This window comes from Symphalangus syndactylus, chromosome 9 (assembly GCF_028878055.3).
Source record: "Symphalangus syndactylus isolate Jambi chromosome 9, NHGRI_mSymSyn1-v2.1_pri, whole genome shotgun sequence".
Taxonomy (NCBI): Eukaryota; Metazoa; Chordata; class Mammalia; order Primates; family Hylobatidae; genus Symphalangus; species Symphalangus syndactylus.
This window is the reverse complement of record NC_072431.2, coordinates 144710772-144782860: the sequence shown is the minus strand read 5'-3', so window position 1 is coordinate 144782860 and position 72089 is coordinate 144710772.

Here is a 72089-nt window from a genome sequence, read left to right as displayed (position 1 = left end):
GCTCAGAATGTCCAATTGCAGTTTCTACAGAAAGAGTGTTTCAGAAAGGCTCAATCAAAAGTAAGGTTCAACTCTGTTAGTTGAATGCACAGAACAGAAAGAGGTTTCATACAATGCTTCTGTGTAGTTTATATTTGAACGTATTCTTTTTTCCACTATTACCCACTTAGCACTACGAATGTCCAGTTGCATTTTCTACAGACAGAGTGTTCCAAAACTGCTCAATCAAAAGTATGGTTTAACTCTGTTAGCTGAATGCTCAGATCAGAAAGAAGTTTCACAGAATGCTTCTGTGTAGTTTATATTTGAATATATTCCTTTTTCCACTACTACGCTCTTAGCGCTCCAAATGTCCAGTTGCATTTTTAACAGAAAGAGTGTTCAGATCTGCTCAATCAAAAGTATGGTTTAACTCTGTTAGCTGAATGCACAGATCAGAAAGAAGTTTCACAGAATGATTCTGTGTAGTTTATATTTGAAGACATTCCTTTTTCCACTATTACCCTCTTAGCTCTCCGAATCTCCACTTGCATTTTCCACAAAAAGAGTGTTTCATAACTGCTCAATCAAAAATATGTTTTATCTCTGTTAACTGAATTTACAGATCAGAAATAAGTTTCACAGAATGCATCTGTGTAGTTTTTATTTGAAGATATTCTTTTTCCCAATGTAGGCCTCTTAGCGCTTAGCATGTCCAATTGCAGTTTCTACAGAAAGAGTGTTTCAGAACGGCTCAATCAAAAGTAAGGTTCAACTCTGTTAGTTGAATGCACAGAACAGAAAGAATTTTCACAGAATGCTACTGTGTAGTTTATATTTGAATATATTCCTTTTTCCACTATTACCCTCTTAGCGCTCCGAATGTCCACTTGCAGTTTCTACAGAAAGAGTGTTCAGAAGTGCGCGATCAAAAGTATGGTTTAACTCTGTTAGCTTAATGAACATATCAGAAATAAGTTTCACACAATGCTTCTGTGTAGTTTTTATTTGAAGATATTATTTTTCCCAATAGAGGCCTCTTAGCGCTCAGAATGTCCAATTGCAGTTTCTACAGAAAGAGTGTTTCAGAAAGGCTCAATCAAAAGTAAGGTTCAACTCTGTTAGTTGAATGCACAGAACAGAAAGAAGTTTCATACAATGCTCCTGTGTAGTTTATATTTGAACATATTCTTTTTTCCACTATTACCCACTTAGCGCTACGAATGTCCAGTTGCATTTTCTACAGACAGAGTGTTTCAAAACTGCTCAATCAAAAGTATGGTTTAACTCTGTTAGCTGAATGCTCAGATCAGAAGAAGTTTCACAGAATGCTTCTGTGTAGTTTATATTTGAATATATTCCTTTTTCCACTACTACTCTCTTAGCGCTCCAAATGTCCAGTTGCATTTTCTACAGAAAGAGTGTTCAGATCTGCTCAATCAAAAGTATGGTTTAACTCTGTTAGCTGAATGCACAGATCAGAAAGAAGTTTCACAGAATGATTCTGTGTAGTTTATATTTGGAGACATTCCTTTTTCCACTATTACCCTCTTAGCGCTCCGAATCTCCACTTGCATTTTCTACAGAAAGAGTGTTTCAGAACGGCTCAATCAAAACTAAGGTTCAACTCTTTTAGTTGAACAAACAGAACAGAAAGAAGTTTCACACAATTCTTCTGTGTAGTTTTTATTTGTAGACATTTTTTTTCCCAATATAGGCCTCTTAGCGCTCAGAATGTCCAATTGCAGTTTCTACAGAAAGAGTGTTTCAGAACGGCTCAATCAAAAGTAAGGTTCAACTCTGTTAGTTGAATGCACAGAACAGAAAGAAGTTTCATACAATGCTTCTGTGTAGTTTATATTTGAACGTATTCTTTTTTCCACTATTACCCACTTAGCGCTACGAATGTCCAGTTGCATTTTCTACAGACAGAGTGTTTCAAAACTGCTCAATCAAAAGTTTGGTTTAACTCTGTTAGCTGAATGCACAGATCAGAAAGAAGTTTCACAGAATGATTCTGTGTAGTTTATATTTGGAGACATTCCTTTTTCCACTATTACCCTCTTAGCGCTCCGAATCTCCACTTGCATTTTCTACAGAAAGAGTGATTCAGAACGGCTCAATCAAAACTAAGGTTCAACTCTTTTAGTTGAACAAACAGAACAGAAAGAAGTTTCACACAATTCTTCTGTGTAGTTTTTATTTTAGACATTCTTTTTTCCAATATAGGCCTCTTAGCGCTCAGAATGTCCAATTGCAGTTTCTACAGAAAGAGTGTTTCAGAACGGCTCAATCAAAAGTAAGGTTCAACTCTGTTAGTTGAATGCACAGAACAGAAAGAAGTTTCATACAATGCTTCTGTGTAGTTTATATTTGAACATATTTTTTTTTCCACTATTACCCACTTAGCGCTACGAATGTCCAGTTGTATTTTCTACAGACAGAGTGTTTCAAAACTGCTCAATCAAAAGTATGGTTTAACTCTGTTAGCTGAATGCTCAGATCAGAAAGAAGTTTCACAGAATGCTTCTGTGTAGTTTATATTTGAATATATTACTTTTTCCACTACTACGCTCTTAGCGCTCCAAATGTCCAGTTGCATTTTCTACAGAAAGAGTGTTCAGATCTGCTCAATCAAAAGTATGGTTTAACTCTGTTAGCTGAATGCACAGATCAGAAAGAAGTTTCACAGAATGATTCTGTGTAGTTTATATTTGAAGACATTCCTTTTTCCACTATTACCCTCTTAGCGTTCCGAATCTCCACTTGCATTTTCTACAAAAAGAGTGTTTCATAACTGCTCAATCAAAAATATGTTTTATCTCTGTTAACTGAATTTACAGATCAGAAATAAGTTTCACAGAATGCATCTGTGTAGTTTTTATTTGAAGATATTCTTTTTCCCAATGTAGGCCTCTTAGCGCTTAGCATGTCCAATTGCAGTTTCTACAGAAAGAGTGTTTCAGAACGGCTCAATCAAAAGTAAGGTTCAACTCTATTAGTTGAATGCACAGAACAGAAAGAATTTTCACAGAATGCTACTGTGTAGTTTATATTTGAATATATTCCTTTTTCCATTATTACCCTCTTAGCGCTCCGAATGTCCACTTGCATTTTCTACAGAAAGAGTGTTCAGAACTGCGCAATCAAAAGTATGGTTTAACTCTGTTAGCTTAATGAACATATCAGAAATAAGTTTCACACAATGCTTCTGTGTAGTTTTTATTTGAAGATATTATTTTTCCCAATAGAGGCCTCTTAGCGCTCAGAATGACCAATTGCAGTTTCTACAGAAAGAGTGTTTCAGAAAGGCTCAATCAAAAGTAAGGTTCAACTCTGTTAGTTGAATGCACAGAACAGAAAGAAGTTTCATACAATGCTTCTGTGTAGTTTATATTTGCACATATTCTTTTTTCCACTATTACCCACTTAGCGCTACGAATGTCCAGTTGCATTTTCTACAGACAGAGTGTTTCAAAACTGCTCAATCAAAAGTATGGTTTAACTCTGTTAGCTGAATGCTCGGATCAGAAAGAAGTTTCACAGAATGCTTCTGTGTAGTTTATATTTGAATATATTCCCTTTTCCACTACTACTCTTTTAGCGCTCCAAATGTCCAGTTGCATTTTCTACAGAAAGAGTGTTCAGATCTGCTCAATCAAAAGTATGGTTTAACTCTGTTAGCTGAATGCACAGATCAGAAAGAAGTTTCACAGAAGGATTCTGTGTAGTTTATATTTGGAGACATTCCTTTTTCCACTATTACCCTCTTAGCGCTCCGAATCTCCACTTGCATTTTCTACAGAAAGACTGTTACAGAACGGCTCAATCAAAACTAAGGTTCAACTCTTTTAGTTGAACAAACAGAACAGAAAGAAGTTTCACACAATTCTTCTGTGTAGTTTTTATTTGTAGACATTCTTTTTCCCAATATAGGCCTCTTAGCGCTCAGAATGTCCAATTGCAGTTTCTACAGAAAGTGTGTTTCAGAACGGCTCAATCAAAAGTAAGGTTCAACTCTGTTAGTTGAATGCACAGAACAGAAAGAAGTTTCATACAATGCTTCTGTGTAGTTTATATTTGAACTTATTCTTTTTTCCACTATTACCCACTTAGCGCTCCGAATCTCCACTTGCATTTTCTACAAAAAGAGTGTTTCATAACTGCTCAATCAAAAATACGTTTTATCTCTGTTAACTGAATTTACAGATCAGAAATAAGTTTCACAGAATGCATCTGTGTAGTTTTTATTTGAAGATATTCTTTTTCCCCATGTAGGCCTCTTAGTGCTTAGCATGTCCAATTGCAGTTTCTACAGAAAGAGTGTTTCAGAGCGGCTCAATCAAAAGTAAGGTTCAACTCTGTTAGTTGAATGCACAGAACAGAAAGAATTTTCACAGAATGCTACTGTGTAGTTTATAATTGAATATATTCCTTTTTCCACTATTACCCTCTTAGCGCTCCGAATGTCCACTTGCATTTTCTACAGAAAGAGTGTTCAGAACTGCGCAATCAAAAGTATGGTTTAACTCTGTTAGCTTAATGAACATATCAGAAATGAGTTTCACACAATGCTTCTGTGTAGTTTTTATTTGAAGATATTATTTTTCCCAATATAGGCCTCTTAGCGCTCAGAATGTCCAATTGCAGTTTCTACAGAAAGAGTGTTTCAGAAAGGCTCAATCAAAAGTAAGGTTCAACTCTGTTAGTTGAATGCACAGAACAGAAAGGAGTTTCATACAATGCTTCTGTGTAGTTTATATTTGAACATATTCTTTTTTCCTCTATTACCCACTTAGCGCTACGAATGTCCAGTTGCATTTTCTACAGACAGAGTGTTTCAAAACTGCTCAATCAAAAGTTTGGTTTAACTCTGTTAGCTGAATGCACAGATCAGAAAGAAGTTTCACAGAATGAATCTGTGTAGTTTATATTTGGAGACATTCCTTTTTCCACTATTACCCTCTTAGCGCTCCGAATCTCCACTTGCATTTTCTACAGAAAGAGTGATTCAGAACGGCTCAATCAAAACTAAGGTTCAACTCTTTTAGTTGAACAAACAGAACAGAAAGAAGTTTCACACAATTCTTCTGTGTAGTTTTTATTTTAGACATTCTTTTTTCCAATATAGGCCTCTTAGCGCTCAGAATGTCCAATTGCAGTTTCTACAGAAAGAGTGTTTCAGAACGGCTCAATCAAAAGTAAGGTTCAACTCTGTTAGTTGAATGCACAGAACAGAAAGAAGTTTCATACAATGCTTCTGTGTAGTTTATATTTGAACATATTTTTTTTCCACTATTACCCACTTAGCGCTACGAATGTCCAGTTGCATTTTCTACAGACAGAGTGTTTCAAAACTGCTCAATCAAAAGTATGGTTTAACTCTGTTAGCTGAATGCTCAGTTCAGAAAGAAGTTTCACAGAATGCTTCTGTGTAGTTTATATTTGAATATATTCCTTTTTCCACTACTACTCTCTTAGCGCTCCAAATCTCCAGTTGCATTTTCTACAGAAAGAGTGTTCAGATCTACTCAATCAAAAGTATGGTTTAACTCTGTTAGCTGAATGCACAGATCAGAAAGAAGTTTCACAGAATGATTCTGTGTAGTTTATATTTGGAGACATTCCTTTTTCCACTATTACCCTCTTAGCGCTCGGAATCTCCACTTCCATTTTCTACAGAAAGAGTGTTTCAGAACGGCTCAATCAAAACTAAGGTTCAACTCTTTTAGTTGAACAAACAGAACAGAAAGAAGTTTCACACAATTCTTCTGTGTAGTTTTTATTTGTAGACATTCTTTTTCCCAATATAGGCCTCTTAGCGCTCAGAATGTCCAATTGCAGTTTCTACAGAAAGAGTGTTTCAGAACGGCTCAATCAAAAGTAAGGTTCAACTCTGTTAGTTGAATCCACAGAACAGAAAGAAGTTTCATACAATTCTTCTGTGTAGTTTTTATTTGTAGACATTCTTTTTCCCAATATAGGCCTCTTAGCGCTCAGAATGTCCAATTGCAGTTTCCACAGAAAGAGTGTTTCAGAACGGCTCAATCAAAAGTAAGGTTCAACTCTGTTAGTTGAATGCACAGAACAGAAAGATGTTTCATACAATCCTTCTGTGTAGTTTATATTTGAACATATTCTTTTTTCCACTATTACCCACTTAGCGCTACGAATGTCCAGTTGCATTTTCTACAGACAGAGTGTTTCAAAACTGCTCAATCAAAAGTATGGTTTAACTCTGTTAGCTGAATGCTCAGATCAGAAAGAAGTTTCACAGAATGCTTCTGTGTAGTTTATATTTGAATATATTCCTTTTTCCACTACTACGCTCTTAGCGCTCCAAATGTCCAGTTGCATTTTCTACAGAAAGAGTGTTCAGATCTGCTCAATCAAAAGTATGGTTTAACCCGGTTAGCTGAATGCACAGATCAGAAAGAATTTTCACAGAATGATTCTGTGTAGTTTATATTTGGAGACATTCCTTTTTCCACTATTACCCTCTTAGCGCTCCGAATCTCCACGTGCATTTTCTACAGAAAGAGTGTTTCAGAAAGACTCAATCAAAACTAAGGTTCAACTCTTTTAGTTGAACAAACAGAACAGAAAGAAGTTTCACACAATTCTTCTGTGTAGTTTTTATTTGTAGACATTCTTTTTCCCAATATAGGCCTCTTAGCGCTCAGACTGTCCAATTGCAGTTTCTACAGAAAGAGTGTTTCAGAACGGCTCAATCAAAAGTAGGGTTCAACTCTGTTAGTTGAATGCACAGAACAGAAAGAAGTTTCATACAATGCTTCTGTGTAGTTTATATTTGAACATATTCTTTTTTCCACTATTACCCACTTAGCGCTACGAATGTCCAGTTGCATTTTCTACAGACAGAGTGTTTCAAAACTGCTCAATCAAAAGTATGGTTTAACTCTGTTAGCTGAATGCTCAGATCAGAAAGAAGTTTCACAGAATGCTTCTGTGTAGTTTATATTTGAATATATTACTTTTTCCACTACTACGCTCTTAGCGCTCCAAATGTCCAGTTGCATTTTCTACAGAAAGAGTGTTCAGATCTGCTCAATCAAAAGTATGGTTTAACTCTGTTAGCTGAATGCACAGATCAGAAAGAAGTTTCACAGAATGATTCTGTGTAGTTTATATTTGAAGACATTCCTTTTTCCACTATTACCCTCTTAGCGTTCCGAATCTCCACTTGCATTTTCTACAAAAAGAGTGTTTCATAACTGCTCAATCAAAAATATGTTTTATCTCTGTTAACTGAATTTACAGATCAGAAATAAGTTTCACAGAATGCATCTGTGTAGTTTTTATTTGAAGATATTCTTTTTCCCAATGTAGGCCTCTTATCGCTTAGCATGTCCAATTGCAGTTTCTACAGAAAGAGTGTTTCAGAACGGCTCAATCAAAAGTAAGGTTCAACTCTGTTAGTTGAATGCACAGAACAGAAAGAATTTTCACAGAATGCTACTGTGTAGTTTATATTTGAATATATTCCTTTTTCCACTATTACCCTCTTAGCGCTCCGAATGTCCACTTGCATTTTCTACAGAAAGAGTGTTCAGAACTGCGCAATCAAAAGTATGGTTTAACTCTGTTAGCTTAATGAACATATCAGAAATAAGTTTCACACAATGCTTCAGTGTAGTTTTTATTTGAAGATATTATATTTCCCAATATAGGCCTCTTCGCGCTCAGAATGTCCAATTGCAGTTTCTACCGAAAGAGTGTTTCAGAAAGGCTCAATCAAAAGTAAGGTTCAACTCTGTTAGTTGAATGCACAGAACAGAAAGAAGTTTCATACAATGCTTCTGTGTAGTTTATATTTGAACATATTATTTTTTCCACTATTACCCACTTAGCGCTACGAATGTCCAATAGCATTTTCTACAGACAGTGTGTTTCAAAACTGCTCAATCAAAAGTATGGTTTAACTCTGTTAGCTGAATGCTCAGATCAGAAAGAAGTTTCACAGAATGCTTCTGTGTAGTTTATATTTGAATATATTCCTTTTTCCACTACTACTCTCTTAGCGCTCCAAATGTCCAGTTGCATTTTCTACAGAAAGAGTGTTCAGATCTGCTCAATCAAAAGTATGGTTTAAATCTGTTAGCTGAATGCACAGATCAGAAAGAAGTTTCACAGAATGATTCTGTGTAGTTTAATTTGGAGACAATCCTTTTTTCCACTATTACCCTCTTAGCGCTCCGAATCTCCACTTGCATTTTCTACAGAAAGAGTGTTTCAGTACGGCTCAATCAAAACTAAGGTTCAACTCTTTTAGTTGAACAAACAGAACAGAAAGAAGTTTCACACAATTCTTCTGTGTAGTTTTTATTTGTAGACATTCTTTTTCCCAATATAGGCCTCTTAGCGCTCAGAATGTCCAATTGCAGTTTCTACAGAAAGAGTGTTTCAGAACGGCTCAATCAAAAGTAAGGTTCAACTCTGTTAGTTGAATGCACAGAACAGAAAGAAGTTTCATACAATGCTTCTGTGTAGTTTATATTTGAACATATTATTTTTTCCACTATTACCCACTTAGCGCTACGAATGTCCAGTTGTATTTTCTACAGACAGAGTGTTTCAAAACTGCTCAATCAAAAGTATGGTTTAACTCTGTTAGCTGAATGCTCAGATCAGAAAGAAGTTTCACAGAATGCTTCTGTGTAGTTTATATTTGAATATATTCCTTTTTCCACTACTACGCTCTGAGCGATCCAAATGTCCAGTTGCATTTTCAACAGAAAGAGTGTTCAGATCTGCTCAATCAAAATTATGGTTTAACTCTGTTATCTGAATGCACAGATCAGAAAGAAGTTTCACCGAATGATTCTGTGTAGTTTATATTTGAAGACATTCCTTTTTCCACTATTATCCTCTTAGCGCTCCGAATCTCCACTTGCATTTTCTACAAAAAGAGTGTTTCATAACTGCTCAATCAAAAATATGTTTTATCTCTGTTAACTGAATTTACAGATCAGAAATAAGTTTCACAGAATGCATCTGTGTAGTTTTTATTTGAAGATATTCTTTTTCCCAATGTAGGCCTCTTAGCGCTTAGCATGTCCAATTGCAGTTTCTACAGAAAGAGTGTTTCAGAACGGCTCAATCAAAAGTAAGGTTCAACTCTATTAGTTGAATGCACAGAACAGAAAGAATTTTCACAGAATGCTACTGTGTAGTTTATATTTGAATATATTCCTTTTTCCATTATTACCCTCTTAGCGCTCCGAATGTCCACTTGCATTTTCTACAGAAAGAGTGTTCAGAACTGCGCAATGAAAAGTATGGTTTAACTCTGTTAGCTTAATGAACATATCAGAAATAAGTTTCCCACAATGCTTCTGTGTAGTTTTTATTTGAAGATATTATTTTTCCCAATAGAGGCCTCTTAGCGCTCAGAATGACCAATTGCAGTTTCTACAGAAAGAGTGTTTCAGAAAGGCTCAATCAAAAGTAAGGTTCAAATCTGTTAGTTGAATGCACAGAACAGAAAGAAGTTTCATACAATGCTTCTGTGTAGTTTATATTTGCACATATTCTTTTTTCCACTATTACCCACTTAGCGCTACGAATGTCCAGTTGCATTTTCTACAGACAGAGTGTTTCAAAACTGCTCAATCAAAAGTATGGTTTAACTCTGTTAGCTGAATGCTCGGATCAGAAAGAAGTTTCACAGAATGCTTCTGTGTAGTTTATATTTGAATATATTCCCTTTTCCACTACTACTCTTTTAGCGCTCCAAATGTCCAGTTGCATTTTCTACAGAAAGAGTGTTCAGATCTGCTCAATCAAAAGTATGGTTTAACTCTGTTAGCTGAATGCACAGATCAGAAAGAAGTTTCACAGAAGGATTCTGTGTAGTTTATATTTGGAGACATTCCTTTTTCCACTATTACCCTCTTAGCGCTCCGAATCTCCACTTGCATTTTCTACAGAAAGACTGTTACAGAACGGCTCAATCAAAACTAAGGTTCAACTCTTTTAGTTGAACAAACAGAACAGAAAGAAGTTTCACACAATTCTTCTGTGTAGTTTTTATTTGTAGACATTCTTTTTCCCAATATAGGCCTCTTAGCGCTCAGAATGTCCAATTGCAGTTTCTACAGAAAGTGTGTTTCAGAACGGCTCAATCAAAAGTAAGGTTCAACTTAGTTAGTTGAATGCACAGAACAGAAAGAAGTTTCATACAATGCTTCTGTGTAGTTTATATTTGAACTTATTCTTTTTTCCACTATTACCCACTTAGCGCTCCGAATCTCCACTTGCATTTTCTACAAAAAGAGTGTTTCATAACTGCTCAATCAAAAATACGTTTTATCTCTGTTAACTGAATTTACAGATCAGAAATAAGTTTCACAGAATGCATCTGTGTAGTTTTTATTTGAAGATATTCTTTTTCCCCATGTAGGCCTCTTAGTGCTTAGCATGTCCAATTGCAGTTTCTACAGAAAGAGTGTTTCAGAACGGCTCAATCAAAAGTAAGGTTCAACTCTGTTAGTTGAATGCACAGAACAGAAAGCATTTTCACAGAATGCTACTGTGTAGTTTATAATTGAATATATTCCTTTTTCCACTATTACCCTCTTAGCGCTCCGAATGTCCACTTGCATTTTCTACAGAAAGAGTGTTCAGAACTGTGCAATCAAAAGTATGGTTTAACTCTGTTAGCTTAATGAACATATCAGAAATAAGTTTCACACAATGCTTCTGTGTAGTTTTTATTTGAAGATATTATTTTTCCCAATATAGGCCTCTTAGCGCTCAGAATGTCCAATTGCAGTTTCTACAGAAAGAGTGTTTCAGAAAGGCTCAATCAAAAGTAAAGTTCAACTCTGTTAGTTGAATGCACAGAACAGAAAGAAGTTTCATACAATGCTTCTGTGTAGTTTATATTTGAACATATTCTTTTTTCCACTATTACCCACTTAGCGCTACGAATGTCCAGTTGCATTTTCTACAGACAGAGTGTTTCAAAACTGCTCAATCAAAAGTTTGGTTTAACTCTGTTAGCTGAATGCACAGATCAGAAAGAAGTTTCACAGAATGATTCTGTGTAGTTTATATTTGGAGACATTCCTTTTTCCACTATTACCCTCTTAGCGCTCCGAATCTCCACTTGCATTTTCTACAGAAAGAGTGATTCAGAACGGCTCAATCAAAACTAAGGTTCAACTCTTTTAGTTGGACAAACAGAACAGAAAGAAGTTTCACACAATTCTTCTGTGTAGTTTTTATTTTAGACATTCTTTTTTCCAATATAGGCCTCTTAGCGCTCTGAATGTCCAATTGCAGTTTCTACAGAAAGAGTGTTTCAGAACGGCTCAATCAAAAGTAAGGTTCAACTCTGTTAGTTGAATGCACAGAACAGAAAGAAGTTTCATACAATGCTTCTGTGTAGTTTATATTTGAACATATTTTTTTTCCACTATTACCCACTTAGCGCTACGAATGTCCAGTTGCATTTTCTACAGACAGAGTGTTTCAAAACTGCTCAATCAAAAGTATGGTTTAACTCTGTTAGCTGAATGCTCAGATGAGAAAGAAGTTTCACAGAATGCTTCTGTGTAGTTTATATTTGAATATATTCCTTTTTCCACTACTACTCTCTTAGCGCTCCAAATGTCCAGTTGCATTTTCTACAGAAAGAGTGTTCAGATCTGCTCAATCAAAAGTATGGTTTAAATCTGTTAGCTGAATGCACAGATCAGAAAGAAGTTTCACAGAATGATTCTGTGTAGTTTATATTTGGAGACATTCCTTTTTCCACTATTACCCTCTTAGCGCTCCGAATCTCCACTTGCATTTTCTACAGAAAGAGTGTTTCAGAACGGCTCAATCAAAACTAAGGTTCAATTCTTTTAGTTGAACAAACAGAACAGAAAGAAGTTTCACACAATTCTTCTCTGTAGTTTTTATTTGTAGACATTCTTTTTCCCAATATAGGCTTCTTAGCGCTCAGAATGTCCAATTGCAGTTTCTACAGAAAGAGTGTTTCAGAACGGCTCAATCAAAAGTAAGGTTCAACTCTGTTAGTTGAATGCACAGAACAGAAAGAAGTTTCATACAATGCTTCTGTGTAGTTTATATTTGAACATATTCTTTTTTCCACTATTACCCACTTAGCGCTACGAATGTCCAGTTGCATTTTCTACAGACAGAGCGTTTCAAAACTGCTCAATCAAAAGTATGGTTTAACTCTGTTAGCTGAATGCTCAGATCAGAAAGAAGTTTCACAGAATGCTTCTGTGTAGTTTATATTTGAATATATTCCTTTTTCCACTACTACTCTCTTAGCGCTCCAAATGTCCAGTTGCATTTTCTACAGAAAGAGTGTTCAGATCTGCTCAATCAAAAGTATGGTTTAACTCTGTTAGCTGAATGCACAGATCAGAAAGAAGTTTCACAGAATGATTCTGTGTAGTTTATATTTGGAGACATTCCTTTTTCCACTATTACCCCCTTAGCGCTCCGAATCTCCACTTGCATTTTCTACAGAAAGAGTGTTTCAGAACGGCTCAATCAAAACTAAGTTTCAACTCTTTTAGTTGAACAAACAGAACAGAAAGAAGTTTCACACAATTCTTCTGTGTAGTTTTTATTTGTAGACATTCTTTTTCCCAATATAGGCCTCTAAGCGCTCAGAATGTCCAATTGCAGTTTCTACAGAAAGTGTGTTTCAGAACGGCTCAATCAAAAGTAAGGTTCAACTCTGTTAGTTGAATGCACAGAACAGAAAGAAGTTTCATAAAATGCTTCTGTGTAGTTTATATTTGAACTTATTCTTTTTTCCACTATTACCCACTTAGCGCTCCGAATCTCCACTTGCATTTTCTACAAAAAGCGTGTTTCATAACTGCTCAATCAAAAATACGTTTTATCTCTGTTAACTGAATTTACAGATCAGAAATAAGTTTCACAGAATGCATCTGTGTAGTTTTTATTTGAAGATATTCTTTTTCCCCATGTAGGCCTCTTAGTGCTTAGCATGTCCAATTGCAGTTTCTAGAGAAAGAGTGTTTCAGAACGGCTCAATCAAAAGTAAGGTTCAACTCTGTTAGTTGAATGCACAGAACAGAAAGAATTTTCACAGAATGCTACTGTGTAGTTTATAATTGAATATATTCCTTTTTCCACTATTACCCTCTTAGCGCTCCGAATGTCCACTTGCATTTTCTACAGAAAGAGTGTTCAGAACTGCGCAATCAAAAGTATGGTTTAACTCTGTTAGCTTAATGAACATATCAGAAATAAGTTTCACACAATGCTTCTGTGTAGTTTTTATTTGAAGATATTATTTTTCCCAATATAGGCCTCTTAGCGCTCAGAATGTCCAATTGCAGTTTCTACAGAAAGAGTGTTTCAGAAAGGCTCAATCAAAAGTAAGGTTCAACTCTGTTAGTTGAATGCACAGAACAGAAAGAGGTTTCATACAATGCTTCTGTGTAGTTTATATTTGAACGTATTCTTTTTTCCACTATTACCCACTTAGCACTACGAATGTCCAGTTGCATTTTCTACAGACAGAGTGTTCCAAAACTGCTCAATCAAAAGTATGGTTTAACTCTGTTAGCTGAATGCTCAGATCAGAAAGAAGTTTCACAGAATGCTTCTGTGTAGTTTATATTTGAATATATTCCTTTTTCCACTACTACGCTCTTAGCGCTCCAAATGTCCAGTTGCATTTTTAACAGAAAGAGTGTTCAGATCTGCTCAATCAAAAGTATGGTTTAACTCTGTTAGCTGAATGCACAGATCAGAAAGAAGTTTCACCGAAAGATTCTGTGTAGTTTATATTTGAAGACATTCCTTTTTCCACTATTACCCTCTTAGCTCTCCGAATCTCCACTTGCATTTTCCACAAAAAGAGTGTTTCATAACTGCTCAATCAAAAATATGTTTTATCTCTGTTAACTGAATTTACAGATCAGAAATAAGTTTCACAGAATGCATCTGTGTAGTTTTTATTTGAAGATATTCTTTTTCCCAATGTAGGCCTCTTAGCGCTTAGCATGTCCAATTGCAGTTTCTACAGAAAGAGTGTTTCAGAACGGCTCAATCAAAAGTAAGGTTCAACTCTGTTAGTTGAATGCACAGAACAGAAAGAATTTTCACAGAATGCTACTGTGTAGTTTATATTTGAATATATTCCTTTTTCCACTATTACCCTCTTAGCGCTCCGAATGTCCACTTGCAGTTTCTACAGAAAGAGTGTTCAGAAGTGCGCGATCAAAAGTATGGTTTAACTCTGTTAGCTTAATGAACATATCAGAAATAAGTTTCACACAATGCTTCTGTGTAGTTTTTATTTGAAGATATTATTTTTCCCAATAGAGGCCTCTTAGCGCTCAGAATGTCCAATTGCAGTTTCTACAGAAAGAGTGTTTCAGAAAGGCTCAATCAAAAGTAAGGTTCAACTCTGTTAGTTGAATGCACAGAACAGAAAGAAGTTTCATACAATGCTCCTGTGTAGTTTATATTTGAACATATTCTTTTTTCCACTATTACCCACTTAGCGCTACGAATGTCCAGTTGCATTTTCTACAGACAGAGTGTTTCAAAACTGCTCAATCAAAAGTATGGTTTAACTCTGTTAGCTGAATGCTCAGATCAGAAGAAGTTTCACAGAATGCTTCTGTGTAGTTTATATTTGAATATATTCCTTTTTCCATTACTACTCTCTTAGCGCTCCAAATGTCCAGTTGCATTTTCTACAGAAAGAGTGTTCAGATCTGCTCAATCAAAAGTATGGTTTAACTCTGTTAGCTGAATGCACAGATCAGAAAGAAGTTTCACAGAATGATTCTGTGTAGTTTATATTTGGAGACATTCCTTTTTCCACTATTACCCTCTTAGCGCTCCGAATCTCCACTTGCATTTTCTACAGAAAGAGTGTTTCAGAACGGCTCAATCAAAACTAAGGTTCAACTCTTTTAGTTGAACAAACAGAACAGAAAGAAGTTTCACACAATTCTTCTGTGTAGTTTTTATTTGTAGACATTTTTTTTCCCAATATAGGCCTCTTAGCGCTCAGAATGTCCAATTGCAGTTTCTACAGAAAGAGTGTTTCAGAACGGCTCAATCAAAAGTAAGGTTCAACTCTGTTAGTTGAATGCACAGAACAGAAAGAAGTTTCATACAATGCTTCTGTGTAGTTTATATTTGAACGTATTCTTTTTTCCACTATTACCCACTTAGCGCTACGAATGTCCAGTTGCATTTTCTACAGACAGAGTGTTTCAAAACTGCTCAATCAAAAGTTTGGTTTAACTCTGTTAGCTGAATGCACAGATCAGAAAGAAGTTTCACAGAATGATTCTGTGTAGTTTATATTTGGAGACATTCCTTTTTCCACTATTACCCTCTTAGCGCTCCGAATCTCCACTTGCATTTTCTACAGAAAGAGTGATTCAGAACGGCTCAATCAAAACTAAGGTTCAACTCTTTTAGTTGAACAAACAGAACAGAAAGAAGTTTCACACAATTCTTCTGTGTAGTTTTTATTTTAGACATTCTTTTTTCCAATATAGGCCTCTTAGCGCTCAGAATGTCCAATTGCAGTTTCTACAGAAAGAGTGTTTCAGAACGGCTCAATCAAAAGTAAGGTTCAACTCTGTTAGTTGAATGCACAGAACAGAAAGAAGTTTCATACAATGCTTCTGTGTAGTTTATATTTGAACATATTTTTTTTCCACTATTACCCACTTAGCGCTACGAATGTCCAGTTGCATTTTCTACAGACAGAGTGTTTCAAAACTGCTCAATCAAAAGTATGGTTTAACTCTGTTAGCTGAATGCTCAGATCAGAAAGAAGTTTCACAGAATGCTTCTGTGTACTTTATATTTGAATATATTCCTTTTTCCACTACTACTCTCTTAGCGCTCCAAATGTCCAGTTGCATTTTCTACAGAAAGAGTGTTCCGATCTGCTCAATCAAAAGTATGGTTTAACTCTGTTAGCTGAATGCACAGATCAGAAAGAAGTTTCACAGAATGATTCTGTGTAGTTTATATTTGGAGACATTCCTTTTTCCACTATTACCCTCTTAGCGCTCCGAATCTCCACTTGCATTTTCTACAGAAAGAGTGTTTCAGAACGGCTCAATCAAAACTAAGGTTCAACTCTTTTAGTTGAACCAAAAGAACAGAAAGAAGTTTCACACAATTCTTCTCTGTAGTTTTTATTTGTAGACATTCTTTTTCCCAATATAGGCTTCTTAGCGCTCAGAATGTCCAATTGCAGTTTCTACAGAAAGAGTGTTTCAGAACGGCTCAATCAAAAGTAAGGTTCAACTCTGTTAGTTGAATGCACAGAACAGAAAGAAGTTTCATACAATGCTTCTGTGTAGTTTATATTTGAACATATTCTTTTTTCAACTATTACCCACTTAGCGCTACGAATGTCCAGTTGCATTTTCTACAGACAGAGTGTTTCAAAACTGCTCAATCAAACGTATGGTTTACCTCTGTTAGCTGTATGCTCAGATCAGAAATAAGTTTCACAGAATGCTTCTGTGTAGTTTATATTTGAATATATTCCTTTTTCCACTACTACGCTCTTAGCGCTCCAAATGTCCAGTTGCATTTTCAACAGAAAGAGTGTTCAGATCTGCTCAATCAAAAGTATGGTTTAACTCTGTTAGCTGAATGCACAGATCAGAAAGAAGTTTCACCGAATGATTCTGTGTAGTTTATATTTGAAGACATTTCTTTTTCCACTATTACCCTCTTAGCGCTCCGAATCTCCACTTGCATTTTCTACAAAAAGAGTGTTTCATAACTGCTCAATCAAAAATATGTTTTATCTCTGTTAACTGAATTTACAGATCAGAAATAAGTTTCACAGAATGCATCTGTGTAGTTTTTATTTGAAGATATTCTTTTTCCCAATGTAGGCCTCTTAGCGCTTAGCATGTCCAATTGCAGTTCCTACAGAAAGAGTGTTTCAGAACGGCTCAATCAAAAGTAAGGTTCAACTCTGTTAGTTGAATGCACAGAACAGAAAGAATTTTCACAGAATGCTACTGTGTAGTTTATATTTGAATATATTCCTTTTTCCACTATTACCCTCTTAGCGCTCCGAATGTCCACTTGCATTTTCTACAGAAAGAGTGTTCAGAACTGCGCAATCAAAAGTATGGTTTAACTCTGTTAGCTTAATGAACATATCAGAAATAAGTTTCACACAATGCTTCTGTGTAGTTTTTATTTGAAGATATTGTTTTTCCCAATAGAGGCCTCTTAGCGCTCAGAATGTCCAATTGCAGTTTCTACAGAAAGAGTGTTTCAGAAAGGCTCAATCAAAAGTAAGGTTCAACTCTGTTAGTTGAATGCACAGAACAGAAAGAAGTTTCATACAATGCTTCTGTGTAGTTTATATTTGAACTTATTCTTTTTTCCACTATTACCCACTTAGCGCTCCGAATCTCCACTTGCATTTTCTACAAAAAGAGTGTTTCATAACTGCTCAATCAAAAATACGTTTTATCTCTGTTAACTGAATTTACAGATCAGAAATAAGTTTCACAGAATGCATCTGTGTAGTTTTTATTTGAAGATATTCTTTTTCCCCATGTAGGCCTCTTAGTGCTTAGCATGTCCAATTGCAGTTTCTACAGAAAGAGTGTTTCAGAACGGCTCAATCAAAAGTAAGGTTCAACTCTGTTAGTTGAATGCACAGAACAGAAAGCATTTTCACAGAATGCTACTGTGTAGTTTATAATTGAATATATTCCTTTTTCCACTATTACCCTCTTAGCGCTCCGAATGTCCACTTGCATTTTCTACAGAAAGAGTGTTCAGAACTGTGCAATCAAAAGTATGGTTTAACTCTGTTAGCTTAATGAACATATCAGAAATAAGTTTCACACAATGCTTCTGTGTAGTTTTTATTTGAAGATATTATTTTTCCCAATATAGGCCTCTTAGCGCTCAGAATGTCCAATTGCAGTTTCTACAGAAAGAGTGTTTCAGAAAGGCTCAATCAAAAGTAAGGTTCAACTCTGTTAGTTGAATGCACAGAACAGAAAGAAGTTTCATACAATGCTTCTGTGTAGTTTATATTTGAACATATTCTTTTTTCCACTATTACCCACTTAGCGCTACGAATGTCCAGTTGCATTTTCTACAGACAGAGTGTTTCAAAACTGCTCAATCAAAAGTTTGGTTTAACTCTGTTAGCTGAATGCACAGATCAGAAAGAAGTTTCACAGAATGATTCTGTGTAGTTTATATTTGGAGACATTCCTTTTTCCACTATTACCCTCTTAGCGCTCCGAATCTCCACTTGCATTTTCTACAGAAAGAGTGATTCAGAACGGCTCAATCAAAACTAAGGTTCAACTCTTTTAGTTGAACAAACAGAACAGAAAGAAGTTTCACACAATTCTTCTGTGTAGTTTTTATTTTAGACATTCTTTTTTCCAATATAGGCCTCTTAGCGCTCTGAATGTCCAATTGCAGTTTCTACAGAAAGAGTGTTTCAGAACGGCTCAATCAAAAGTAAGGTTCAACTCTGTTAGTTGAATGCACAGAACAGAAAGAAGTTTCATACAATGCTTCTGTGTAGTTTATATTTGAACATATTTTTTTTCCACTATTACCCACTTAGCGCTACGAATGTCCAGTTGCATTTTCTACAGACAGAGTGTTTCAAAACTGCTCAATCAAAAGTATGGTTTAACTCTGTTAGCTGAATGCTCAGATGAGAAAGAAGTTTCACAGAATGCTTCTGTGTAGTTTATATTTGAATATATTCCTTTTTCCACTACTACTCTCTTAGCGCTCCAAATGTCCAGTTGCATTTTCTACAGAAAGAGTGTTCAGATCTGCTCAATCAAAAGTATGGTTTAAATCTGTTAGCTGAATGCACAGATCAGAAAGAAGTTTCACAGAATGATTCTGTGTAGTTTATATTTGGAGACATTCCTTTTTCCACTATTACCCTCTTAGCGCTCCGAATCTCCACTTGCATTTTCTACAGAAAGAGTGTTTCAGAACGGCTCAATCAAAACTAAGGTTCAACTCTTTTAGTTGAACAAACAGAACAGAAAGAAGTTTCACACAATTCTTCTGTGTAGTTTTTATTTTAGACATTCTTTTTTCCAATATAGGCCTCTTAGCGCTCAGAATGTCCAATTGCAGTTTCTACAGAAAGAGTGTTTCAGAACGGCTCAATCAAAAGTAAGGTTCAACTCTGTTAGTTGAATGCACAGAACAGAAAGAAGTTTCATACAATGCTTCTGTGTAGTTTATATTTGAACATATTTTTTTTCCACTATTACCCACTTAGCGCTACGAATGTCCAGTTGCATTTTCTACAGACAGAGTGTTTCAAAACTGCTCAATCAAAAGTATGGTTTAACTCTGTTAGCTGAATGCTCAGATCAGAAAGAAGTTTCACAGAATGCTTCTGTGTACTTTATATTTGAATATATTCCTTTTTCCACTACTACTCTCTTAGCGCTCCAAATGTCCAGTTGCATTTTCTACAGAAAGAGTGTTCAGATCTGCTCAATCAAAAGTATGGTTTAACTCTGTTAGCTGAATGCACAGATCAGAAAGAAGTTTCACAGAATGATTCTGTGTAGTTTATATTTGGAGACATTCCTTTTTCCACTATTACCCTCTTAGCGCTCCGAATCTCCACTTGCATTTTCTACAGAAAGAGTGTTTCAGAACGACTCAATCAAAACTAAGGTTCAACTCTTTTAGTTGAACAAAAAGAACAGAAAGAAGTTTCACACAATTCTTCTCTGTAGTTTTTATTTGTAGACATTCTTTTTCCCAATATAGGCTTCTTAGCGCTCAGAATGTCCAATTGCAGTTTCTACAGAAAGAGTGTTTCAGAACGGCTCAATCAAAAGTAAGGTTCAACTCTGTTAGTTGAATGCACAGAACAGAAAGAAGTTTCATACAATGCTTCTGTGTAGTTTATATTTGAACATATTCTTTTTTCAACTATTACCCACTTAGCGCTACGAATGTCCAGTTGCATTTTCTACAGACAGAGTGTTTCAAAACTGCTCAATCAAACGTATGGTTTAACTCTGTTAGCTGTATGCTCAGATCAGAAATAAGTTTCACAGAATGCTTCTGTGTAGTTTATATTTGAATATATTCCTTTTTCCACTACTACGCTCTTAGCGCTCCAAATGTCCAGTTGCATTTTCAACAGAAAGAGTGTTCAGATCTGCTCAATCAAAAGTATGGTTTAACTCTGTTAGCTGAATGCACAGATCAGAAAGAAGTTTCACCGAATGATTCTGTGTAGTTTATATTTGAAGACATTTCTTTTTCCACTATTACCCTCTTAGCGCTCCGAATCTCCACTTGCATTTTCTACAAAAAGAGTGTTTCATAACTGCTCAATCAAAAATATGTTTTATCTCTGTTAACTGAATTTACAGATCAGAAATAAGTTTCACAGAATGCATCTGTGTAGTTTTTATTTGAAGATATTCTTTTTCCCAATGTAGGCCTCTTAGCGCTTAGCATGTCCAATTGCAGTTCCTACAGAAAGAGTGTTTCAGAACGGCTCAATCAAAAGTAAGGTTCAACTCTGTTAGTTGAATGCACAGAACAGAAAGAATTTTCACAGAATGCTACTGTGTAGTTTATATTTGAATATATTCCTTTTTCCACTATTAACCTCTTAGCGCTCCGAATGTCCACTTGCATTTTCTACAGAAAGAGTGTTCAGAACTGCGCAATCAAAAGTATGGTTTAACTCTGTTAGCTTAATGAACATATCAGAAATAAGTTTCACACAATGCTTCTGTGTAGTTTTTATTTGAAGATATTGTTTTTCCCAATAGAGGCCTCTTAGCGCTCAGAATGTCCAATTGCAGTTTCTACAGAAAGAGTGTTTCAGAAAGGCTCAATCAAAAGTAAGGTTCAACTCTGTTAGTTGAATGCACAGAACAGAAAGAAGTTTCATACAATGCTTCTGTGTAGTTTATATTTGAACTTATTCTTTTTTCCACTATTACCCACTTAGCGCTCCGAATCTCCACTTGCATTTTCTACAAAAAGAGTGTTTCATAACTGCTCAATCAAAAATACGTTTTATCTCTGTTAACTGAATTTACAGATCAGAAATAAGTTTCACAGAATGCATCTGTGTAGTTTTTATTTGAAGATATTCTTTTTCCCCATGTAGGCCTCTTAGTGCTTAGCATGTCCAATTGCAGTTTCTACAGAAAGAGTGTTTCAGAACGGCTCAATCAAAAGTAAGGTTCAACTCTGTTAGTTGAATGCACAGAACAGAAAGCATTTTCACAGAATGCTACTGTGTAGTTTATAATTGAATATATTCCTTTTTCCACTATTACCCTCTTAGCGCTCCGAATGTCCACTTGCATTTTCTACAGAAAGAGTGTTCAGAACTGTGCAATCAAAAGTATGGTTTAACTCTGTTAGCTTAATGAACATATCAGAAATAAGTTTCACACAATGCTTCTGTGTAGTTTTTATTTGAAGATATTATTTTTCCCAATATAGGCCTCTTAGCGCTCAGAATGTCCAATTGCAGTTTCTACAGAAAGAGTGTTTCAGAAAGGCTCAATCAAAAGTAAGGTTCAACTCTGTTAGTTGAATGCACAGAACAGAAAGAAGTTTCATACAATGCTTCTGTGTAGTTTATATTTGAACATATTTTTTTTCCACTATTACCCACTTAGCGCTACGAATGTCCAGTTGCATTTTCTACAGACAGAGTGTTTCAAAACTGCTCAATCAAAAGTATGGTTTAACTCTGTTAGCTGAATGCTCAGATGAGAAAGAAGTTTCACAGAATGCTTCTGTGTAGTTTATATTTGAATATATTCCTTTTTCCACTACTACTCTCTTAGCGCTCCAAATGTCCAGTTGCATTTTCTACAGAAAGAGTGTTCAGATCTGCTCAATCAAAAGTATGGTTTAAATCTGTTAGCTGAATGCACAGATCAGAAAGAAGTTTCACAGAATGATTCTGTGTAGTTTATATTTGGAGACATTCCTTTTTCCACTATTACCCTCTTAGCGCTCCGAATCTCCACTTGCATTTTCTACAGAAAGAGTGTTTCAGAACGGCTCAATCAAAACTAAGGTTCAATTCTTTTAGTTGAACAAACAGAACAGAAAGAAGTTTCACACAATTCTTCTCTGTAGTTTTTATTTGTAGACATTCTTTTTCCCAATATAGGCTTCTTAGCGCTCAGAATGTCCAATTGCAGTTTCTACAGAAAGAGTGTTTCAGAACGGCTCAATCAAAAGTAAGGTTCAACTCTGTTAGTTGAATGCACAGAACAGAAAGAAGTTTCATACAATGCTTCTGTGTAGTTTATATTTGAACATATTCTTTTTTCCACTATTACCCACTTAGCGCTACGAATGTCCAGTTGCATTTTCTACAGACAGAGTGTTTCAAAACTGCTCAATCAAAAGTATGGTTTAACTCTGTTAGCTGAATGCTCAGATCAGAAAGAAGTTTCACAGAATGCTTCTGTGTAGTTTATATTTGAATATATTCCTTTTTCCACTACTACTCTCTTAGCGCTCCAAATGTCCAGTTGCATTTTCTACAGAAAGAGTGTTCAGATCTGCTCAATCAAAAGTATGGTTTAACTCTGTTAGCTGAATGCACAGATCAGAAAGAAGTTTCACAGAATGATTCTGTGTAGTTTATATTTGGAGACATTCCTTTTTCCACTATTACCCCCTTAGCGCTCCGAATCTCCACTTGCATTTTCTACAGAAAGAGTGTTTCAGAACGGCTCAATCAAAACTAAGTTTCAACTCTTTTAGTTGAACAAACAGAACAGAAAGAAGTTTCACACAATTCTTCTGTGTAGTTTTTATTTGTAGACATTCTTTTTCCCAATATAGGCCTCTTAGCGCTCAGAATGTCCAATTGCAGTTTCTACAGAAAGAGTTTTTCAGAACGGCTCAATCAAAAGTAAGGTTCAACTCTGTTAGTTGAATGCACAGAACAGAAAGAAGTTTCATACAATGCTTCTGTGTAGTTTATATTTGAACATATTATTTTTTCCACTATTACCCACTTAGCGCTACGAATGGCCAGTTGTATTTTCTACAGACAGAGTGTTTCAAAACTGCTCAATCAAAAGTATGGTTTAACTCTGTTAGCTGAATGCTCAGATCAGAAAGAAGTTTCACAGAATGCTTCTGTGTAGTTTATATTTGAATATATTCCTTTTTCCACTACTACGCTCTGAGCGATCCAAATGTCCAGTTGCATTTTCAACAGAAAGAGTGTTCAGATCTGCTCAATCAAAAGTATGGTTTAACTCTGTTAGCTGAATGCACAGATCAGAACGAAGTTTCACCGAATGATTCTGTGTAGTTTATATTTGAAGACATTCCTTTTTCCACTATTACCCTCTTAGCGCTCCGAATCTCCACTTGCATTTTCTACAAAAAGAGTGTTTCATAACTGCTCAATCAAAAATATGTTTTATCTCTGTTAACTGAATTTACATATCAGAAATAAGTTTCACAGAATGCATCTGTGTAGTTTTTATTTGAAGATATTCTTTTTCCCAATGTAGGCCTCTTAGCGCTTAGCATGTCCAATTGCAGTTTCTACAGAAAGAGTGTTTCAGAACGGCTCAATCAAAAGTAAGGTTCAACTCTATTAGTTGAATGCACAGAACAGAAAGAATTTTCACAGAATGCTACTGTGTAGTTTATATTTGAATATATTCCTTTTTCCATTATTACCCTCTTAGCGCTCCGAATGTCCACTTGCATTTTCTACAGAAAGAGTGTTCAGAACTGCGCAATGAAAAGTATGGTTTAACTCTGTTAGCTTAATGAACATATCAGAAATAAGTTTCCCACAATGCTTCTGTGTAGTTTTTGTTTGAAGATATTATTTTTCCCAATAGAGGCCTCTTAGCGCTCAGAATGACCAATTGCAGTTTCTACAGAAAGAGTGTTTCAGAAAGGCTCAATCAAAAGTAAGGTTCAAATCTGTTAGTTGAATGCACAGAACAGAAAGAAGTTTCATACAATGCTTCTGTGTAGTTTATATTTGCACATATTCTTTTTTCCACTATTACCCACTTAGCGCTACGAATGTCCAGTTGCATTTTCTACAGACAGAGTGTTTCAAAACTGCTCAATCAAAAGTATGGTTTAACTCTGTTAGCTGAATGCTCGGATCAGAAAGAAGTTTCACAGAATGTTTCTGTGTAGTTTATATTTGAATATATTCCCTTTTCCACTACTACTCTTTTAGCGCTCCAAATGTCCAGTTGCATTTTCTACAGAAAGAGTGTTCAGATCTGCTCAATCAAAAGTATGGTTTAACTCTGTTAGCTGAATGCACAGAACAGAAAGAAGTTTCACAGAAGGATTCTGTGTAGTTTATATTTGGAGACATTCCTTTTTCCACTATTACCCTCTTAGCGCTCCGAATCTCCACTTGCATTTTCTACAGAAAGACTGTTACAGAACGGCTCAATCAAAACTAAGGTTCAACTCTTTTAGTTGAACAAACAGAACAGAAAGAAGTTTCACACAATTCTTCTGTGTAGTTTTTATTTGTAGACATTCTTTTTCCCAATATAGGCCTCTTAGCGCTCAGAATGTCCAATTGCAGTTTCTACAGAAAGTGTGTTTCAGAACGGCTCAATCAAAAGTAAGGTTCAACTCTGTTAGTTGAATGCACAGAACAGAAAGAAGTTTCATACAATGCTTCTGTGTAGTTTATATTTGAACTTATTCTTTTTTCCACTATTACCCACTTAGCGCTCCGAATCTCCACTTGCATTTTCTACAAAAAGCGTGTTTCATAACTGCTCAATCAAAAATACGTTTTATCTCTGTTAACTGAATTTACAGATCAGAAATAAGTTTCACAGAATGCATCTGTGTAGTTTTTATTTGAAGATATTCTTTTTCCCCATGTAGGCCTCTTAGTGCTTAGCATGTCCAATTGCAGTTTCTAGAGAAAGAGTGTTTCAGAACGGCTCAATCAAAAGTAAGGTTCAACTCTGTTAGTTGAATGCACAGAACAGAAAGAAGTTTCATACAATGCTTCTGTGTAGTTTATATTTGAACGTATTCTTTTTTCCACTATTACCCACTTAGCGCTACGAATGTCCAGTTGCATTTTCTACAGACAGAGTGTTTCAAAACTGCTCAATCAAAAGTTTGGTTTAACTCTGTTAGCTGAATGCACAGATCAGAAAGAATTTTCACAGAATGATTCTGTGTAGTTTATATTTGGAGACATTCCTTTTTCCACTATTACCCTCTTAGCGCTCCGAATCTCCACTTGCATTTTCTACAGAAAGAGTGATTCAGAACGGCTCAATCAAAACTAAGGTTCAACTCTTTTAGTTGAACAAACAGAACAGAAAGAAGTTTCACACAATTCTTCTGTGTAGTTTTTATTTTAGACATTCTTTTTTCCAATATAGGCCTCTTAGCGCTCAGAATGTCCAATTGCAGTTTCTACAGAAAGAGTGTTTCAGAACGGCTCAATCAAAAGTAAGGTTCAACTCTGTTAGTTGAATGCACAGAACAGAAAGAAGTTTCATACAATGCTTCTGTGTAGTTTATATTTGAACATATTTTTTTTCCACTATTACCCACTTAGCGCTACGAATGTCCAGTTGCATTTTCTACAGACAGAGTGTTTCAAAACTGCTCAATCAAACGTATGGTTTAACTCTGTTAGCTGTATGCTCAGATCAGAAATAAGTTTCACAGAATGCTTCTGTGTAGTTTATATTTGAATATATTCCTTTTTCCACTACTACGCTCTTAGCGCTCCAAATGTCCAGTTGCATTTTCAACAGAAAGAGTGTTCAGATCTGCTCAATCAAAAGTATGGTTTAACTCTGTTAGCTGAATGCACAGATCAGAAAGAAGTTTCACCGAATGATTCTGTGTAGTTTATATTTGAAGACATTTCTTTTTCCACTATTACCCTCTTAGCGCTCCGAATCTCCACTTGCATTTTCTACAAAAAGAGTGTTTCATAACTGCTCAATCAAAAATATGTTTTATCTCTGTTAACTGAATTTACAGATCAGAAATAAGTTTCACAGAATGCATCTGTGTAGTTTTTATTTGAAGATATTCTTTTTCCCAATGTAGGCCTCTTAGCGCTTAGCATGTCCAATTGCAGTTCCTACAGAAAGAGTGTTTCAGAACGGCTCAATCAAAAGTAAGGTTCAACTCTGTTAGTTGAATGCACAGAACAGAAAGAATTTTCACAGAATGCTACTGTGTAGTTTATATTTGAATATATTCCTTTTTCCACTATTACCCTCTTAGCGCTCCGAATGTCCACGTGCATTTTCTACAGAAAGAGTGTTCAGAACTGCGCAATCAAAAGTATGGTTTAACTCTGTTAGCTTAATGAACATATCAGAAATAAGTTTCACACAATGCTTCTGTGTAGTTTTTATTTGAAGATATTATTTTTCCCAATAGAGGCCTCTTAGCGCTCAGAATGTCCAATTGCAGTTTCTACAGAAAGAGTGTTTCAGAAAGGCTCAATCAAAAGTAAGGTTCAACTCTGTTAGTTGAATGCACAGAACAGAAAGAAGTTTCATACAATGCTTCTGTGTAGTTTATATTTGAACATATTGTTTTTTCCACTATTACCCACTTAGCGCTACGAATGTCCAGTTGCATTTTCTACAGACAGAGTGTTTCAAAACTGCTCAATCAAAAGTATGGTTTAACTCTGTTAGCTGAATGCTCAGATCAGAAAGAAGTTTCACAGAATGCTTCTGTGTAGTTTATATTTGAATATATTCCTTTTTCCACTACTACTATCTTAGCGCTCCAAATGTCCAGTTGCATTTTCTACAGAAAGAGTGTACAGATCTGCTCAATCAAAAGTATGGTTAACTCTGTTAGCTGAATGCACAGATCAGAAAGAAGTTTCACAGAATGATTCTGTGTAGTTTATATTTGGAGACATTCCTTTTTCCACTATTACCCTCTTAGCGCTCCGAATCTCCACTTGCATTTTCTACAGAAAGAGTGTTTCAGAACGGCTCAATCAAAACTAAGGTTCAACTCTTTTAGTTGAACAAACAGAACAGAAAGAAGTTTCACACAATTCTTCTGTGTAGTTTTTATTTGTAGACATTCTTTTTCCCAATATAGGCCTCTTAGCGCTCAGAATGTCCAATTGCAGTTTCTACAGAAAGAGTGTTTCAGAACGGCTCAATCAAAAGAAAGGTTCAACTCTGTTAGTTGAATGCACAGAACAGAAAGAAGTTTCATACAATGCTTCTGTGTAGTTTATATTTGAACGTATTCTTTTTTCCACTATTACCCACTTAGCACTACGAATGTCCAGTTGCATTTTCTACAGACAGAGTGTTCCAAAACTGCTCAATCAAAAGTATGGTTTAACTCTGTTAGCTGAATGCTCAGATCAGAAAGAAGTTTCACAGAATGCTTCTGTGTAGTTTATATTTGAATATATTCCTTTTTCCACTACTACGCTCTTAGCGCTCCAAATGTCCAGTTGCATTTTTAACAGAAAGAGTGTTCAGATCTGCTCAATCAAAAGTATGGTTTAACTCTGTTAGCTGAATGCACAGATCAGAAAGAAGTTTCACCGAAAGATTCTGTGTAGTTTATATTTGAAGACATTCCTTTTTCCACTATTACCCTCTTAGCTCTCCGAATCTCCACTTGCATTTTCCACAAAATGAGTGTTTCATAACTGCTCAATCAAAAATATGTTTTATCTCTGTTAACTGAATTTACAGATCAGAAATAAGTTTCACAGAATGCATCTGTGTAGTTTTTATTTGAAGATATTCTTTTTCCCAATGTAGGCCTCTTAGCGCTTAGCATGTCCAATTGCAGTTTCTACAGAAAGAGTGTTTCAGAACGGCTCAATCAAAAGTAAGGTTCAACTCTGTTAGTTGAATGCACAGAACAGAAAGAATTTTCACAGAATGCTACTGTGTAGTTTATATTTGAATATATTCCTTTTTCCACTATTACCCTCTTAGCGCTCCGAATGTCCACTTGCAGTTTCTACAGAAAGAGTGTTCAGAACTGCGCGATCAAAAGTATGGTTTAACTCTGTTAGCTTAATGAACATATCAGAAATAAGTTTCACACAATGCTTCTGTGTAGTTTTTATTTGAAGATATTATTTTTCCCAATAGAGGCCTCTTAGCGCTCAGAATGTCCAATTGCAGTTTCTACAGAAAGAGTGTTTCAGAAAGGCTCAATCAAAAGTAAGGTTCAACTCTGTTAGTTGAATGCACAGAACAGAAAGAAGTTTCATACAATGCTCCTGTGTAGTTTATATTTGAACATATTCTTTTTTCCACTATTACCCACTTAGCGCTACGAATGTCCAGTTGCATTTTCTACAGACAGAGTGTTTCAAAACTGCTCAATCAAAAGTATGGTTTAACTCTGTTAGCTGAATGCTCAGATCAGAAGAAGTTTCACAGAATGCTTCTGTGTAGTTTATATTTGAATATATTCCTTTTTCCACTACTACTCTCTTAGCGCTCCAAATGTCCAGTTGCATTTTCTACAGAAAGAGTGTTCAGATCTGCTCAATCAAAAGTATGGTTTAACTCTGTTAGCTGAATGCACAGATCAGAAAGAAGTTTCACAGAATGATTCTGTGTAGTTTATATTTGGAGACATTCCTTTTTCCACTATTACCCTCTTAGCGCTCCGAATCTCCACTTGCATTTTCTACAGAAAGAGTGTTTCAGAACGGCTCAATCAAAACTAAGGTTCAACTCTTTTAGTTGAACAAACAGAACAGAAAGAAGTTTCACACAATTCTTCTGTGTAGTTTTTATTTGTAGACATTTTTTTTCCCAATATAGGCCTCTTAGCGCTCAGAATGTCCAATTGCAGTTTCTACAGAAAGAGTGTTTCAGAACGGCTCAATCAAAAGTAAGGTTCAACTCTGTTAGTTGAATGCACAGAACAGAAAGAAGTTTCATACAATGCTTCTGTGTAGTTTATATTTGAACGTATTCTTTTTTCCACTATTACCCACTTAGCGCTACGAATGTCCAGTTGCATTTTCTACAGACAGAGTGTTTCAAAACTGCTCAATCAAAAGTTTGGTTTAACTCTGTTAGCTGAATGCACAGATCAGAAAGAAGTTTCACAGAATGATTCTGTGTAGTTTATATTTGGAGACATTCCTTTTTCCACTATTACCCTCTTAGCGCTCCGAATCTCCACTTGCATTTTCTACAGAAAGAGTGATTCAGAACGGCTCAATCAAAACTAAGGTTCAACTCTTTTAGTTGAACAAACAGAACAGAAAGAAATTTCACACAATTCTTCTGTGTAGTTTTTATTTTAGACATTCTTTTTTCCAATATAGGCCTCTTAGCGCTCAGAATGTCCAATTGCAGTTTCTACAGAAAGAGTGTTTCAGAACGGCTCAATCAAAAGTAAGGTTCAACTCTGTTAGTTGAATGCACAGAACAGAAAGAAGTTTCATACAATGCTTCTGTGTAGTTTATATTTGAACATATTTTTTTTCCACTATTACCCACTTAGCGCTACGAATGTCCAGTTGCATTTTCTACACACAGAGTGTTTCAAAACTGCTCAATCAAAAGTATGGTTTAACTCTGTTAGCTGAATGCTCAGATCAGAAAGAAGTTTCACAGAATGCTTCTGTGTACTTTATATTTGAATATATTCCTTTTTCCACTACTACTCTCTTAGCGCTCCAAATGTCCAGTTGCATTTTCTACAGAAAGAGTGTTCAGATCTGCTCAATCAAAAGTATGGTTTAACTCTGTTAGCTGAATGCACAGATCAGAAAGAAGTTTCACAGAATGATTCTGTGTAGTTTATATTTGGAGACATTCCTTTTTCCACTATTACCCTCTTAGCGCTCCGAATCTCCACTTGCATTTTCTACAGAAAGAGTGTTTCAGAACGGCTCAATCAAAACTAAGGTTCAACTCTTTTAGTTGAACAAAAAGAACAGAAAGAAGTTTCACACAATTCTTCTCTGTAGTTTTTATTTGTAGACATTCTTTTTCCCAATATAGGCTTCTTAGCGCTCAGAATGTCCAATTGCAGTTTCTACAGAAAGAGTGTTTCAGAAAGGCTCAATCAAAATAAGGTTCAACTCTGTTAGTTGAATGCACAGAACAGAAAGAAGTTTCACACAATGCTTCTGTGTAGTTTATATTTGAACATATTCTTTTTTCCACTATTACCCACTTAGCGCTACGAATGTCCAGTTGCATTTTCTACAGACAGAGTGTTTCAAAACTGCTCAATCAAAAGTATGGTTTACCTCTGTTAGCTGAATGCTCAGATCAGAAGAAGTTTCACAGAATGCTTCTGTGTAGTTTATATTTGAATATATTCCTTTTTCCACTAATACTCTCTTAGCGCTCCAAATGTCCAGTTGCATTTTCTACAGAAAGAGTGTTCAGATCTGCTCAATCAAAAGTATGGTTTAACTCTGTTAGCTGAATGCACAGATCAGAAAGAAGTTTCACAGAATGATTCTGTGTAGTTTATATTTGGAGACATTCCTTTTTCCACTATTACCCTCTTAGCGCTCCGAATCTCCACTTGCATTTTCTACAGAAAGAGTGTTTCAGAACGGCTCAATCAAAACTAAGGTTCAACTCTTTTAGTTGAACAAACAGAACAGAAAGAAGTTTCACACAATTCTTCTGTGTAGTTTTTATTTTTAGACATTCTTTTTCCCAATATAGGCCTCTTAGCGCTCAGAATGTCCAATTGCAGTTTCTACAGAAAGAGTGTTTCAGAACGGCTCAATCAAAAGTAAGGTTCAACTCTGTTAGTTGAATGCACAGAACAGAAAGAAGTTTCATACAATGCTTCTGTGTAGTTTATATTTGAACGTATTCTTTTTTCCACTATTACCCACTTAGCGCTACGAATGTCCAGTTGCATTTTCTACAGACAGAGTGTTTCAAAACTGCTCAATCAAAAGTATGGTTTATCTCTGTTAGCTGTATGCTCAGATCAGAAAGAAGTTTCACAGAATGCTTCTGTGTAGTTTATATTTGAATATATTCCTTTTTCCACTGCTACGCTCTTAGCGCTCCAAATGTCCAGTTGCATTTTCAACAGAAAGAGTGTTCAGATCTGCTCAATCAAAAGTATGGTTTAACTCTGTTAGCTGAATGCACAGATCAGAAAGAAGTTTCACCGAATGATTCTGTGTAGTTTATATTTGAAGACATTCCTTTTTCCACTATTACCCTCTTAGCGCTCCGAATCTCCACTTGCATTTTCTACAAAAAGAGTGTTTCAGAACGGCTCAATCAAAACTAAGGTTCAACTCTTTTAGTTGAACAAACAGAACAGAAAGAAGTTTCACACAATTCTTCTGTGTAGTTTTTATTTGTAGACATTTTTTTTCCCAATATAGGCCTCTTAGCGCTCAGAATGTCCAATTGCAGTTTCTACAGAAAGAGTGTTTCAGAACGGCTCAATCAAAAGTAAGGTTCAACTCTGTTAGTTGAATGCACAGAACAGAAAGAAGTTTCATACAATGCTTCTGTGTAGTTTATATTTGAACATATTCTTTTTCCACTATTACCCACTTAGCGCTACGAATGTCCAGTTGCATTTTCTACAGACAGAGTGTTTCAAAACTGCTCAATCAAAAGTACGGTTTAACTCTGTTAGCTGAATGCTCATATCAGAAAGAAGTTTCACAGAATGCTTCTGTGTAGTTTATATTTGAATATATTCCTTTTTCCACTAATACGCTCTTAGCGCTCCAAATGTCCAGTTGCATTTTCAACCGAAAGAGTGTTCAGATCTGCTCAATCAAAAGTATGGTTTAACTCTGTTAGCTGAATGCACAGATCAGAAAGAAGTTTCACCGAATGATTCTGTGTTGTTTATATTTGAAGACATTACTTTTTCCACTATTACCCTCTTAGCGCTCCGAATCTCCACTTGCATTTTCTACAAAAACAGTGTTTCATAACTGCTCAATCAAAAATATGTTTTATCTCTGTTAACTGAATTTACAGATCAGAAATAAGTTTCACAGTATGCATCTGTGTAGTTTTTATTTGAAGATATTTTTTTCCCAATGTAGGCCTCTTAGCGCTTAGCATGTCCAATTGCAGTTTCTACAGAAAGAGTGTTTCAGAACGGCTCAATCAAAAGTAAGGTTCAACTCTGTTAGTTGAATGCACAGAACAGAAAGAATTTTCACAGAAGCTACTGTGTAGTTTATATTTGAATATATTCCTTTTTCCACTGTTACCCTCTTAGCGCTCCGTATGTCCACTTGCATTTTCTACAGAAAGAGTGTTCAGAACTGCGCAATCAAAAGTATGGTTTAACTCTGTTAGCATAATGAACATATCAGAAATAAGTTTCACACAATGCTTCTGTGTAGTTTTTATTTGAAGATATTATTTTTCCCAATAGAGGCCTCTTAGCGCTCAGAATGTCCAATTGCAGTTTCTACAGAAAGAGTGTTTCAGAAAGGCTCAATCAAAATAAGGTTCAACTCTGTTAGTTGAATGCACAGAACAGAAAGAAGTTTCACACAATGCTTCTGTGTAGTTTATATTTGAACATATTCTTTTTTCCACTATTACCCACTTAGCGCTACGAATGTCCAGTTGCATTTTCTACAGACAGAGTGTTTCAAAACTGCTCAATCAAAAGTATGGTTTACCTCTGTTAGCTGAATGCTCAGATCAGAAGAAGTTTCACAGAATGCTTCTGTGTAGTTTATATTTGAATATATTCCTTTTTCCACTAATACTCTCTTAGCGCTCCAAATGTCCAGTTGCATTTTCTACAGAAAGAGTGTTCAGATCTGCTCAATCAAAAGTATGGTTTAACTCTGTTAGCTGAATGCACAGATCAGAAAGAAGTTTCACAGAATGATTCTGTGTAGTTTATATTTGGAGACATTCCTTTTTCCACTATTACCCTCTTAGCGCTCCGAATCTCCACTTGCATTTTCTACAGAAAGAGTGTTTCAGAACGGCTCAATCAAAACTAAGGTTCAACTCTTTTAGTTGAACAAACAGAACAGAAAGAAGTTTCACACAATTCTTCTGTGTAGTTTTTATTTTTAGACATTCTTTTTCCCAATATAGGCCTCTTAGCGCTCAGAATGTCCAATTGCAGTTTCTACAGAAAGAGTGTTTCAGAACGGCTCAATCAAAAGTAAGGTTCAACTCTGTTAGTTGAATGCACAGAACAGAAAGAAGTTTCATACAATGCTTCTGTGTAGTTTATATTTGAACGTATTCTTTTTTCCACTATTACCCACTTAGCGCTACGAATGTCCAGTTGCATTTTCTACAGACAGAGTGTTTCAAAACTGCTCAATCAAAAGTATGGTTTATCTCTGTTAGCTGTATGCTCAGATCAGAAAGAAGTTTCACAGAATGCTTCTGTGTAGTTTATATTTGAATATATTCCTTTTTCCACTGCTACGCTCTTAGCGCTCCAAATGTCCAGTTGCATTTTCAACAGAAAGAGTGTTCAGATCTGCTCAATCAAAAGTATGGTTTAACTCTGTTAGCTGAATGCACAGATCAGAAAGAAGTTTCACCGAATGATTCTGTGTAGTTTATATTTGAAGACATTCCTTTTTCCACTATTACCCTCTTAGCGCTCCGAATCTCCACTTGCATTTTCTACAAAAAGAGTGTTTCAGAACGGCTCAATCAAAACTAAGGTTCAACTCTTTTAGTTGAACAAACAGAACAGAAAGAAGTTTCACACAATTCTTCTGTGTAGTTTTTATTTGTAGACATTTTTTTTCCCAATATAGGCCTCTTAGCGCTCAGAATGTCCAATTGCAGTTTCTACAGAAAGAGTGTTTCAGAACGGCTCAATCAAAAGTAAGGTTCAACTCTGTTAGTTGAATGCACAGAACAGAAAGAAGTTTCATACAATGCTTCTGTGTAGTTTATATTTGAACATATTCTTTTTCCACTATTACCCACTTAGCGCTACGAATGTCCAGTTGCATTTTCTACAGACAGAGTGTTTCAAAACTGCTCAATCAAAAGTACGGTTTAACTCTGTTAGCTGAATGCTCATATCAGAAAGAAGTTTCACAGAATGCTTCTGTGTAGTTTATATTTGAATATATTCCTTTTTCCACTAATACGCTCTTAGCGCTCCAAATGTCCAGTTGCATTTTCAACCGAAAGAGTGTTCAGATCTGCTCAATCAAAAGTATGGTTTAACTCTGTTAGCTGAATGCACAGATCAGAAAGAAGTTTCACCGAATGATTCTGTGTTGTTTATATTTGAAGACATTACTTTTTCCACTATTACCCTCTTAGCGCTCCGAATCTCCACTTGCATTTTCTACAAAAACAGTGTTTCATAACTGCTCAATCAAAAATATGTTTTATCTCTGTTAACTGAATTTACAGATCAGAAATAAGTTTCACAGTATGCATCTGTGTAGTTTTTATTTGAAGATATTTTTTTCCCAATGTAGGCCTCTTAGCGCTTAGCATGTCCAATTGCAGTTTCTACAGAAAGAGTGTTTCAGAACGGCTCAATCAAAAGTAAGGTTCAACTCTGTTAGTTGAATGCACAGAACAGAAAGAATTTTCACAGAAGCTACTGTGTAGTTTATATTTGAATATATTCCTTTTTCCACTGTTACCCTCTTAGCGCTCCGTATGTCCACTTGCATTTTCTACAGAAAGAGTGTTCAGAACTGCGCAATCAAAAGTATGGTTTAACTCTGTTAGCATAATGAACATATCAGAAATAAGTTTCACACAATGCTTCTGTGTAGTTTTTATTTGAAGATATTATTTTTCCCAATAGAGGCCTCTTAGCGCTCAGAATGTCCAATTGCAGTTTCTACAGAAAGAGTGTTTCAGAAAGGCTCAATCAAAATAAGGTTCAACTCTGTTAGTTGAATGCACAGAACAGAAAGAAGTTTCACACAATGCTTCTGTGTAGTTTATATTTGAACATATTCTTTTTTCCACTATTACCCACTTAGCGCTACGAATGTCCAGTTGCATTTTCTACAGACAGAGTGTTTCAAAACTGCTCAATCAAAAGTATGGTTTACCTCTGTTAGCTGAATGCTCAGATCAGAAGAAGTTTCACAGAATGCTTCTGTGTAGTTTATATTTGAATATATTCCTTTTTCCACTAATACTCTCTTAGCGCTCCAAATGTCCAGTTGCATTTTCTACAGAAAGAGTGTTCAGATCTGCTCAATCAAAAGTATGGTTTAACTCTGTTAGCTGAATGCACAGATCAGAAAGAAGTTTCACAGAATGATTCTGTGTAGTTTATATTTGGAGACATTCCTTTTTCCACTATTACCCTCTTAGCGCTCCGAATCTCCAATTGCATTTTCTACAGAAAGAGTGTTTCAGAACGGCTCAATCAAAACTAAGGTTCAACTCTTTTAGTTGAACAAACAGAACAGAAAGAAGTTTCACACAATTCTTCTGTGTAGTTTTTATTTTTAGACATTCTTTTTCCCAATATAGGCCTCTTAGCGCTCAGAATGTCCAATTGCAGTTTCTACAGAAAGAGTGTTTCAGAACGGCTCAATCAAAAGTAAGGTTCAACTCTGTTAGTTGAATGCACAGAACAGAAAGAAGTTTCATACAATGCTTCTGTGTAGTTTATATTTGAACGTATTCTTTTTTCCACTATTACCCACTTAGCGCTACGAATGTCCAGTTGCATTTTCTACAGACAGAGTGTTTCAAAACTGCTCAATCAAAAGTATGGTTTATCTCTGTTAGCTGTATGCTCAGATCAGAAAGAAGTTTCACAGAATGCTTCTGTGTAGTTTATATTTGAATATATTCCTTTTTCCACTGCTACGCTCTTAGCGCTCCAAATGTCCAGTTGCATTTTCAACAGAAAGAGTGTTCAGATCTGCTCAATCAAAAGTATGGTTTAACTCTGTTAGCTGAATGCACAGATCAGAAAGAAGTTTCACCGAATGATTCTGTGTAGTTTATATTTGAAGACATTCCTTTTTCCACTATTACCCTCTTAGCGCTCCGAATCTCCACTTGCATTTTCTACAAAAAGAGTGTTTCAGAACGGCTCAATCAAAACTAAGGTTCAACTCTTTTAGTTGAACAAACAGAACAGAAAGAAGTTTCACACAATTCTTCTGTGTAGTTTTTATTTGTAGACATTTTTTTTCCCAATATAGGCCTCTTAGCGCTCAGAATGTCCAATTGCAGTTTCTACAGAAAGAGTGTTTCAGAACGGCTCAATCAAAAGTAAGGTTCAACTCTGTTAGTTGAATGCACAGAACAGAAAGAAGTTTCATACAATGCTTCTGTGTAGTTTATATTTGAACATATTCTTTTTCCACTATTACCCACTTAGCGCTACGAATGTCCAGTTGCATTTTCTACAGACAGAGTGTTTCAAAACTGCTCAATCAAAAGTACGGTTTAACTCTGTTAGCTGAATGCTCATATCAGAAAGAAGTTTCACAGAATGCTTCTGTGTAGTTTATATTTGAATATATTCCTTTTTCCACTAATACGCTCTTAGCGCTCCAAATGTCCAGTTGCATTTTCAACCGAAAGAGTGTTCAGATCTGCTCAATCAAAAGTATGGTTTAACTCTGTTAGCTGAATGCACAGATCAGAAAGAAGTTTCACCGAATGATTCTGTGTTGTTTATATTTGAAGACATTACTTTTTCCACTATTACCCTCTTAGCGCTCCGAATCTCCACTTGCATTTTCTACAAAAACAGTGTTTCATAACTGCTCAATCAAAAATATGTTTTATCTCTGTTAACTGAATTTACAGATCAGAAATAAGTTTCACAGTATGCATCTGTGTAGTTTTTATTTGAAGATATTTTTTTCCCAATGTAGGCCTCTTAGCGCTTAGCATGTCCAATTGCAGTTTCTACAGAAAGAGTGTTTCAGAACGGCTCAATCAAAAGTAAGGTTCAACTCTGTTAGTTGAATGCACAGAACAGAAAGAATTTTCACAGAAGCTACTGTGTAGTTTATATTTGAATATATTCCTTTTTCCACTGTTACCCTCTTAGCGCTCCGTATGTCCACTTGCATTTTCTACAGAAAGAGTGTTCAGAACTGCGCAATCAAAAGTATGGTTTAACTCTGTTAGCATAATGAACATATCAGAAATAAGTTTCACACAATGCTTCTGTGTAGTTTTTATTTGAAGATATTATTTTTCCCAATAGAGGCCTCTTAGCGCTCAGAATGTCCAATTGCAGTTTCTACAGAAAGAGTGTTTCAGAAAGGCTCAATCAAAATAAGGTTCAACTCTGTTAGTTGAATGCACAGAACAGAAAGAAGTTTCACACAATGCTTCTGTGTAGTTTATATTTGAACATATTCTTTTTTCCACTATTACCCACTTAGCGCTACGAATGTCCAGTTGCATTTTCTACAGACAGAGTGTTTCAAAACTGCTCAATCAAAAGTATGGTTTACCTCTGTTAGCTGAATGCTCAGATCAGAAGAAGTTTCACAGAATGCTTCTGTGTAGTTTATATTTGAATATATTCCTTTTTCCACTAATACTCTCTTAGCGCTCCAAATGTCCAGTTGCATTTTCTACAGAAAGAGTGTTCAGATCTGCTCAATCAAAAGTATGGTTTAACTCTGTTAGCTGAATGCACAGATCAGAAAGAAGTTTCACAGAATGATTCTGTGTAGTTTATATTTGGAGACATTCCTTTTTCCACTATTACCCTCTTAGCGCTCCGAATCTCCACTTGCATTTTCTACAGAAAGAGTGTTTCAGAACGGCTCAATCAAAACTAAGGTTCAACTCTTTTAGTTGAACAAACAGAACAGAAAGAAGTTTCACACAATTCTTCTGTGTAGTTTTTATTTTTAGACATTCTTTTTCCCAATATAGGCCTCTTAGCGCTCAGAATGTCCAATTGCAGTTTCTACAGAAAGAGTGTTTCAGAACGGCTCAATCAAAAGTAAGGTTCAACTCTGTTAGTTGAATGCACAGAACAGAAAGAAGTTTCATACAATGCTTCTGTGTAGTTTATATTTGAACGTATTCTTTTTTCCACTATTACCCACTTAGCGCTACGAATGTCCAGTTGCATTTTCTACAGACAGAGTGTTTCAAAACTGCTCAATCAAAAGTATGGTTTATCTCTGTTAGCTGTATGCTCAGATCAGAAAGAAGTTTCACAGAATGCTTCTGTGTAGTTTATATTTGAATATATTCCTTTTTCCACTGCTACGCTCTTAGCGCTCCAAATGTCCAGTTGCATTTTCAACAGAAAGAGTGTTCAGATCTGCTCAATCAAAAGTATGGTTTAACTCTGTTAGCTGAATGCACAGATCAGAAAGAAGTTTCACCGAATGATTCTGTGTAGTTTATATTTGAAGACATTCCTTTTTCCACTATTACCCTCTTAGCGCTCCGAATCTCCACTTGCATTTTCTACAAAAAGAGTGTTTCAGAACGGCTCAATCAAAACTAAGGTTCAACTCTTTTAGTTGAACAAACAGAACAGAAAGAAGTTTCACACAATTCTTCTGTGTAGTTTTTATTTGTAGACATTTTTTTTCCCAATATAGGCCTCTTAGCGCTCAGAATGTCCAATTGCAGTTTCTACAGAAAGAGTGTTTCAGAACGGCTCAATCAAAAGTAAGGTTCAACTCTGTTAGTTGAATGCACAGAACAGAAAGAAGTTTCATACAATGCTTCTGTGTAGTTTATATTTGAACATATTCTTTTTCCACTATTACCCACTTAGCGCTACGAATGTCCAGTTGCATTTTCTACAGACAGAGTGTTTCAAAACTGCTCAATCAAAAGTACGGTTTAACTCTGTTAGCTGAATGCTCATATCAGAAAGAAGTTTCACAGAATGCTTCTGTGTAGTTTATATTTGAATATATTCCTTTTTCCACTAATACGCTCTTAGCGCTCCAAATGTCCAGTTGCATTTTCAACCGAAAGAGTGTTCAGATCTGCTCAATCAAAAGTATGGTTTAACTCTGTTAGCTGAATGCACAGATCAGAAAGAAGTTTCACCGAATGATTCTGTGTTGTTTATATTTGAAGACATTACTTTTTCCACTATTACCCTCTTAGCGCTCCGAATCTCCACTTGCATTTTCTACAAAAACAGTGTTTCATAACTGCTCAATCAAAAATATGTTTTATCTCTGTTAACTGAATTTACAGATCAGAAATAAGTTTCACAGTATGCATCTGTGTAGTTTTTATTTGAAGATATTTTTTTCCCAATGTAGGCCTCTTAGCGCTTAGCATGTCCAATTGCAGTTTCTACAGAAAGAGTGTTTCAGAACGGCTCAATCAAAAGTAAGGTTCAACTCTGTTAGTTGAATGCACAGAACAGAAAGAATTTTCACAGAAGCTACTGTGTAGTTTATATTTGAATATATTCCTTTTTCCACTGTTACCCTCTTAGCGCTCCGTATGTCCACTTGCATTTTCTACAGAAAGAGTGTTCAGAACTGCGCAATCAAAAGTATGGTTTAACTCTGTTAGCATAATGAACATATCAGAAATAAGTTTCACACAATGCTTCTGTGTAGTTTTTATTTGAAGATATTATTTTTCCCAATAGAGGCCTCTTAGCGCTCAGAATGTCCAATTGCAGTTTCTACAGAAAGAGTGTTTCAGAAAGGCTCAATCAAAATAAGGTTCAACTCTGTTAGTTGAATGCACAGAACAGAAAGAAGTTTCACACAATGCTTCTGTGTAGTTTATATTTGAACATATTCTTTTTTCCACTATTACCCACTTAGCGCTACGAATGTCCAGTTGCATTTTCTACAGACAGAGTGTTTCAAAACTGCTCAATCAAAAGTATGGTTTACCTCTGTTAGCTGAATGCTCAGATCAGAAGAAGTTTCACAGAATGCTTCTGTGTAGTTTATATTTGAATATATTCCTTTTTCCACTAATACTCTCTTAGCGCTCCAAATGTCCAGTTGCATTTTCTACAGAAAGAGTGTTCAGATCTGCTCAATCAAAAGTATGGTTTAACTCTGTTAGCTGAATGCACAGATCAGAAAGAAGTTTCACAGAATGATTCTGTGTAGTTTATATTTGGAGACATTCCTTTTTCCACTATTACCCTCTTAGCGCTCCGAATCTCCACTTGCATTTTCTACAGAAAGAGTGTTTCAGAACGGCTCAATCAAAACTAAGGTTCAACTCTTTTAGTTGAACAAACAGAACAGAAAGAAGTTTCACACAATTCTTCTGTGTAGTTTTTATTTTTAGACATTCTTTTTCCCAATATAGGCCTCTTAGCGCTCAGAATGTCCAATTGCAGTTTCTACAGAAAGAGTGTTTCAGAACGGCTCAATCAAAAGTAAGGTTCAACTCTGTTAGTTGAATGCACAGAACAGAAAGAAGTTTCATACAATGCTTCTGTGTAGTTTATATTTGAACGTATTCTTTTTTCCACTATTACCCACTTAGCGCTACGAATGTCCAGTTGCATTTTCTACAGACAGAGTGTTTCAAAACTGCTCAATCAAAAGTATGGTTTATCTCTGTTAGCTGTATGCTCAGATCAGAAAGAAGTTTCACAGAATGCTTCTGTGTAGTTTATATTTGAATATATTCCTTTTTCCACTGCTACGCTCTTAGCGCTCCAAATGTCCAGTTGCATTTTCAACAGAAAGAGTGTTCAGATCTGCTCAATCAAAAGTATGGTTTAACTCTGTTAGCTGAATGCACAGATCAGAAAGAAGTTTCACCGAATGATTCTGTGTAGTTTATATTTGAAGACATTCCTTTTTCCACTATTACCCTCTTAGCGCTCCGAATCTCCACTTGCATTTTCTACAAAAAGAGTGTTTCAGAACGGCTCAATCAAAACTAAGGTTCAACTCTTTTAGTTGAACAAACAGAACAGAAAGAAGTTTCACACAATTCTTCTGTGTAGTTTTTATTTGTAGACATTTTTTTTCCCAATATAGGCCTCTTAGCGCTCAGAATGTCCAATTGCAGTTTCTACAGAAAGAGTGTTTCAGAACGGCTCAATCAAAAGTAAGGTTCAACTCTGTTAGTTGAATGCACAGAACAGAAAGAAGTTTCATACAATGCTTCTGTGTAGTTTATATTTGAACATATTCTTTTTCCACTATTACCCACTTAGCGCTACGAATGTCCAGTTGCATTTTCTACAGACAGAGTGTTTCAAAACTGCTCAATCAAAAGTACGGTTTAACTCTGTTAGCTGAATGCTCATATCAGAAAGAAGTTTCACAGAATGCTTCTGTGTAGTTTATATTTGAATATATTCCTTTTTCCACTAATACGCTCTTAGCGCTCCAAATGTCCAGTTGCATTTTCAACCGAAAGAGTGTTCAGATCTGCTCAATCAAAAGTATGGTTTAACTCTGTTAGCTGAATGCACAGATCAGAAAGAAGTTTCACCGAATGATTCTGTGTTGTTTATATTTGAAGACATTACTTTTTCCACTATTACCCTCTTAGCGCTCCGAATCTCCACTTGCATTTTCTACAAAAACAGTGTTTCATAACTGCTCAATCAAAAATATGTTTTATCTCTGTTAACTGAATTTACAGATCAGAAATAAGTTTCACAGTATGCATCTGTGTAGTTTTTATTTGAAGATATTTTTTTCCCAATGTAGGCCTCTTAGCGCTTAGCATGTCCAATTGCAGTTTCTACAGAAAGAGTGTTTCAGAACGGCTCAATCAAAAGTAAGGTTCAACTCTGTTAGTTGAATGCACAGAACAGAAAGAATTTTCACAGAAGCTACTGTGTAGTTTATATTTGAATATATTCCTTTTTCCACTGTTACCCTCTTAGCGCTCCGTATGTCCACTTGCATTTTCTACAGAAAGAGTGTTCAGAACTGCGCAATCAAAAGTATGGTTTAACTCTGTTAGCATAATGAACATATCAGAAATAAGTTTCACACAATGCTTCTGTGTAGTTTTTATTTGAAGATATTATTTTTCCCAATAGAGGCCTCTTAGCGCTCAGAATGTCCAATTGCAGTTTCTACAGAAAGAGTGTTTCAGAAAGGCTCAATCAAAATAAGGTTCAACTCTGTTAGTTGAATGCACAGAACAGAAAGAAGTTTCACACAATGCTTCTGTGTAGTTTATATTTGAACATATTCTTTTTTCCACTATTACCCACTTAGCGCTACGAATGTCCAGTTGCATTTTCTACAGACAGAGTGTTTCAAAACTGCTCAATCAAAAGTATGGTTTACCTCTGTTAGCTGAATGCTCAGATCAGAAGAAGTTTCACAGAATGCTTCTGTGTAGTTTATATTTGAATATATTCCTTTTTCCACTAATACTCTCTTAGCGCTCCAAATGTCCAGTTGCATTTTCTACAGAAAGAGTGTTCAGATCTGCTCAATCAAAAGTATGGTTTAACTCTGTTAGCTGAATGCACAGATCAGAAAGAAGTTTCACAGAATGATTCTGTGTAGTTTATATTTGGAGACATTCCTTTTTCCACTATTACCCTCTTAGCGCTCCGAATCTCCACTTGCATTTTCTACAGAAAGAGTGTTTCAGAACGGCTCAATCAAAACTAAGGTTCAACTCTTTTAGTTGAACAAACAGAACAGAAAGAAGTTTCACACAATTCTTCTGTGTAGTTTTTATTTTTAGACATTCTTTTTCCCAATATAGGCCTCTTAGCGCTCAGAATGTCCAATTGCAGTTTCTACAGAAAGAGTGTTTCAGAACGGCTCAATCAAAAGTAAGGTTCAACTCTGTTAGTTGAATGCACAGAACAGAAAGAAGTTTCATACAATGCTTCTGTGTAGTTTATATTTGAACGTATTCTTTTTTCCACTATTACCCACTTAGCGCTACGAATGTCCAGTTGCATTTTCTACAGACAGAGTGTTTCAAAACTGCTCAATCAAAAGTATGGTTTATCTCTGTTAGCTGTATGCTCAGATCAGAAAGAAGTTTCACAGAATGCTTCTGTGTAGTTTATATTTGAATATATTCCTTTTTCCACTGCTACGCTCTTAGCGCTCCAAATGTCCAGTTGCATTTTCAACAGAAAGAGTGTTCAGATCTGCTCAATCAAAAGTATGGTTTAACTCTGTTAGCTGAATGCACAGATCAGAAAGAAGTTTCACCGAATGATTCTGTGTAGTTTATATTTGAAGACATTCCTTTTTCCACTATTACCCTCTTAGCGCTCCGAATCTCCACTTGCATTTTCTACAAAAAGAGTGTTTCAGAACGGCTCAATCAAAACTAAGGTTCAACTCTTTTAGTTGAACAAACAGAACAGAAAGAAGTTTCACACAATTCTTCTGTGTAGTTTTTATTTGTAGACATTTTTTTTCCCAATATAGGCCTCTTAGCGCTCAGAATGTCCAATTGCAGTTTCTACAGAAAGAGTGTTTCAGAACGGCTCAATCAAAAGTAAGGTTCAACTCTGTTAGTTGAATGCACAGAACAGAAAGAAGTTTCATACAATGCTTCTGTGTAGTTTATATTTGAACATATTCTTTTTCCACTATTACCCACTTAGCGCTACGAATGTCCAGTTGCATTTTCTACAGACAGAGTGTTTCAAAACTGCTCAATCAAAAGTACGGTTTAACTCTGTTAGCTGAATGCTCATATCAGAAAGAAGTTTCACAGAATGCTTCTGTGTAGTTTATATTTGAATATATTCCTTTTTCCACTAATACGCTCTTAGCGCTCCAAATGTCCAGTTGCATTTTCAACCGAAAGAGTGTTCAGATCTGCTCAATCAAAAGTATGGTTTAACTCTGTTAGCTGAATGCACAGATCAGAAAGAAGTTTCACCGAATGATTCTGTGTTGTTTATATTTGAAGACATTACTTTTTCCACTATTACCCTCTTAGCGCTCCGAATCTCCACTTGCATTTTCTACAAAAACAGTGTTTCATAACTGCTCAATCAAAAATATGTTTTATCTCTGTTAACTGAATTTACAGATCAGAAATAAGTTTCACAGTATGCATCTGTGTAGTTTTTATTTGAAGATATTTTTTTCCCAATGTAGGCCTCTTAGCGCTTAGCATGTCCAATTGCAGTTTCTACAGAAAGAGTGTTTCAGAACGGCTCAATCAAAAGTAAGGTTCAACTCTGTTAGTTGAATGCACAGAACAGAAAGAATTTTCACAGAAGCTACTGTGTAGTTTATATTTGAATATATTCCTTTTTCCACTGTTACCCTCTTAGCGCTCCGTATGTCCACTTGCATTTTCTACAGAAAGAGTGTTCAGAACTGCGCAATCAAAAGTATGGTTTAACTCTGTTAGCATAATGAACATATCAGAAATAAGTTTCACACAATGCTTCTGTGTAGTTTTTATTTGAAGATATTATTTTTCCCAATAGAGGCCTCTTAGCGCTCAGAATGTCCAATTGCAGTTTCTACAGAAAGAGTGTTTCAGAAAGGCTCAATCAAAATAAGGTTCAACTCTGTTAGTTGAATGCACAGAACAGAAAGAAGTTTCACACAATGCTTCTGTGTAGTTTATATTTGAACATATTCTTTTTTCCACTATTACCCACTTAGCGCTACGAATGTCCAGTTGCATTTTCTACAGACAGAGTGTTTCAAAACTGCTCAATCAAAAGTATGGTTTACCTCTGTTAGCTGAATGCTCAGATCAGAAGAAGTTTCACAGAATGCTTCTGTGTAGTTTATATTTGAATATATTCCTTTTTCCACTAATACTCTCTTAGCGCTCCAAATGTCCAGTTGCATTTTCTACAGAAAGAGTGTTCAGATCTGCTCAATCAAAAGTATGGTTTAACTCTGTTAGCTGAATGCACAGATCAGAAAGAAGTTTCACAGAATGATTCTGTGTAGTTTATATTTGGAGACATTCCTTTTTCCACTATTACCCTCTTAGCGCTCCGAATCTCCACTTGCATTTTCTACAGAAAGAGTGTTTCAGAACGGCTCAATCAAAACTAAGGTTCAACTCTTTTAGTTGAACAAACAGAACAGAAAGAAGTTTCACACAATTCTTCTGTGTAGTTTTTATTTTTAGACATTCTTTTTCCCAATATAGGCCTCTTAGCGCTCAGAATGTCCAATTGCAGTTTCTACAGAAAGAGTGTTTCAGAACGGCTCAATCAAAAGTAAGGTTCAACTCTGTTAGTTGAATGCACAGAACAGAAAGAAGTTTCATACAATGCTTCTGTGTAGTTTATATTTGAACGTATTCTTTTTTCCACTATTACCCACTTAGCGCTACGAATGTCCAGTTGCATTTTCTACAGACAGAGTGTTTCAAAACTGCTCAATCAAAAGTATGGTTTATCTCTGTTAGCTGTATGCTCAGATCAGAAAGAAGTTTCACAGAATGCTTCTGTGTAGTTTATATTTGAATATATTCCTTTTTCCACTGCTACGCTCTTAGCGCTCCAAATGTCCAGTTGCATTTTCAACAGAAAGAGTGTTCAGATCTGCTCAATCAAAAGTATGGTTTAACTCTGTTAGCTGAATGCACAGATCAGAAAGAAGTTTCACCGAATGATTCTGTGTAGTTTATATTTGAAGACATTCCTTTTTCCACTATTACCCTCTTAGCGCTCCGAATCTCCACTTGCATTTTCTACAAAAAGAGTGTTTCAGAACGGCTCAATCAAAACTAAGGTTCAACTCTTTTAGTTGAACAAACAGAACAGAAAGAAGTTTCACACAATTCTTCTGTGTAGTTTTTATTTGTAGACATTTTTTTTCCCAATATAGGCCTCTTAGCGCTCAGAATGTCCAATTGCAGTTTCTACAGAAAGAGTGTTTCAGAACGGCTCAATCAAAAGTAAGGTTCAACTCTGTTAGTTGAATGCACAGAACAGAAAGAAGTTTCATACAATGCTTCTGTGTAGTTTATATTTGAACATATTCTTTTTCCACTATTACCCACTTAGCGCTACGAATGTCCAGTTGCATTTTCTACAGACAGAGTGTTTCAAAACTGCTCAATCAAAAGTACGGTTTAACTCTGTTAGCTGAATGCTCATATCAGAAAGAAGTTTCACAGAATGCTTCTGTGTAGTTTATATTTGAATATATTCCTTTTTCCACTAATACGCTCTTAGCGCTCCAAATGTCCAGTTGCATTTTCAACCGAAAGAGTGTTCAGATCTGCTCAATCAAAAGTATGGTTTAACTCTGTTAGCTGAATGCACAGATCAGAAAGAAGTTTCACCGAATGATTCTGTGTTGTTTATATTTGAAGACATTACTTTTTCCACTATTACCCTCTTAGCGCTCCGAATCTCCACTTGCATTTTCTACAAAAACAGTGTTTCATAACTGCTCAATCAAAAATATGTTTTATCTCTGTTAACTGAATTTACAGATCAGAAATAAGTTTCACAGTATGCATCTGTGTAGTTTTTATTTGAAGATATTTTTTTCCCAATGTAGGCCTCTTAGCGCTTAGCATGTCCAATTGCAGTTTCTACAGAAAGAGTGTTTCAGAACGGCTCAATCAAAAGTAAGGTTCAACTCTGTTAGTTGAATGCACAGAACAGAAAGAATTTTCACAGAAGCTACTGTGTAGTTTATATTTGAATATATTCCTTTTTCCACTGTTACCCTCTTAGCGCTCCGTATGTCCACTTGCATTTTCTACAGAAAGAGTGTTCAGAACTGCGCAATCAAAAGTATGGTTTAACTCTGTTAGCATAATGAACATATCAGAAATAAGTTTCACACAATGCTTCTGTGTAGTTTTTATTTGAAGATATTATTTTTCCCAATAGAGGCCTCTTAGCGCTCAGAATGTCCAATTGCAGTTTCTACAGAAAGAGTGTTTCAGAAAGGCTCAATCAAAATAAGGTTCAACTCTGTTAGTTGAATGCACAGAACAGAAAGAAGTTTCACACAATGCTTCTGTGTAGTTTATATTTGAACATATTCTTTTTTCCACTATTACCCACTTAGCGCTACGAATGTCCAGTTGCATTTTCTACAGACAGAGTGTTTCAAAACTGCTCAATCAAAAGTATGGTTTACCTCTGTTAGCTGAATGCTCAGATCAGAAGAAGTTTCACAGAATGCTTCTGTGTAGTTTATATTTGAATATATTCCTTTTTCCACTAATACTCTCTTAGCGCTCCAAATGTCCAGTTGCATTTTCTACAGAAAGAGTGTTCAGATCTGCTCAATCAAAAGTATGGTTTAACTCTGTTAGCTGAATGCACAGATCAGAAAGAAGTTTCACAGAATGATTCTGTGTAGTTTATATTTGGAGACATTCCTTTTTCCACTATTACCCTCTTAGCGCTCCGAATCTCCACTTGCATTTTCTACAGAAAGAGTGTTTCAGAACGGCTCAATCAAAACTAAGGTTCAACTCTTTTAGTTGAACAAACAGAACAGAAAGAAGTTTCACACAATTCTTCTGTGTAGTTTTTATTTTTAGACATTCTTTTTCCCAATATAGGCCTCTTAGCGCTCAGAATGTCCAATTGCAGTTTCTACAGAAAGAGTGTTTCAGAACGGCTCAATCAAAAGTAAGGTTCAACTCTGTTAGTTGAATGCACAGAACAGAAAGAAGTTTCATACAATGCTTCTGTGTAGTTTATATTTGAACGTATTCTTTTTTCCACTATTACCCACTTAGCGCTACGAATGTCCAGTTGCATTTTCTACAGACAGAGTGTTTCAAAACTGCTCAATCAAAAGTATGGTTTATCTCTGTTAGCTGTATGCTCAGATCAGAAAGAAGTTTCACAGAATGCTTCTGTGTAGTTTATATTTGAATATATTCCTTTTTCCACTGCTACGCTCTTAGCGCTCCAAATGTCCAGTTGCATTTTCAACAGAAAGAGTGTTCAGATCTGCTCAATCAAAAGTATGGTTTAACTCTGTTAGCTGAATGCACAGATCAGAAAGAAGTTTCACCGAATGATTCTGTGTAGTTTATATTTGAAGACATTCCTTTTTCCACTATTACCCTCTTAGCGCTCCGAATCTCCACTTGCATTTTCTACAAAAAGAGTGTTTCAGAACGGCTCAATCAAAACTAAGGTTCAACTCTTTTAGTTGAACAAACAGAACAGAAAGAAGTTTCACACAATTCTTCTGTGTAGTTTTTATTTGTAGACATTTTTTTTCCCAATATAGGCCTCTTAGCGCTCAGAATGTCCAATTGCAGTTTCTACAGAAAGAGTGTTTCAGAACGGCTCAATCAAAAGTAAGGTTCAACTCTGTTAGTTGAATGCACAGAACAGAAAGAAGTTTCATACAATGCTTCTGTGTAGTTTATATTTGAACATATTCTTTTTCCACTATTACCCACTTAGCGCTACGAATGTCCAGTTGCATTTTCTACAGACAGAGTGTTTCAAAACTGCTCAATCAAAAGTACGGTTTAACTCTGTTAGCTGAATGCTCATATCAGAAAGAAGTTTCACAGAATGCTTCTGTGTAGTTTATATTTGAATATATTCCTTTTTCCACTAATACGCTCTTAGCGCTCCAAATGTCCAGTTGCATTTTCAACCGAAAGAGTGTTCAGATCTGCTCAATCAAAAGTATGGTTTAACTCTGTTAGCTGAATGCACAGATCAGAAAGAAGTTTCACCGAATGATTCTGTGTTGTTTATATTTGAAGACATTACTTTTTCCACTATTACCCTCTTAGCGCTCCGAATCTCCACTTGCATTTTCTACAAAAACAGTGTTTCATAACTGCTCAATCAAAAATATGTTTTATCTCTGTTAACTGAATTTACAGATCAGAAATAAGTTTCACAGTATGCATCTGTGTAGTTTTTATTTGAAGATATTTTTTTCCCAATGTAGGCCTCTTAGCGCTTAGCATGTCCAATTGCAGTTTCTACAGAAAGAGTGTTTCAGAACGGCTCAATCAAAAGTAAGGTTCAACTCTGTTAGTTGAATGCACAGAACAGAAAGAATTTTCACAGAAGCTACTGTGTAGTTTATATTTGAATATATTCCTTTTTCCACTGTTACCCTCTTAGCGCTCCGTATGTCCACTTGCATTTTCTACAGAAAGAGTGTTCAGAACTGCGCAATCAAAAGTATGGTTTAACTCTGTTAGCATAATGAACATATCAGAAATAAGTTTCACACAATGCTTCTGTGTAGTTTTTATTTGAAGATATTATTTTTCCCAATAGAGGCCTCTTAGCGCTCAGAATGTCCAATTGCAGTTTCTACAGAAAGAGTGTTTCAGAAAGGCTCAATCAAAATAAGGTTCAACTCTGTTAGTTGAATGCACAGAACAGAAAGAAGTTTCACACAATGCTTCTGTGTAGTTTATATTTGAACATATTCTTTTTTCCACTATTACCCACTTAGCGCTACGAATGTCCAGTTGCATTTTCTACAGACAGAGTGTTTCAAAACTGCTCAATCAAAAGTATGGTTTACCTCTGTTAGCTGAATGCTCAGATCAGAAGAAGTTTCACAGAATGCTTCTGTGTAGTTTATATTTGAATATATTCCTTTTTCCACTAATACTCTCTTAGCGCTCCAAATGTCCAGTTGCATTTTCTACAGAAAGAGTGTTCAGATCTGCTCAATCAAAAGTATGGTTTAACTCTGTTAGCTGAATGCACAGATCAGAAAGAAGTTTCACAGAATGATTCTGTGTAGTTTATATTTGGAGACATTCCTTTTTCCACTATTACCCTCTTAGCGCTCCGAATCTCCACTTGCATTTTCTACAGAAAGAGTGTTTCAGAACGGCTCAATCAAAACTAAGGTTCAACTCTTTTAGTTGAACAAACAGAACAGAAAGAAGTTTCACACAATTCTTCTGTGTAGTTTTTATTTTTAGACATTCTTTTTCCCAATATAGGCCTCTTAGCGCTCAGAATGTCCAATTGCAGTTTCTACAGAAAGAGTGTTTCAGAACGGCTCAATCAAAAGTAAGGTTCAACTCTGTTAGTTGAATGCACAGAACAGAAAGAAGTTTCATACAATGCTTCTGTGTAGTTTATATTTGAACGTATTCTTTTTTCCACTATTACCCACTTAGCGCTACGAATGTCCAGTTGCATTTTCTACAGACAGAGTGTTTCAAAACTGCTCAATCAAAAGTATGGTTTATCTCTGTTAGCTGTATGCTCAGATCAGAAAGAAGTTTCACAGAATGCTTCTGTGTAGTTTATATTTGAATATATTCCTTTTTCCACTGCTACGCTCTTAGCGCTCCAAATGTCCAGTTGCATTTTCAACAGAAAGAGTGTTCAGATCTGCTCAATCAAAAGTATGGTTTAACTCTGTTAGCTGAATGCACAGATCAGAAAGAAGTTTCACCGAATGATTCTGTGTAGTTTATATTTGAAGACATTCCTTTTTCCACTATTACCCTCTTAGCGCTCCGAATCTCCACTTGCATTTTCTACAAAAAGAGTGTTTCATAACTGCTCAATCAAAAATATGTTTTATCTCTGTTAACTGAATTTACAGATCAGAAATAAGTTTCACAGAATGCATCTGTGTAGTTTTTATTTGAAGATATTTTTTCCCAATGTAGGCCTCTTAGCGCTTAGCATGTCCAATTGCAGTTTCTACAGAAAGAGTGTTTCAGAACGGCTCAATCAAAAGTAAGGTTCAACTCTGTTAGTTGAATGCACAGAACAGAAAGAATTTTCACAGAATGCTACTGTGTAGTTTATATTTGAATATATTCCTTTTTCCACTATTACCCTCTTAGCGCTCCAAATGTCCACTTGCATTTTCTACAGAAAGAGTGTTCAGAACTGCGCAATCAAAAGTATGGTTTAACTCTGTTAGCTTAATGAACATATCAGAAATAAGTTTCACACAATGCTTCTTTGTAGTTTTTATTTGAAGATATTATTTTTCCCAATAGAGGCCTCTTAGCGCTCAGAATGTCCAATTGCAGTTTCTACAGAAAGAGTGTTTAAGAAAGGCTCAATCAAAAGTAAGGTTCAACTCTGTTAGTTGAATGCACAGAACAGAAAGAATTTTCATACAATGCTCCTGTGTAGTTTATATTTGAACATATTCTTTTTTCCACTATTACCCACGTAGCGCTACGAATGTCCAGTTGCATTTTCTACAGACAGAGTGTTTCAAAACTGCTCAATCAAAAGTATGGTTTAACTCTGTTAGCTGAATGCTCAGATCAGAAAGAAGTTTCACAGAATGCTTCTGTGTAGTTTATATTTGAATATATTCCTTTTTCCACTACTACTATCTTAGCGCTCCAAATGTCCAGTTGCATTTTCTACAGAAAGAGTGTTCAGATCTGCTCAATCAAAAGTGTGGTTTAACTCTGTTAGCTGAATGCACAGATCAGAAAGAAGTTTCACAGAATGATTCTGTGTAGTTTATATTTGGAGACATTCCTTTTTCCACTATTACCCTCTTAGCGCTCCGAATCTCCACTTGCATTTTCTACAGAAAGAGTGTTTCAGAACGGCTCAATCAAAACTAAGGTTCAACTCTTTTAGTTGAACAAACAGAACAGAAAGAAGTTTCACACAATTCTTCTGTGTAGTTTTTATTTGTAGACATTCTTTTTCCCAATATAGGCCTCTTAGCGCTCAGAATGTCCAATTGCAGTTTCTACAGAAAGAGTGTTTCAGAACGGCTCAATCAAAAGAAAGGTTCAACTCTGTTAGTTGAATGCACAGAACAGAAAGAAGTTTCATACAATGCTTCTGTGTAGTTTATATTTGAACGTATTCTTTTTTCCACTATTACCCACTTAGCACTACGAATGTCCAGTTGCATTTTCTACAGACAGAGTGTTCCAAAACTGCTCAATCAAAAGTATGGTTTAACTCTGTTAGCTGAATGCTCAGATCAGAAAGAAGTTTCACAGAATGCTTCTGTGTAGTTTATATTTGAATATATTCCTTTTTCCACTACTACGCTCTTAGCGCTCCAAATGTCCAGTTGCATTTTTAACAGAAAGAGTGTTCAGATCTGCTCAATCAAAAGTATGGTTTAACTCTGTTAGCTGAATGCACAGATCAGAAAGAAGTTTCACCGAAAGATTCTGTGTAGTTTATATTTGAAGACATTCCTTTTTCCACTATTACCCTCTTAGCTCTCCGAATCTCCACTTGCATTTTCCACAAAATGAGTGTTTCATAACTGCTCAATCAAAAATATGTTTTATCTCTGTTAACTGAATTTACAGATCAGAAATAAGTTTCACAGAATGCATCTGTGTAGTTTTTATTTGAAGATATTCTTTTTCCCAATGTAGGCCTCTTAGCGCTTAGCATGTCCAATTGCAGTTTCTACAGAAAGAGTGTTTCAGAACGGCTCAATCAAAAGTAAGGTTCAACTCTGTTAGTTGAATGCACAGAACAGAAAGAATTTTCACAGAATGCTACTGTGTAGTTTATATTTGAATATATTCCTTTTTCCACTATTACCCTCTTAGCGCTCCGAATGTCCACTTGCAGTTTCTACAGAAAGAGTGTTCAGAACTGCGCGATCAAAAGTATGGTTTAACTCTGTTAGCTTAATGAACATATCAGAAATAAGTTTCACACAATGCTTCTGTGTAGTTTTTATTTGAAGATATTATTTTTCCCAATAGAGGCCTCTTAGCGCTCAGAATGTCCAATTGCAGTTTCTACAGAAAGAGTGTTTCAGAAAGGCTCAATCAAAAGTGAGGTTCAACTCTGTTAGTTGAATGCACAGAACAGAAAGAAGTTTCATACAATGCTGCTGTGTAGTTTATATTTGAACATATTCTTTTTTCCACTATTACCCACTTAGCGCTACGAATGTCCAGTTGCATTTTCTACAGACAGAGTGTTTCAAAACTGCTCAATCAAAAGTATGGTTTAACTCTGTTAGCTGAATGCTCAGATCAGAAGAAGTTTCACAGAATGCTTCTGTGTAGTTTATATTTGAATATATTCCTTTTTCCACTACTACTCTCTTAGCGCTCCAAATGTCCAGTTGCATTTTCTACAGAAAGAGTGTTCAGATCTGCTCAATCAAAAGTATGGTTTAACTCTGTTAGCTGAATGCACAGATCAGAAAGAAGTTTCACAGAATGATTCTGTGTAGTTTATATTTGGAGACATTCCTTTTTCCACTATTACCCTCTTAGCGCTCCGAATCTCCACTTGCATTTTCTACAGAAAGAGTGTTTCAGAACGGCTCAATCAAAACTAAGGTTCAACTCTTTTAGTTGAACAAACAGAACAGAAAGAAGTTTCACACAATTCTTCTGTGTAGTTTTTATTTGTAGACATTTTTTTTCCCAATATAGGCCTCTTAGCGCTCAGAATGTCCAATTGCAGTTTCTACAGAAAGAGTGTTTCAGAACGGCTCAATCAAAAGTAAGGTTCAACTCTGTTAGTTGAATGCACAGAACAGAAAGAAGTTTCATACAATGCTTCTGTGTAGTTTATATTTGAACATATTCTTTTTCCACTATTACCCACTTAGCGCTACGAATGTCCAGTTGCATTTTCTACAGACAGAGTGTTTCAAAACTGCTCAATCAAAAGTACGGTTTAACTCTGTTAGCTGAATGCTCATATCAGAAAGTAGTTTCACAGAATGCTTCTGTGTAGTTTATATTTGAATATATTCCTTTTTCCACTAATACGCTCTTAGCGCTCCAAATGTCCAGTTGCATTTTCAACCGAAAGAGTGTTCAGATCTGCTCAATCAAAAGTATGGTTTAACTCTGTTAGCTGAATGCACAGATCAGAAAGAAGTTTCACCGAATGATTCTGTGTTGTTTATATTTGAAGACATTACTTTTTCCACTATTACCCTCTTAGCGCTCCGAATCTCCACTTGCATTTTCTACAAAAACAGTGTTTCATAACTGCTCAATCAAAAATATGTTTTATCTCTGTTAACTGAATTTACAGATCAGAAATAAGTTTCACAGTATGCATCTGTGTAGTTTTTATTTGAAGATATTTTTTTCCCAATGTAGGCCTCTTAGCGCTTAGCATATCCAATTGCAGTTTCTACAGAAAGAGTGTTTCAGAACGGCTCAATCAAAAGTAAGGTTCAACTCTGTTAGTTGAATGCACAGAACAGAAAGAATTTTCACAGAAGCTACTGTGTAGTTTATATTTGAATATATTCCTTTTTCCACTGTTACCCTCTTAGCGCTCCGTATGTCCACTTGCATTTTCTACAGAAAGAGTGTTCAGAACTGCGCAATCAAAAGTATGGTTTAACTCTGTTAGCATAATGAACATATCAGAAATAAGTTTCACACAATGCTTCTGTGTAGTTTTTATTTGAAGATATTATTTTTCCCAATAGAGGCCTCTTAGCGCTCAGAATGTCCAATTGCAGTTTCTACAGAAAGAGTGTTTCAGAAAGGCTCAATCAAAATAAGGTTCAACTCTGTTAGTTGAATGCACAGAACAGAAAGAAGTTTCACACAATGCTTCTGTGTAGTTTATATTTGAACATATTCTTTTTTCCACTATTACCCACTTAGCGCTACGAATGTCCAGTTGCATTTTCTACAGACAGAGTGTTTCAAAACTGCTCAATCAAAAGTATGGTTTAACTCTGTTAGCTGAATGCTCAGATCAGAAAGAAGTTTCACAGAATGCTTCTGTGTAGTTTATATTTGAATATATTCCTTTTTCCACTACTACTCTCTTAGCGCTCCAAATGTCCAGTTGCATTTTCTACAGAAAGAGTGTTCAGATCTGCTCAATCAAAAGTATGGTTTAACTCTGTTAGCTGAATGCACAGATCAGAAAGAAGTTTCACAGAATGATTCTGTGTAGTTTATATTTGGAGACATTCCTTTTTCCACTATTACCCTCTTAGCGCTCCGAATCTCCACTTGCATTTTCTACAGAAAGAGTGTTTCAGAACGGCTCAATCAAAACTAAGGTTCAACTCTTTTAGTTGAACAAACAGAACAGAAAGAAGTTTCACACAATTCTTCTGTGTAGTTTTTATTTGTAGACATTCTTTTTCCCAATATAGGCCTCTTAGCGCTCAGAATGTCCAATTGCAGTTTCTACAGAAAGAGTGTTTCAGAACGGCTCAATCAAAAGTAAGGTTCAACTCTGTTAGTTGAATGCACAGAACAGAAAGAAGTTTCATACAATGCTTCTGTGTAGTTTATATTTGAACGTATTCTTTTTTCCACTATTACCCACTTAGCACTACGAATGTCCAGTTGCATTTTCTACAGACAGAGTGTTTCAAAACTGCTCAATCAAAAGTATGGTTTAACTCTGTTAGCTGAATGCTCAGATCAGAAAGAAGTTTCACAGAATGATTTTGTGTAGTTTATATTTGAAGACATTCCTTTTTCCACTATTACCCTCTTAGCGCTCCGAATCTCCACTTGCATTTTCTACAAAAACAGTGTTTCATAACTGCTCAATCAAAAATATGTTTTATCTCTGTTAACTGAATTTACAGATCAGAAATAAGTTTCACAGTATGCATCTGTGTAGTTTTTATTTGAAGATATTCTTTTTCCCAATGTAGGCCTCTTAGCGCTTAGCATGTCCAATTGCAGTTTCTACAGAAAGAGTGTTTCAGAACGGCTCAATCAAAAGTAAGGTTCAACTCTGTTGGTTGAATGCACAGAACAGAAAGAATTTTCACAGAATGCTACTGTGTAGTTTATATTTGATTATATTCCTTTTTCCACTGTTACCCTCTTAGCGCTCCGAATGTCCACTTGCATTTTCTACAGAAAGAGTGTTCAGAACTGCGCAATCAAAAGTATGGTTTAACTCTGTTAGCATAATGAACATATCAGAAATAAGTTTCACACAATGCTTCTGTCTAGTTTTTATTTGAAGATATTATTTTTCCCAATAGAGGCCTCTTAGCGCTCAGAATGTCCAATTGCAGTTTCTACAGAAAGAGTGTTTCAGAAAGGCTCAATCAAAAGTAAGGTTCAACTCTGTTAGTTGAATGCACAGAACAGAAAGAAGTTTCATACAATGCTTCTGTGTAGTTTATATTTGAACATATTCTTTTTTCCACTATTACCCACTTAGCGCTACGAATGTCCAGTTGCATTTTCTACAGACAGAGTGTTTCAAAACTGCTCAATCAAAAGTATGGTTTAACTCTGTTAGCTGAATGCTCAGATGAGAAAGAAGTTTCACAGAATGCTTCTGTGTAGTTTATATTTGAATATATTGCTTTTTCCACTACTACGCTCTTAGCGCTCCAAATGTCCAGTTGCATTTTCAACCGAAAGAGTGTTCAGATCTGCTCAATCAAAAGTATGGTTTAACTCTGTTAGCTGAATGCACAGATCAGAAAGAAGTTTCACCGAATGATTCTGTGTTTTTTATATTTGAAGACATTCCTTTTTCCACAATTACCCTCTTAGCGCTCCGAATCTCCACTTGCATTTTCTACAAAAACAGTGTTTCATAACTGCTCAATCAAAAATATGTTTTATCTCTGTTAACTGAATTTACAGATCAGAAATAAGTTTCACAGTATGCATCTGTGTAGTTTTTATTTGAAGATATTCTTTTTCCCAATGTAGGCCTCTTAGCGCTTAGCATGTCCAATTGCAGTTTCTACAGAAAGAGTGTTTCAGAACGGCTCAATCAAAAGTAAGGTTCAACTCTGTTAGTTGAATGCACGGAATAGAAAGAATTTTCACAGAATGCTACTGTGTAGTTTATATTTGAATATATTCCTTTTTCCACTATTACCCCCTTAGCGCTCCGAATGTCCACTTGCAGTTTCTACAGAAAGAGTGTTCAGAACTGCGCGATCAAATGTATGGTTTAACTCTGTTAGCTTAATGAACATATCAGAAATAAGTTTCACACAATGCTTCTGTGTAGTTTTTATTTGAAGATATTATTTTTCCCAATAGAGGCCTCTTAGCGCTCAGAATGTCCAATTGCAGTTTCTACAGAAAGAGTGTTTCAGAAAGGCTCAATCAAAAGTAAGGTTCAACTCTGTTAGTTGAATGCACAGAACAGAAAGAAGTTTCATACAATGCTCCTGTGTAGTTTATATTTGAACATATTCTTTTTTCCACTATTACCCACTTAGCGCTACGAATGTCCAGTTGCATTTTCTACAGACAGAGTGTTTCAAAACTGCTCAATCAAAAGTATGGTTTACCTCTGTTAGCTGAATGCTCAGATCAGAAGAAGTTTCACAGAATGCTTCTGAGTAGTTTATATTTGAATATATTCCTTTTTCCACTAATACTCTCTTAGCGCTCCAAATGTCCAGTTGCATTTTCTACAGAAAGAGTGTTCAGATCTGCTCAATCAAAAGTATGGTTTAACTCTGTTAGCTGAATGCACAGATCAGAAAGAAGTTTCACAGAATGATTCTGTGTAGTTTATATTTGGAGACATTCCTTTTTCCACTATTACCCTCTTAGCGCTCCGAATCTCCACTTGCATTTTCTACAGAAAGAGTGTTTCAGAACGGCTCAATCAAAACTAAGGTTCAACTCTTTTAGTTGAACAAACAGAACAGAAAGAAGTTTCACACAATTCTTCTGTGTAGTTTTTATTTTTAGACATTCTTTTTCCCAATATAGGCCTCTTAGCGCTCAGAATGTCCAATTGCAGTTTCTACAGAAAGAGTGTTTCAGAACGGCTCAATCAAAAGTAAGGTTCAACTCTGTTAGTTGAATGCACAGAACAGAAAGAAGTTTCATACAATGCTTCTGTGTAGTTTATATTTGAACGTATTCTTTTTTCCACTATTACCCACTTAGCGCTACGAATGTCCAGTTGCATTTTCTACAGACAGAGTGTTTCAAAACTGCTCAATCAAAAGTATGGTTTATCTCTGTTAGCTGTATGCTCAGATCAGAAAGAAGTTTCACAGAATGCTTCTGTGTAGTTTATATTTGAATATATTCCTTTTTCCACTGCTACGCTCTTAGCGCTCCAAATGTCCAGTTGCAATTTCAACAGAAAGAGTGTTCAGATCTGCTCAATCAAAAGTATGGTTTAACTCTGTTAGCTGAATGCACAGATCAGAAAGAAGTTTCACCGAATGATTCTGTGTAGTTTATATTTGAAGACATTCCTTTTTCCACTATTACCCTCTTAGCGCTCCGAATCTCCACTTGCATTTTCTACAAAAAGAGTGTTTCATAACTGCTCAATCAAAAATATGTTTTATCTCTGTTAACTGAATTTACAGATCAGAAATAAGTTTCACAGAATGCATCTGTGTAGTTTTTATTTGAAGATATTTTTTCCCAATGTAGGCCTCTTAGCGCTTAGCATGTCCAATTGCAGTTTCTACAGAAAGAGTGTTTCAGAACGGCTCAATCAAAAGTAAGGTTCAACTCTGTTAGTTGAATGCACAGAACAGAAAGAATTTTCACAGAATGCTACTGTGTAGTTTATATTTGAATATATTCCTTTTTCCACTATTACCCTCTTAGCGCTACAAATGTCCACTTGCATTTTCTACAGAAAGAGTGTTCAGAACTGCGCAATCAAAAGTATGGTTTAACTCTGTTAGCTTAATGAACATATCAGAAATAAGTTTCACACAATGCTTCTTTGTAGTTTTTATTTGAAGATATTATTTTTCCCAATAGAGGCCTCTTAGCGCTCAGAATGTCCAATTGCAGTTTCTACAGAAAGAGTGTTTAAGAAAGGCTCAATCAAAAGTAAGGTTCAACTCTGTTAGTTGAATGCACAGAACAGAAAGAATTTTCATACAATGCTCCTGTGTAGTTTATATTTGAACATATTCTTTTTTCCACTATTACCCACGTAGCGCTACGAATGTCCAGTTGCATTTTCTACAGACAGAGTGTTTCAAAACTGCTCAATCAAAAGTATGGTTTAACTCTGTTAGCTGAATGCTCAGATCAGAAAGAAGTTTCACAGAATGCTTCTGTGTAGTTTATATTTGAATATATTCCTTTTTCCACTACTACTCTCTTAGCGCTCCAAATGTCCAGTTGCATTTTCTACAGAAAGAGTGTTCAGATCTGCTCAATCAAAAGTGTGGTTTAACTCTGTTAGCTGAATGCACAGATCAGAAAGAAGTTTCACAGAATGATTCTGTGTAGTTTATATTTGGAGACATTCCTTTTTCCACTATTACCCTCTTAGCGCTCCGAATCTCCACTTGCATTTTCTACAGAAAGAGTGTTTCAGAACGGCTCAATCAAAACTAAGGTTCAACTCTTTTAGTTGAACAAACAGAACAGAAAGAAGTTTCACACAATTCTTCTGTGTAGTTTTTATTTGTAGGCATTCTTTTTCCCAATATAGGCCTCTTAGCGCTCAGAATGTCCAATTGCAGTTTCTACAGAAAGAGTGTTTCAGAACGGCTCAATCAAAAGTAAGGTTCAACTCTGTTAGTTGAATGCACAGAACAGAAAGAAGTTTCATACAATGCTTCTGTGTAGTTTATATTTGAACGTATTCTTTTTTCCACTATTACCCACTTAGCGCTACGAATGTCTAGTTGCATTTTCTACAGACAGAGTGTTTCAAAACTGCTCAATCAAAAGTATGGTTTAACTCTGTTAGCTGAATGCTCAGATCAGAAAGAAGTTTCACAGAATGCTTCCGTGTAGTTTATATTTGAATATATTCCTTTTTCCACTACTACGCTCTTAGCGCTCCAAATGTCCAGTTGCATTTTCAACAGAAGGAGTGTTCAGATCTCCTCAATCAAAAGTATGGTTTAACTCTGTTAGCTGAATGCACAGTTCAGAAAGAAGTTTCACCGAATGATTCTGTGTAGTTTATATTTGAAGACATTCCTTTCTCCACTATTACCCTCTTAGCGCTCCGAATCTCCACTTGCATTTTCTACAAAAAGAGTGTTTCATAACTGCTCAATCAAAAATATGTTTTATCTCTGTTAACTGAATTTACAAATCAGAAATAAGTTTCACAGAATGCATCTGTGTAGTTTTTATTTGAAGATATTCTTTTTCCCAGTGTAGGCCTCTTAGCGCTTAGCATGCCCAATTGCAGTTTCTACAGAAAGAGTGTTTCAGAACGGATCAATCAAAAGTAAGGTTCAACTCTGTTAGTTGAATGTACAGAACAGAAAGAATTTTCACAGAATGCTACTGTGTAGTTTATATTTGAATATATTCCTTTTTCCACTATTACCCTCTTAGCGCTCCGAATGTCCACTTGCATTTTCTACAGAAAGAGTGTTCAGAACTGCGCAATCAAAAGTATGGTTTAACTCTGTTAGCTTAATGAACATATCAGAAATAAGTTTCACATAATGCTTCTGTGTAGTTTTTATTTGAAGATATTATTTTTCCCAATATAGGCCTCTTAGCGCTCAGAATGTCCAATTGCAGTTTCTACAGAAAGAGTGTTTCAGAAAGGCTCAATCAAAAGTAAGGTTCAACTCTGTTAGTTGAATGCACAGAACAGAAAGAAGTTTCATACAATGCTTCTGTATAGTTTATATTTGAACATATTCTTTTTTCCACTATTACCCACTTAGCGCTACGAATGTCCAGTTGCATTTTCTACAGACAGAGTGTTTCAAAACTGCTCAATCAAAAGTATGGTTTAACTCTGTTAGCTGAATGCTCAGATCAGAAAGAAGTTTCACAGAATGCTTCTGTGTAGTTTATATTTGAATATATTCCTTTTTCCACTACTACTCTCTTAGCGCTCCAAATGTCCAGTTGCATTTACTACAGAAAGAGTGTTCAGATCTGCTCAATCAAAAGTATGGTTTAACTCTGTTAGCTGAATGCACAGATCAGAAAGAAGTTTCACAGAATGATTCTGTGTAGTTTATATTTGGAGACATTCCTTTTTCCACTATTACCCTCTTAGCGCTCAGAATCTCCACTTGCATTTTCTACAGAAAGAGTGTTTCAGAACGGCTCAATCAAAACTAAGGTTCAACTCTTTTAGTTGAACAAACAGAACAGAAAGAAGTTTCACACAATTCTTCTGTGTAGTTTTTATTTGTAGACATTCTTTTTCCCAATATAGGCCTCTTAGCGCTCAGAATGTCCAATTGCAGTTTCTACAGAAAGAGTGATTCAGAACGGCTCAATCAAAAGTAAGGTTCAACTCTGTTAGTTGAATGCACAGAACAGAAAGTAGTTTCATACAATGCTTCTGTGTAGTTTATATTTGAACATATTCTTTTTTCCACTATTACCCACTTAGCGCTACGAATGTCCAGTTGCATTTTCTACAGACAGAGTGTTTCGAAACTGCTCAATCAAAAGTATGGTTTAACTCTGTTAGCTGTATGCTCAGATGAGAAAGAAGTTTCACAGAATGCTTCTGTGTAGTTTATATTTGAATATATTCCTTTTTCCACTACTACGCTGTTAGCGCTCCAAATGTCCAGTTGCATTTTCAACAGAAAGAGTGTTCAGATCTGCTCAATCAAAAGTATGGTTTAACTCTGTTAGCTGAATGCACAGATCAGAAAGAAGTTTCACCGAATGATTCTGTGTAGTTTATATTTGAAGACATTCCTTTTTCCACTATTACCCTCTTAGCGCTCCGAATCTCCCCTTGCATTTCCTACAAAAAGAGTGTTTCATAACTGCTCAATCAAAAATATGTTTTATCTCTGTTAACTGAATTTACAGATCAGAAATAAGTTTCACAGAATGCATCTGTGTAGTTTTAATTTGAAGATATTCTTTTTCCCAATGTAGGCCTATTAGCGCTTAGCATGTCCAATTGCAGTTTCTACAGAAAGAGTGTTTCAGAACGGCTCAATCAAAAGTAAGGTTCAACTCTGTTAGTTGAATGCAGAGAACAGAAACAATTTTCACAGAATGCTACTGTGTAGTTTATATTTGAATATATTCCTTTTTCCACTATTACCCTCTTAGCGCTCGGTATGTCCACTTGCATTTTCTACAGAAAGAGTGTTCAGAACTGCGCAATCAAAAGTATGGTTTAACTCTGTTAGCTTAATGAACATATCAGAAATAAGTTTCACACAATGCTTCTGTGTAGTTTTTATTTGAAGATATTATTTTTCCCAATAGAGGCCTCTTAGCGCTCAGAATGTCCAATTGCAGTTTCTACAGAAAGAGTGTTTAAGAAAGGCTCAATCAAATGTAAGGTTCAACTCTGTTAGTTGAATGCACAGAACAGAAACAAGTTTCATACAATGCTCCTGTGTAGTTTATATTTGAACATATTCTTTTTTCCACTATTACCCACTTAGCGCTACGAATGTCCAGTTGCATTTTCTACAGACAGAGTGTTTCAAAACTGCTCAATCAAAAGTATGGTTTAACTCTGTTAGCTGAATGCTCAGATCAGAAAGAAGTTTCACAGAATGCTTCTGTGTAGTTTATATTTGAATATATTCCTTTTTCCACTACTACTCTCTTAGCGCTCCAAATGTCCAGTTGCATTTTCTACAGAAAGAGTGTTCAGATCTGCTCAATCAAAAGTATGGTTTAACTCTGTTAGCTGAATGCACAGATCAGAAAGAAGTTTCACAGAATGATTCTGTGTAGTTTATATTTGGAGACATTCCTTTTTCCACTATTACCCTCTTAGCGCTCCGAATCTCCACTTGCATTTTCTACAGAAAGAGTGTTTCAGAACGGCTCAATCAAAACTAAGGTTCAACTCTTTTAGTTGAACAAACAGAACAGAAAGATGTTTCACACAATTCTTCTGTGTAGTTTTTATTTGTAGACATTCTTTTTCCCAATATAGGCCTCTTAGCGCTCAGAATGTCCAATTGCAGTTTCTACAGAAAGAGTGTTTCAGAACGGCTCAATCAAAAGTAAGGTTCAACTCTGTTAGTTGAATGCACAGAACAGAAAGAAGTTTCATACAATGCTTCTGTGTAGTTTATATTTGAACGTATTCTTTTTTCCACTATTACCCACTTAGCGCTACGAATGTCCAGTTGCATTTTCTACAGACAGAGTGTTTCAAAACTGCTCAATCAAAAGTATGGTTTAACTCTGTTAGCTGAATGCTCAGATCAGAAAGAAGTTTCACAGAATGCTTCTGTGTAGTTTATATTTGAATATATTCCTTTTTCCACTACTACGCTCTTAGCGCTCCAAATGTCCAGTTGCATTTTCAACAGAAGGAGTGTTCAGATCTGCTCAATCAAAAGTATGGTTTAACTCTGTTAGCTGAATGCACAGTTCAGAAAGAAGTTTCACCGAATGATTCTGTGTAGTTTATATTTGAAGACATTCCTTTCTCCACTATTACCCTCTTAGCGCTCCGAATCTCCACTTGCATTTTCTACAAAAAGAGTGTTTCATAACTGCTCAATAAAAATATGTTTTATCTCTGTTAACTGAATTTACAAATCAGAAATAAGTTTCACAGAATGCATCTGTGTAGTTTTTATTTGAAGATATTCTTTTTCCCAATGTAGGCCTCTTAGCGCTTAGCATGCCCAATTGCAGTTTCTACAGAAAGAGTGTTTCAGAACGGATCAATCAAAAGTAAGGTTCAACTCTGTTAGTTGAATGCACAGAACAGAAAGAATTTTCACAGAATGCTACTGTGTAGTTTATATTTGAATATATTCCTTTTTCCACTATTACCCTCTTAGCGCTCCGAATGTCCACTTGCATTTTCTACAGAAAGAGTGTTCAGAACTGCGCAATCAAAAGTATGGTTTAACTCTGTTAGCTTAATGAACATATCAGAAATAAGTTTCACATAATGCTTCTGTGTAGTTTTTATTTGAAGATATTATTTTTCCCAATATAGGCCTCTTAGCGCTCAGAATGTCCAATTGCAGTTTCTACAGAAAGAGTGTTTCAGAAAGGCTCAATCAAAAGTAAGGTTCAACTCTGTTAGTTGAATGCACAGAACAGAAAGAAGTTTCATACAATGCTTCTGTATAGTTTATATTTGAACATATTCTTTTTTCCACTATTACCCACTTAGCGCTACGAATGTCCAGTTGCATTTTCTACAGACAGAGTGTTTCAAAACTGCTCAATCAAAAGTATGGTTTAACTCTGTTAGCTGAATGCTCAGATCAGAAAGAAGTTTCACAGAATGCTTCTGTGTAGTTTATATTTGAATATATTCCTTTTTCCACTACTACTCTCTTAGCGCTCCAAATGTCCAGTTGCATTTACTACAGAAAGAGTGTTCAGATCTGCTCAATCAAAAGTATGGTTTAACTCTGTTAGCTGAATGCACAGATCAGAAAGAAGTTTCACAGAATGATTCTGTGTAGTTTATATTTGGAGACATTCCTTTTTCCACTATTACCCTCTTAGCGCTCAGAATCTCCACTTGCATTTTCTACAGAAAGAGTGTTTCAGAACGGCTCAATCAAAACTAAGGTTCAACTCTTTTAGTTGAACAAACAGAACAGAAAGAAGTTTCACACAATTCTTCTGTGTAGTTTTTATTTGTAGACATTCTTTTTCCCAATATAGGCCTCTTAGCGCTCAGAATGTCCAATTGCAGTTTCTACAGAAAGAGTGATTCAGAACGGCTCAATCAAAAGTAAGGTTCAACTCTGTTAGTTGAATGCACAGAACAGAAAGTAGTTTCATACAATGCTTCTGTGTAGTTTATATTTGAACATATTCTTTTTTCCACTATTACCCACTTAGCGCTACGAATGTCCAGTTGCATTTTCTACAGACAGAGTGTTTCGAAACTGCTCAATCAAAAGTATGGTTTAACTCTGTTAGCTGTATGCTCAGATGAGAAAGAAGTTTCACAGAATGCTTCTGTGTAGTTTATATTTGAATATATTCCTTTTTCCACTACTACGCTGTTAGCGCTCCAAATGTCCAGTTGCATTTTCAACAGAAAGAGTGTTCAGATCTGCTCAATCAAAAGTATGGTTTAACTCTGTTAGCTGAATGCACAGATCAGAAAGAAGTTTCACCGAATGATTCTGTGTAGTTTATATTTGAAGACATTCCTTTTTCCACTATTACCCTCTTAGCGCTCCGAATCTCCCCTTGCATTTCCTACAAAAAGAGTGTTTCATAACTGCTCAATCAAAAATATGTTTTATCTCTGTTAACTGAATTTACAGATCAGAAATAAGTTTCACAGAATGCATCTGTGTAGTTTTAATTTGAAGATATTCTTTTTCCCAATGTAGGCCTATTAGCGCTTAGCATGTCCAATTGCAGTTTCTACAGAAAGAGTGTTTCAGAACGGCTCAATCAAAAGTAAGGTTCAACTCTGTTAGTTGAATGCAGAGAACAGAAACAATTTTCACAGAATGCTACTGTGTAGTTTATATTTGAATATATTCCTTTTTCCACTATTACCCTCTTAGCGCTCGGTATGTCCACTTGCATTTTCTACAGAAAGAGTGTTCAGAACTGCGCAATCAAAAGTATGGTTTAACTCTGTTAGCTTAATGAACATATCAGAAATAAGTTTCACACAATGCTTCTGTGTAGTTTTTATTTGAAGATATTATTTTTCCCAATAGAGGCCTCTTAGCGCTCAGAATGTCCAATTGCAGTTTCTACAGAAAGAGTGTTTAAGAAAGGCTCAATCAAATGTAAGGTTCAACTCTGTTAGTTGAATGCACAGAACAGAAACAAGTTTCATACAATGCTCCTGTGTAGTTTATATTTGAACATATTCTTTTTTCCACTATTACCCACTTAGCGCTACGAATGTCCAGTTGCATTTTCTACAGACAGAGTGTTTCAAAACTGCTCAATCAAAAGTATGGTTTAACTCTGTTAGCTGAATGCTCAGATCAGAAAGAAGTTTCACAGAATGCTTCTGTGTAGTTTATATTTGAATATATTCCTTTTTCCACTACTACTCTCTTAGCGCTCCAAATGTCCAGTTGCATTTTCTACAGAAAGAGTGTTCAGATCTGCTCAATCAAAAGTATGGTTTAACTCTGTTAGCTGAATGCACAGATCAGAAAGAAGTTTCACAGAATGATTCTGTGTAGTTTATATTTGGAGACATTCCTTTTTCCACTATTACCCTCTTAGCGCTCCGAATCTCCACTTGCATTTTCTACAGAAAGAGTGTTTCAGAACGGCTCAATCAAAACTAAGGTTCAACTCTTTTAGTTGAACAAACAGAACAGAAAGATGTTTCACACAATTCTTCTGTGTAGTTTTTATTTGTAGACATTCTTTTTCCCAATATAGGCCTCTTAGCGCTCAGAATGTCCAATTGCAGTTTCTACAGAAAGAGTGTTTCAGAACGGCTCAATCAAAAGTAAGGTTCAACTCTGTTAGTTGAATGCACAGAACAGAAAGAAGTTTCATACAATGCTTCTGTGTAGTTTATATTTGAACGTATTCTTTTTTCCACTATTACCCACTTAGCGCTACGAATGTCCAGTTGCATTTTCTACAGACAGAGTGTTTCAAAACTGCTCAATCAAAAGTATGGTTTAACTCTGTTAGCTGAATGCTCAGATCAGAAAGAAGTTTCACAGAATGCTTCTGTGTAGTTTATATTTGAATATATTCCTTTTTCCACTACTACGCTCTTAGCGCTCCAAATGTCCAGTTGCATTTTCAACAGAAGGAGTGTTCAGATCTGCTCAATCAAAAGTATGGTTTAACTCTGTTAGCTGAATGCACAGTTCAGAAAGAAGTTTCACCGAATGATTCTGTGTAGTTTATATTTGAAGACATTCCTTTCTCCACTATTACCCTCTTAGCGCTCCGAATCTCCACTTGCATTTTCTACAAAAAGAGTGTTTCATAACTGCTCAATAAAAATATGTTTTATCTCTGTTAACTGAATTTACAAATCAGAAATAAGTTTCACAGAATGCATCTGTGTAGTTTTTATTTGAAGATATTCTTTTTCCCAATGTAGGCCTCTTAGCGCTTAGCATGCCCAATTGCAGTTTCTACAGAAAGAGTGTTTCAGAACGGATCAATCAAAAGTAAGGTTCAACTCTGTTAGTTGAATGCACAGAACAGAAAGAATTTTCACAGAATGCTACTGTGTAGTTTATATTTGAATATATTCCTTTTTCCACTATTACCCTCTTAGCGCTCCGAATGTCCACTTGCATTTTCTACAGAAAGAGTGTTCAGAACTGCGCAATCAAAAGTATGGTTTAACTCTGTTAGCTTAATGAACATATCAGAAATAAGTTTCACATAATGCTTCTGTGTAGTTTTTATTTGAAGATATTATTTTTCCCAATATAGGCCTCTTAGCGCTCAGAATGTCCAATTGCAGTTTCTACAGAAAGAGTGTTTCAGAAAGGCTCAATCAAAAGTAAGGTTCAACTCTGTTAGTTGAATGCACAGAACAGAAAGAAGTTTCATACAATGCTTCTGTATAGTTTATATTTGAACATATTCTTTTTTCCACTATTACCCACTTAGCGCTACGAATGTCCAGTTGCATTTTCTACAGACAGAGTGTTTCAAAACTGCTCAATCAAAAGTATGGTTTAACTCTGTTAGCTGAATGCTCAGATCAGAAAGAAGTTTCACAGAATGCTTCTGTGTAGTTTATATTTGAATATATTCCTTTTTCCACTACTACTCTCTTAGCGCTCCAAATGTCCAGTTGCATTTACTACAGAAAGAGTGTTCAGATCTGCTCAATCAAAAGTATGGTTTAACTCTGTTAGCTGAATGCACAGATCAGAAAGAAGTTTCACAGAATGATTCTGTGTAGTTTATATTTGGAGACATTCCTTTTTCCACTATTACCCTCTTAGCGCTCAGAATCTCCACTTGCATTTTCTACAGAAAGAGTGTTTCAGAACGGCTCAATCAAAACTAAGGTTCAACTCTTTTAGTTGAACAAACAGAACAGAAAGAAGTTTCACACAATTCTTCTGTGTAGTTTTTATTTGTAGACATTCTTTTTCCCAATATAGGCCTCTTAGCGCTCAGAATGTCCAATTGCAGTTTCTACAGAAAGAGTGATTCAGAACGGCTCAATCAAAAGTAAGGTTCAACTCTGTTAGTTGAATGCACAGAACAGAAAGTAGTTTCATACAATGCTTCTGTGTAGTTTATATTTGAACATATTCTTTTTTCCACTATTACCCACTTAGCGCTACGAATGTCCAGTTGCATTTTCTACAGACAGAGTGTTTCGAAACTGCTCAATCAAAAGTATGGTTTAACTCTGTTAGCTGTATGCTCAGATGAGAAAGAAGTTTCACAGAATGCTTCTGTGTAGTTTATATTTGAATATATTCCTTTTTCCACTACTACGCTGTTAGCGCTCCAAATGTCCAGTTGCATTTTCAACAGAAAGAGTGTTCAGATCTGCTCAATCAAAAGTATGGTTTAACTCTGTTAGCTGAATGCACAGATCAGAAAGAAGTTTCACCGAATGATTCTGTGTAGTTTATATTTGAAGACATTCCTTTTTCCACTATTACCCTCTTAGCGCTCCGAATCTCCCCTTGCATTTCCTACAAAAAGAGTGTTTCATAACTGCTCAATCAAAAATATGTTTTATCTCTGTTAACTGAATTTACAGATCAGAAATAAGTTTCACAGAATGCATCTGTGTAGTTTTAATTTGAAGATATTCTTTTTCCCAATGTAGGCCTATTAGCGCTTAGCATGTCCAATTGCAGTTTCTACAGAAAGAGTGTTTCAGAACGGCTCAATCAAAAGTAAGGTTCAACTCTGTTAGTTGAATGCAGAGAACAGAAACAATTTTCACAGAATGCTACTGTGTAGTTTATATTTGAATATATTCCTTTTTCCACTATTACCCTCTTAGCGCTCGGTATGTCCACTTGCATTTTCTACAGAAAGAGTGTTCAGAACTGCGCAATCAAAAGTATGGTTTAACTCTGTTAGCTTAATGAACATATCAGAAATAAGTTTCACACAATGCTTCTGTGTAGTTTTTATTTGAAGATATTATTTTTCCCAATAGAGGCCTCTTAGCGCTCAGAATGTCCAATTGCAGTTTCTACAGAAAGAGTGTTTAAGAAAGGCTCAATCAAATGTAAGGTTCAACTCTGTTAGTTGAATGCACAGAACAGAAACAAGTTTCATACAATGCTCCTGTGTAGTTTATATTTGAACATATTCTTTTTTCCACTATTACCCACTTAGCGCTACGAATGTCCAGTTGCATTTTCTACAGACAGAGTGTTTCAAAACTGCTCAATCAAAAGTATGGTTTAACTCTGTTAGCTGAATGCTCAGATCAGAAAGAAGTTTCACAGAATGCTTCTGTGTAGTTTATATTTGAATATATTCCTTTTTCCACTACTACTCTCTTAGCGCTCCAAATGTCCAGTTGCATTTTCTACAGAAAGAGTGTTCAGATCTGCTCAATCAAAAGTATGGTTTAACTCTGTTAGCTGAATGCACAGATCAGAAAGAAGTTTCACAGAATGATTCTGTGTAGTTTATATTTGGAGACATTCCTTTTTCCACTATTACCCTCTTAGCGCTCCGAATCTCCACTTGCATTTTCTACAGAAAGAGTGTTTCAGAACGGCTCAATCAAAACTAAGGTTCAACTCTTTTAGTTGAACAAACAGAACAGAAAGATGTTTCACACAATTCTTCTGTGTAGTTTTTATTTGTAGACATTCTTTTTCCCAATATAGGCCTCTTAGCGCTCAGAATGTCCAATTGCAGTTTCTACAGAAAGAGTGTTTCAGAACGGCTCAATCAAAAGTAAGGTTCAACTCTGTTAGTTGAATGCACAGAACAGAAAGAAGTTTCATACAATGCTTCTGTGTAGTTTATATTTGAACGTATTCTTTTTTCCACTATTACCCACTTAGCGCTACGAATGTCCAGTTGCATTTTCTACAGACAGAGTGTTTCAAAACTGCTCAATCAAAAGTATGGTTTAACTCTGTTAGCTGAATGCTCAGATCAGAAAGAAGTTTCACAGAATGCTTCTGTGTAGTTTATATTTGAATATATTCCTTTTTCCACTACTACGCTCTTAGCGCTCCAAATGTCCAGTTGCATTTTCAACAGAAGGAGTGTTCAGATCTGCTCAATCAAAAGTATGGTTTAACTCTGTTAGCTGAATGCACAGTTCAGAAAGAAGTTTCACCGAATGATTCTGTGTAGTTTATATTTGAAGACATTCCTTTCTCCACTATTACCCTCTTAGCGCTCCGAATCTCCACTTGCATTTTCTACAAAAAGAGTGTTTCATAACTGCTCAATAAAAATATGTTTTATCTCTGTTAACTGAATTTACAAATCAGAAATAAGTTTCACAGAATGCATCTGTGTAGTTTTTATTTGAAGATATTCTTTTTCCCAATGTAGGCCTCTTAGCGCTTAGCATGCCCAATTGCAGTTTCTACAGAAAGAGTGTTTCAGAACGGATCAATCAAAAGTAAGGTTCAACTCTGTTAGTTGAATGCACAGAACAGAAAGAATTTTCACAGAATGCTACTGTGTAGTTTATATTTGAATATATTCCTTTTTCCACTATTACCCTCTTAGCGCTCCGAATGTCCACTTGCATTTTCTACAGAAAGAGTGTTCAGAACTGCGCAATCAAAAGTATGGTTTAACTCTGTTAGCTTAATGAACATATCAGAAATAAGTTTCACACAATGCTTCTGTGTAGTTTTTATTTGAAGATATTATTTTTCCCAATATAGGCCTCTTAGCGCTCAGAATGTCCAATTGCAGTTTCTACAGAAAGAGTGTTTCAGAAAGGCTCAATCAAAAGTAAGGTTCAACTCTGTTAGTTGAATGCACAGAACAGAAAGAAGTTTCATACAATGCTTCTGTGTAGTTTATATTTGAACATATTCTTTTTTCCACTATTACCCACTTAGCGCTACGAATGTCCAGTTGCATTTTCTACAGACAGAGTGTTTCAAAACTGCTCAATCAAAAGTATGGTTTAACTCTGTTAGCTGAATGCTCAGATCAGAAAGAAGTTTCACAGAATGCTTCTGTGTAGTTTATATTTGAATATATTCCTTTTTCCACTACTACTCTCTTAGCGCTCCAAATGTCCAGTTGCATTTTCTACAGAAAGAGTGTTCAGATCTGCTCAATCAAAAGTATGGTTTAACTCTGTTAGCTGAATGCACAGATCAGAAAGAAGTTTCACAGAATGATTCTGTGTAGTTTATATTTGGAGACATTCCTTTTTCCACTATTACCCTCTTAGCGCTCCGAATCTCCACTTGCATTTTCTACAGAAAGAGTGTTTCAGAACGGCTCAATCAAAACTAAGGTTCAACTCTTTTAGTTGAACAAACAGAACAGAAAGAAGTTTCACACAATTCTTCTGTGTAGTTTTTATTTGTAGACATTCTTTTTCCCAATATAGGCCTCTTAGCGCTCAGAATGTCCAATTGCAGTTTCTACAGAAAGAGTGTTTCAGAACGGCTCAATCAAAAGTAAGGTTCAACTCTGTTAGTTGAATGCACAGAACAGAAAGTAGTTTCATACAATGTTTCTGTGTAGTTTATATTTGAACATATTCTTTTTTCCACTATTACCTACTTAGCGCTACGAATGTCCAGTTGCATTTTCTACAGACAGAGTGTTTCGAAACTGCTCAATCAAAAGTATGGTTTAACTCTGTTAGCTGTATGCTCAGATGAGAAAGAAGTTTCACAGAATGCTTCTGTGTAGTTTATATTTGAATATATTCCTTTTTCCACTACTACGCTGTTAGCGCTCCAAATGTCCAGTTGCATTTTCAACAGAAAGAGTGTTCAGATCTGCTCAATCAAAAGTATGGTTTAACTCTGTTAGCTGAATGCACAGATCAGAAAGAAGTTTCACCGAATGATTCTGTGTAGTTTATATTTGAAGACATTCCTTTTTCCACTATTACCCTCTTAGCGCTCCGAATCTCCCCTTGCATTTTCTACAAAAAGAGTGTTTCATAACTGCTCAATCAAAAATATGTTTTATCTCTGTTAACTGAATTTACAGATCAGAAATAAGTTTCACAGAATGCATCTGTGTAGTTTTAATTTGAAGATATTCTTTTTCCCAATGTAGGCCTATTAGCGCTTAGCATGTCCAATTGCAGTTTCTACAGAAAGAGTGTTTCAGAACGGCTCAATCAAAAGTAAGGTTCAACTCTGTTAGTTGAATGCAGAGAACAGAAACAATTTTCACAGAATGCTACTGTGTAGTTTATATTTGAATATATTCCTTTTTCCACTATTACCCTCTTAGCGCTCGGTATGTCCACTTGCATTTTCTACAGAAAGAGTGTTCAGAACTGCGCAATCAAAAGTATGGTTTAACTCTGTTAGCTTAATGAACATATCAGAAATAAGTTTCACACAATGC